Here is a 60,948-nt window from a genome sequence, read left to right as displayed (position 1 = left end):
CTTTTTTTTTTGCACAGCTTGGAAGGGCTGCGGGTGGGAGGAGGAGACAGAGGCAGGGATGCAGGCAGAGATGGATGCAGGGATGCACAGAGTGGTGGATTAAAAGGATTCACATAGGGATGACAGGCAGGGATGCACATAGGGATGCACATAGAGGTGGAGGCAGGGATGCAAGCAAGGATGTGTGCAGGGATGCGTGTGGAAATATGCGTTGAGGATTGAAGTAAGAGATGCACAGAGGGACTGATGGAAGGATGCATGCTGGGGTGAGGGCAGGGCTGCATGGAAGTGCATCTCCTTCCATGCAGAAATGCATGGAAGGTGAAGGAAGAGATGCACGGAGAGATGCAAACAGGGATGTATGCGAGGGTGCACCCCCATTGATATTTGGGATTGGGGGGGGGTGCAAAAACCCAACCCCTTTATAACCCCCCCCCCCCAATATCGCGCAGCCTCCGCTCCGCTCCGTGCAGCAGCGCCCCCTGCAGGCGAACGCCGGCGTCTGCAGGGACTACAGCACCCATAGGGGAGCGCGGCGGACCGTCGGCAGCGCGACTGCGCACTGCGCCCCCGAGCTCCAAGTTTGGAGCTGCGAGCTGCCAGCCCTGGCCCATCATGTAGGTGCAGCAGAGCCTTCCCCAGCACTGCAAGCAGGGGGGGGGGGGAAAGGAAAAACCCCCCGCTCTGCAAAGCTGCCCTGCAAAGTGTGCAATTTGCACGGCCCCCCCCCTTGCTGCAAGGAGAGCTGCTGCAGCGAGAGTCAGGAAAACTCCAGTTGCATGAAGATTGAGAGCTTGCAGTTTGCATCTTTGTTGCAAAACTAGCTCCAGAAGAGAGGCAAGGCAAAGTCTTTTGTGCTCCCCTCCCCCATCAAAGCAAAGGGGAAAATGTCTCAGTCGAGAGGTAAGGCTCCTACTTCTGTTCGTTGCAAATATGCAAGAAGCCGTGCATGCATTTTGCAGTGCATGCATGCATTTTGTCGGGATGCAATTGCATTTTGAAGTTTGAGGCTTTCAATGGCTCTCAGTTGCATTTCCTGTTTAGTATGTGCCTTTTTGCAGCCACACACACACTCACACACACAGTTCCTGTAAGGCAGGGCTCGCACTTCAGCTGTGCATTGACGTTATTTGAATTCTTCTGCGGGCATTACGGAGCCCTTTCTGCCTTTTGCACAGTCAGGACAAGGAGAAGGGTGCGGAGGAGCAGATGCATATTCGCTGCCGTGTGGTGTGCATGCAAAAAATGGGCACGGTGCAGGAGAACCGCAGCTGATATTTGCAGCGCAAAAAAAAAAAAAATGAAATGAAACTTTTGCACAACTCCGGGGTTCTCGAGATGAAAGGTGAAACTCGAGCGAGGAGTTACCAGGAATTAAATATATACCTATGTTTCCATGGGAAAGTATTGTTCTGGTGCCAGGGCTGAGATCATTTTTCCACCGATCTCCCCCCCCCCCTCCCCTCCCCTCCCCTCCAAATAAGATGTGTAACTTTTGCAGCGTGCAGCGGGGCCGTGGGGTGCAGCGCTTTGATGGCTGCAGGGGGGGCTATGGGGGGGTATAGCAAAGCGTCTGCGAGGGGCATGGGGGGCGGTGAAAGGGGGGGGGTGGTATTGCAGAAATGCGGAGGGAATGCAATAGTCCCTGCATGGGGATTGCAATTGAGGCGCTGGGGGAGCTGCCGCTGTGGCCATTCATTGTGGAAATAATGCACATATATCAGCGAGAGGCCACGCAGATGCAGCTTTTGGAAGTGCGTGGATTTGCTGTTGCAATGCATTTTGCAGCCTGGGGGTGGTTGCAACCCCCCCCCCCCCGGGTTGACGTTGGGCTCACTTCGGGTCGTTTTGTGCTTTGCTCCTTTGGTGGCCTTTCCAGTGCTGGGGGGACATGGCAGCAGTTTTCCTTTGTAAGAAAAATGTAAAGTTGTTGTATAATTTATTCCTAATTTGGGTTTGCTGCAGTCATCTTTTCCAGGCAGGCAGGGAATTGTAAAAGTTTCCAATAGGACAAGCCAAGGGAGTTTGATAGGGCGGAATTGTGCAGGATGGGACCCGGAGCTGCTCGCTGGGGGTCCCAGTGCAAGGCAGGGGGTGAGTGGGGGACGGCTGCATGCTGGGGATACCCCCCAATAATAATGGGGAGGAAATGGAGCTGCTGACAGCAGGGACCCACAGGGATGTCCTGCAGCTCCAGTACCAGGAAAGTGGGAAAAAATGAGTGGGCAAGCCACAGTGTGGCCTCAGTGAATGGCACTGTTCTGCACTCTGCTGCCCATCCATGCTCTGCTCCCATCTGATGCTCTGCTGCTCATCTGATGCTGGAACCCCATGTGTAGCTGCTCTGTGTTCAGCCATTTGGTTTTGCAGGATTTGAGCTCAGAGGTTTGCTCCGCTCCTTAGGATGAACGGAACCAGCCCAAATCTGCATTTTGGAGCAGCTGTCTTGCATTGCACAGCAGGCTCCTTGTCAGCACTCTGCAGTGCTGTGCAGGGCTGCAGAAAGCTGCTGGGCTGCACAGCCCTTACCCAGCTTTGAACCTGCTCCAAAGTTGTTTGGCAGCAATGGATGTTTCAGTGCTCCCTCTCAAGGTGGGAACTGAGGGGCTGCTCTGCCACAGCTCTCCTCCCTGCAAAGCATCTCGCCTGGCTCCAGGCAGGAGCACTCTGCAGCCCCCACACCTGTGCAGTGCAGCGAGATCTACTTTTATATGGCCGTGAGTTCAGAAACAGCTCCTTCCTTCTGGCCCTTCCCATAGCAGAGAGCAGTGATGCTTTCAGCATCATCCCTGTGTTACACAGCCACGGTACCTGCTGGGCTCCTCAATGTTTTGTGGCCACCAAAGCACACCAGCACTGAGTTCCAAGTGCTGCTTTCCACTGCCTGCACATTTCTGCCATTCCTCTTTCAAGCTGCAAAGGGATATTTTGGGTTGGATGGAGGAACTGCAGCAGTTTGCTCCCACCTGTTGCACTGCTGAGACCTGGCCTGGAGTCCCATTGGGAGCAGTGGGGCCTTTGGCTGTCACCAATGGGATGATCTTCTGGAACAACTATATGGAAGGTCACGTTCACAGCAAGCTCAGCATGGTTTGATGCTGTAAATCTGAACCTTCGTGGCAGTGGATATGTTTGGGTGTCTTCCAAATGTATCGTGATGGGGAAGTATTCCCTGGAGAAGCCCATGTTGGAGAAGCACCTGCAAACACACAGCGTTCTGCCCAGAAATAAGGAAAGGAAGGGGAGCAGTTGCTATTAGAGCACTAATTATAAATACTTCATGGGCACAAACTCCACTTAACCACGAAATACGGCTGCACAATGATCTGCTTCCCACTTCTCACAGTTTGTTGCTTCAGATTCACCTTTCTGCTCTCCAGCTGCAAAGGGAACAGCAATAGTGAGAACCACGGCCCACGTGATGCTGCTGAACGCGTACCCTATGGACTTTGATCAAAGGCTCTGCACCTCTCCGCCGCGCTGCATTGCATGGAGAGCTCCCGTTTTCCACCTGGACATTACAACGGAAAGAATGCGAATCCAACATGGTGGACGTTTTCTTTTCCAAACAAAACCAAACAACAGCTGTGGGGAAGGCAGCAGCAGGTCTTTGCTCGTAGCGAATTGACCCATGAGCACCGCGTTGTGCAACGCGCAGTTGCTTCGTCAGCACCACCTCAGCGCTCCGTGTGTGCCATGACACAGGCACTTGGCATGGACTGAACAGGGCCGGGTCTGGCTGCAAACCAACCCATTTCAGCTCAAGTTGTATGGTGTTAGTTTGTTTTTTTTTTTAAAGAACTTGCTGAACGGCTATCTGACAATGCAAATTGCATTGACCCCATTGCATGACTCGTTTATGCCACTTTTTGTGATAGGATATGCCTGCGTTAAGCACTTTTGAGGGCTGGAGCACCTCTCCTATAAGGAAAGGTTGAGGGAAGCTGGGCTTGTTTAGCGTCTGATCTCAGCCAAACAACTGCACCGTGCAGCTGAGCAAGGGGGAAATTGTGCACCCTGCACCTCGTGGTGCTGCTCTGCTGCTCCCATGGCATTGCCCTGAGGATGGAGCTGCACCTTGGGGTGTGCTGCACCCATGTTCCTGCAGCATTGTTGCAGGAGGGCAATGCTCCCCGGGGCTCGGCGGGGACAGGAAACCATCAAGCATATAAAAAGCTTGAACTATATGAGCAATTATAGCAATAAAAGCGATACGTTGCAGTGGGAAAGGAGTAAAGCCACGGTTGTGGTTCTTCTTAGGTTTCTCACTACCACACCAAGTGGTGCTCGTTTGTTAACCTTCAGTTCCCAAAAAGCAGACCTTCCTTTGGGGTGAATTCCCTCCTGTGACACACACATTAGCTGCTAAGGTAAAACAAGTGATACTCAATTAAAACAGCAGGAGTAATTTAGGGAGCTGAGACTCTTCATCCTTCCAAGCATATTGGCGTCCATGGAACACAATTAGCATGGAAGTCACAAAGCAGACTCGTCCATTGCATGCTGTGGTTGCAGATGTATCAGATAACTAAGAAGTTGATTTGGTTGGCTTGTTTGGCCCCACGTGCAACCTTGTGCCAATGGGGAACATGGTAATGGCCCCAAAGGCAGCCTCATACCAGTAGTGTGCACTGGGTGATGGTTTGGCTGTGGCGTCACTGGGGATTGGAGAAAACTCAGGGCTGCTCTGCATGTTTCAGCCATGGCCAGAGCTATAATTACAAAAGTTGTTTCATTAGCTGCAGAGTTGCTTAGCTCCCTTCCTTAGGGCCTGGCTGGGAATAGTTTAAGAGATTAGCATTATCAGCTAGAGCAATGTTAGCACTAAAGCAGATCTAGGATCCTGGAGCTTTGCCATGCCAGATATATTCTGCAGCAGCAGAGCAGGAAAGGCCATTCAGTACCACTCCATACCCACTCACAGTGCAAAAAGGTTTTGGGTTTCTTGCTTTTTGTCATCCAAATCCATGTTGTTTTGCACATTGACGAGTACAAATGGAAAAGTGCACTGTAATCCTGGCTCAGTAAAAAGCCATTGGGAGGGGGAAGCATGAACCATTCTTATAGGGCTTTCTTCTGCCTCAAAGCCAAACTGAAAGCTCTCCTTCCCCCGGAGCAGGAAATCCCAAACACTTGGTTGACGTTTCAGGGAGTTCATCCCATCATTAAGGTCTCTGGGGTGTGAAAGCGCTCGTGAGTCATCTCTGTTTTGGAGCTGTTGCAAACAGATGCTGCACATCCTCCACCAGGGCTGCAGGAAGCTGCTGGCACATCCAAGTGAGCAGCACCGTGCTGAGCATCCTCCAGGGTCTGCACCCCGTAATAGCTGAGTGTGGGGCAGGCACTGCTCAAGCTGCATTGCTGCTCCAAAACCATTACATTGAGGGCCTTTGTACATTATGCTGCTGCAAAAAGCTGAGTGCAATGAAGCCCGAGGAACGTTGTGCAAGCGGCCGGAGGGAGCAGCCTCTGCAGTTTGGTATTTGTAAGAAGGATTTCAGGGAAAGAAAATGATTTCCCCTTTTTGAAGCAGGAAAATTTCACCGAGCGGAGCTGATCCAGTTTCTTGCTGCTGCTGTTTTGTTAGCCTACTTAGCTTGCCATTTTCTCATCAAGGCTGGGCTCTCCTCGTCTGCACCACGCAGATCAAGAATCATTAGCAGAGCTGAAGCCCAACAAACATCCACTTTTACTGCGCTCTGATGAAACCAGTGGAAAAAAACCCAGTAAAAGTCACAGCTGAGATGCCAAAGATAAGGCAGCAATAGAAAATAAATAAGTACAGGAGTCACCGCTTCTGTCTGCAGCGAGAGGCCTTCTGGAAGGCTGAATGGGCAGAGATGTTATATCTGCTTGTGAAGGAGAACCTTCTAAACAAGAATATGTAATGGCACTCTATAAAGCAGTGCTTATCAGTATGCAGCAGCCTCAGAGCACTGTGTGTGGTGGAAGTCCCAGTATCTGTGTTGTTGTGCTGCTTCACCCCATGGTGGGTCTGGTCCTGACACTGCCCGTTGCTGTGTTTGCAGCAGGGCCCATCTGACATTCAGTTGCTTTATGAAAATCACTGCTTTCCCTCCATGCTGTTGTTACTCTTAAGTGTGTTTATTGCTTCTCTAGTGGTTCAAGGGCAGGTACAGAAAATGACAAAGTCTTTTGTTGCTCTGATAGCTCGAAAGTAATGGATTTCCCTCTGGCACAACCCTGCATTCAGAAGAAAAGGAGGGAAAATAAAAGGGGTTTTCAACCTTTCTCATATTGACTGCTGGCTCTGCCATGGCTTTGCTTTGCTCCAGGAGCTCAGTCACTCAGCAGCCCCATCCCACTGAGCTGTGCACCCCTGCCCTAAGCACTGCCCTGCAGAGGGTGCATGGGCTGAGGTCCCACAGAGCACTGTGCTGCCCTTGGCATGGGCTCCACACTCCCCAGGCACTTTTCCAGTACTGGCAACTGGAAGCCATTTAGAGGCACACTTTCCAGCTTAGATTTCAACACAACCCTTTCTTTCTAGTGCTGTTTCAATTGCCTACAATTAGGGTCTCCCATGCTGCAAAAATGGGAAAGAAAGCAAACCAAGTTTGCCTTTGCGAGGGCTGGAGCAGACTTAATCTTCCAAACTGTGGCCTTTTCTAAGGGAAGTGCCAGCCCACGAGCACAGCATTTGTGCATGCTGTGCCCATATAAATTGCATGTGATGTAAAATCATAGCATCAGTAAGTTAAGGCCAATTAAGGGACACTGCAGCAGGTTTCCCATAAGCTGAGCCACACCTTGAGCTTGGGCACAGTGATGCAGCTCCTCCTGCACTCCTGATGTAGGATTCCTTCTCCCTGCTCAGAGCTGTTGATGCAGCAGCGCACTCCCAGGCAGACCTCAGCACTTAACTGTACTAATTAAATGTTTTCAGAAACCACAAGATTGACCTTCACTGCATGCCCACAGATTTTTCCTCTTATTTAACAAGCACAGAGGTGATGGAGTAACCTATTAGAGGAGAAGAATGGCAGTATTCTAGATACTGTTGTTTTCCCAACCTGTTCCAATGTGGTTTTTTTTTTGCTTTTTAGCTACTGGGAACTGTAATCCCTTAATAACCTACAGGAGGAGCCAGGCTGGAGATGAGGAATGCTCAGCACTAAGTGTGATAGAACAGTCAGCATCCCTCAGCCTGGAGCTCCCCAGGTCCCTGTGCAAGAAACCACAGCAGCCAACAGCCATCCATAGGGACACTTACCTAATAGTTCTGCGCAGCACCATCCTTGGGGAGATACCCTCTGGAAAATAATAAATAAATAAAGGCAATTAACACAGAGCCTGCCTTACCTTTCCCAAGGACAGCACTGACGTGCTTATTGCTCGCACAGCTTGGAACCTGTCTGCAGAGGATTTGACTTGCTGCCAAAGGAGCAGTTTTACAGATGAAGGGAAGGAGCAGTGCAGTGTGTGTATGTCATGGGAGGACACGGCAGGACAGCAGCATCCCAACTGCAGGCAGATCCCAGACCATCCCTGGCAGATGTTGCACTCAAAGGTTATCAGTTGTAAATCACTTTCTGGAGGTCAGAATGATTGCGTTCACAGAGGTCCCTTGTAGAAGGGGCATTGGGGTCACAGCAGTGCCCGTGGCAGGGCAGGGAGCGTACTTCCACCCAGGGCAGCTCTATTCATGTCACAGGCAGCTTCCCTCAGAGCTAACTGTGTGATTTATCTTTTTTCCCCCTCTCAAAAACATTTGGCACTTCCCCCACAAGAAATCAGAAGCTCTGTGTCAGATAAGGGGCTGGAACAGCTTCCTGCAAGCAGGGAGCAGTCCTCCTCTTCTCCCAACCCAATACCAACCCTCCCAGAACCAGCAATTACTTTACCTTGCAGCACACACACATTAGAACTGTCCTATGCCAACAACACCCCACCCAGGAGCACCTCCTGCAGGATCTGTCCCCAGGATCCTGCTTTACAAAGGCATTGCCACAGCTGATGCCAAGCAGCAATGAATGGGAGCAGATTCAGAGCAGCTGGGCTGGGAGGGGTCTGGAGATTTGTTTGCTTTCTCTATACAAGCGAAGCTGAACGTGATTTTTTTAATTCATATTCTGATCTTGAAACTCGTTATGCGTGTGTTATACTTGGAGTGCGTGAGCAGAGTCAGTGGTACTGGATGTGCTTGCAGCTGAGCACACACATAAGAATTTACAGGGCTTGGGATGTATTTGCTCCTGGTTGCTAAGTGGGGTGGACATGTGGGATCTGTGTGATGATTTACACCACCCTGCTGCTCTCCCTTGGTTCCTTTTTTCCTATTTCTCCCTGTCCCTGTCAGATAGCAACGCTGTGCTTGAGAGCATTTATGCATCCAACTGAACATGCAGTCACAAACCTAGCACAGGGAGTTCTACAGAGGCTTTGACAGAAAGGCTCCTAAAGGGAGTTCTGTGGTCACAGCTCCTGGCTTTGGCTGGGCAGAGAGGTGCAGCTTGGTGGGGTTTGATCCACATGGGCCTATGTGGGTAGAAAAACATCTGCTCTCTTGTGTCAGGGATGCTTGGCTGGATGGGAAAAAAGGGCAGGGAGTGCTGTCTTCTGCCACAGTGTCGTGCCATCGTGCATTTTGTAATGTGTTCTAAACTGAAATAAAACGGCATGATAAAAACTGTGCTTTGCTGTATTAGATGAGGTGAAAGCGTGTCCACACTCTCAGCAGGTGTCTGGCAAAAGAGCTGCAAGTCTCTGCCCTCTGGATTCTGCCTAAATCCACTTGAACCTTGGGGCTTCCCTGGCAGCCTGAGCACTGCATCCCATATTCGGCATTTGGGATCCTGTTACCCACATCACACATCCTGCATCCTCTATCCCAAATCCTACATCCCATATCTCGCATCCCATACCCTGCACTTTGCATCCCACGTCTTGCATCCTGCATCTTGCGTCCTCCATTGTTTCTACTCCAGCCTGCATCCCGCATCCTTCTTCACACACCCTGCATCCTACATCCCATATCCTATATCCCAAACTCACTGTGAGTGGGGGGCCCTACCTGTTTGCTGGGAGGCATTGCCAGCAGAGGGAGCATGAGTGAGCTCTGCCATCTGCACTGCTCAGAGCCAAGTGTCATCTTTAATTGTCCTGGTACAAAATTAAGCAAGCAAGCTCACAGATGAGAAATGAATAGAAGAAGGTTCTTAATGGGGAGAGCAGAGTTGTGATGTTCAGAATCTTGATCGTGTTGCCAACAAACAGAACCACAGGATCAATGGGCATTTCTCTCTCTACTGCACTTGGAACGTGAATTGCCTGTATGTCCACATGTCCATGTGTCTGTGTGTCCTCATGCCTGCCTGCCCACCCACGTGTGCCACCCATCCCGCTGCTGCTGGCAGGTGCCCTTTGGCAGACGGAGCAGAGAAATGAAGGTAGCAGCAATGAGAGCAGCCTCATCCTCCAGCTCCTCCTGCACAAAAGCCCTTTTGTTCAGCGGGTGGATTCCAGGAGCTTTTCTCCAGTTTGGATTCCAGCAAACTCCCACTGGAAGCAGACAGACGACGGTTTGGAAACAAAGCGGTGACTGCAAGCAATCCCTCCCCAAACCCTGTGCAGGCTGCAGGCTCCCAGCAGCAGCTTCCCTGGGTGGCAGCGCTGTGGGTTTCCTAATTGGAGATAGCAGCAAAGCATGCAGGCTTTGGGATGAGAAGGTGGTGAAGGCAGAGGGGAGATATTGCTGTTATTTCTGTGCTGGGATTTCTCCCCACTGCTGGCACATCCTTCCCAGAGCTCATTGCAGGAGCCCTGCGGGGATGCAGTCCCCAGCTATGGGTACCCACCCAGGTTTTGGGGTGATCAGGAGTGATATGTGAGATCTGGGGCATTTAGGACAGGAGCAGGCTGGAATAGGTTTTTCACTGTACGTAGGATATATATGCAGGCAAGTGATCTGATTTTGCTTTTTTTTTCCCCTTGCATTTGGCATGTTTTTACAGAGTGTTTTTCTGCAGGCATCCCCATAACCATTGCAGATGGGTTTGGAGGTGTACTTGCATGGTGCTAAGGAGAATGGGACCGAGGACTCCATGCAGCACAGGCAGCATCCCCCAGCGGCTGCCCGTGGCTCTTCACTCCAGTGAGTGTGAGTCAGAGCCCAGGCGTGTTTGTGCCCTAACTCGTTATTGCAGCACACCTGAGTGCTTGGCACACACAAACAAACCTTGTGCAACCCGGCCACAGCCGGGGTCATTGGAGATGGAACCGGAGTGGGCACATCCCTGCAAACTGCCCCCTCCCCTCTGTGTGGGATGTGCCCAGGAGGGATGTGCTGCACTGTGCTGGGGGGATTGCTGCCAGCTGTGCCCAGCTGTGTGCCTCTCTGTGCTGGGACATTGCTGCTGCTGCTTGCACCCAGCCGTGCCCTTTCCCCCGGCCACTGAACTGGGTGTATGCACATGTGGGATGCCTTCGGCCAGTGTTGTAATAGAGTTTTTAATATGAAAGCCTCCTGTGACCTGTGGTGAAAGCTGTAGGCAAGCAAAACTTTCCTATCTACCATCTCCCACTTGCGTTAGCACCTGAAGTGTGGTGGATTTAGGGCTGTTTTGCATTGCATATGTTTTTGGTTGCTGAGGATCTGGGGAGGTGTACAATCGGCTCATTAGGATCACAAAGTCATTAAGGTTGGAAAAGAGCACTAACATCTCCAAGTCCAACCCCAGCCCACCCCCACCATGCCCATCCTACATCATTGCAGGACTCATGTCCAACCCCAATCGCAGCATCCCTTCCACTCCAAAGCTCTTAATGCCTCCAACATGCAGAGATGCAGCCATATCAGAGGGCCCGATGACCCCTTGCAACCAAAATATACAGGCAGATAGGGAGAAATGGCAGCCCTCTGCTTTCTGTATTGACACAAATAAACACAGCAGCCTGCAGCCTGTTTGCAGGATGTGTTAAGAGAAAAATAGGCAGAGTACAAGAGCTGAGCCTGAATCAGGAAATTGCCTTCCAAATTGAATTACGGAAATACAGAGCTTATTGAAAGGCAGGCAAATGGGTTCTGATACTCGCACAGTTTGGTGTCACTGCTGTATGGTTCAGCACTGCAGGAGCACACAGATTAGCCTGCTGGAGCCCTGAGTGCAAAGCTTTCTGCATCATCTTCTTCACGTGTTTTGTTCTTGTGCCACTCTCCTGACCCCATCCCCTGCAGGAGGCTGAGCTCACCCTGCAGCACACCCAGAGATCTTTGCATTGCATTTGCACCTGGGCAGAGCTGATGCAGGCTGGAAATGCAGCTCTCTTGCATCAGGACACAACAGTGAGCAGCAGGGCGTTGCACAACCTTCGCACCATGCACCTCCTTGCAGAAACCCTGCTATTTTGGTTTGGGGCCTCTTCTGCGCAGGGTTGATTACAGGTTGCAGAGTTGAGTCATAATACTGAGCAGAGCCTTGCAGCAGTCCCAGTGGTGTGGATGCTAACAGTGTCAGCTGGGGCCATGGGATCGTGGTTGTGGGGCTGCAGGAGAGTCAGCGTGGTGTGCTGCTGTGGTCAATGGAAACTGTACTGGGATGCATGCAGAATCCTGTGCTTGCAGGCTTCCAGCCTGGGATGCAGGGTTTGCCGTCAATGTGTTGTTAAATGGGACTAATTGATGGATTGGTTTTGGAGAAAAGCAAGGGAGGAGTGGAGGGCTGAAGGTCAGAGGAAGTCAGGGCTGTGCCCTGGTCTCTGTGCCTGGCTCTGTGTTTCAGGCACATCCTGACTCCGGATCTTGCCACATCCATGACAATCACAAAAGCTCCCTTGCTTTTCCTGCTTCCTGTCCCCAAATGCTGTTTCTAAGGGGGAAAAAAAAAAAAAAAGACAGAGACAGAAAGGTGTGAGCTGCAGCACGGGTATGGAGTGCAGTTCAGGGGTTGGAGCTGGGATCTGGAACCTAGGATGTAGTAGCCGGGAGCTGGTGATATGGGAGCTGCTGCAGCCTTGCACTGAGTTGTTAAGGAAACAGATTCCAAGCTGGCTGTTTCCAAGGAGTTCTTGCAAACAACACGAGGGAGGATGGGGATGAAGGAGAAGCAGAGTCTTCATCCCAGCAGTGCAGTGATGGAGGAGCAGCCACTCTTGGCCAGGCTTGCTTATTGGCAAGGAGAGAGCACCTGAATTATATTTCAGAGAGGCAAATAAAGCAGAGCGTGAACTTTAGCCCTTCCCTTGGCTTTTGGTTGAGCTTTTAAGAGCCTCTTGTATGCTAATTCCTTTAACAAGGAGCTGGAAAACAGATTTTCAGGTCCACTTCCATGGTGCTTGCACGGACACCACGTGGAGCTTTTGGTTTTCTCCAGAAACAAGGGCTTGACTGAAGCTGAGTGTCCACAGACTGGGGGTGGATGGAGCTCAGTTGCTTGCCCTGCCTGCTCCTGGCTCTGAGCATTACACAGCCCCGGGAATGTGATGGGAGGAGATGGAAATGATGGGAGGAGAGCTCCCCAGGAGGCTTCCATCAGCTCCAGTCATGTTGAGTGTTTTAACCTTCAACAATTTGCAAGCATAAGGAATAAAGCTATGAAATGATCTTTAGTAACTCAAAACTTCGGGTATTTACACTTGAAACCTGCAGAGCTGGGTATATGCAGGGCATATGGGACCACAGAAAATAATTCTGATCTCTTGGTTGTTCAAGGGGCATTTCAGCCTGAGGTTTTGCAGTAAGACATGGCCATGGGCACTAAGTCTTGCAGAGGAGATGCTGATTTGCCCTTGTTGTGTGGAAGTGCACCAAGCATCACCTTTCTGCTCTCACTTTGAATGGGGTGTTGCTGGCGGAGCTGAGGACACACAGTAGGGAAAGGGCATCGTTTGGCTTTCATCACTTCTGAGAAAACTAGACAAAAACTCAGGAACTGTAATGAACCGCTTTTATCACTTCAAAAGGAGCAGAAAGAGCCATTTCCCTCCTGTGAAATTTTACCAGCAAACTCTGTGCTGAAGAGCGTTATGTGAAAGCAAGTGCTGCAGCGTGGCTATTGAACATGGCTTTAATAATAAATTGTGGTGAAGACAGAACTGGTTAATATCCTTTGAAGGAAACAGGAGCTTTTTGTGGCAAGGAACCATTTACTTTGGATTAAATCATAAAAAATTTTTGACTGCAAAGAAAAGTCTGGAGATGGGGAACGGGATTTTCCTTCAGAAGCGAAGGTTTGTTTTCTGCTACTGCATATGAGGGCAGCAAATTCTTCTGTCTTCCCCTTTATTATTCCCCATTACATTCCCTGCCCTTCCGCCTCAAAGCTTTGAAGTCTCATTTTTCAATATTGATATTTAACATTGCTCTAATAGAACGGGGCCAGCCCCATTAATCTCGGCGCGGCGGTGGGAAGAGGTTAACAAGCCGATTGGAAGCTGTATTTTTCTCCCCTCCTGGAGGAATTGGTTTAAAACCTTCACAGGGAAGTATTTAATGTGTTTTCATTAAGTCAGTTTTTCTTTTTCCTGCTGCAGTTTTGACTCCGGACGTGGCTCCAGCAGAGATGGTGCAGTGGGGCTGAAGGGAAGGGGTTGGAAACAGAGGAGCTAAAGGTGTGGGGTTGGAAACCAAAGGGTTTAAAGGAGGCCACTGCAGTACATTGTGTTTGTAACCACTTGCAAAAGGAGGTGGATTTAAGTTATGCACACTGGAGTATTCTGCTGGATCAGAACAAGGGTCTGGAGGTGTCTCTGTGCACTGCTTGAAATCAAGTTTATTATTTATATATATATATATATTTTTTTCTCAGTTATTCTTAAAACATGGCTTTTGAGGTGGGTGTTTGTCAAAGTCTCTGCATGGGAAATTGCAGGGGAGAGCTTTCAGATGAGCGTTAGCACGGAGGCTGTGAGGCTGGCAGGCCTCTCATGGTTGTTTACATGGAAAACTCACAGCTCTTTGGATGCTGGGGAGCAGATGTGCAGCTACATCTGCATGTCAGACCATGAGCCTTCTGCACTCTGTGCTTTGTGCAATGCCTCACTGGGGCTTTCCACTCTCAGATCCCAGCGAGCTGCAGTGAGCCCATGTACTGATGCTGAACACCTGCCCTGTTCCACCTGCTGCCCAGATCAGCAGTCTCCCAGAGCTCCATTTCTCTGTTAGATGAAGTTGACCACTGGATTTAATGTTTATGGTCAGGATGGCTAACTATTCATGGTCAGATTGGCTCATGTTCCATGGTCAGGATATCAAACACTTGATGGTCAGGATGGCAAACTCTTCATGGCCAAGATGGCTAATGCTTCATTGCAAGATGGCTAAAATTCAAGTCCTCCCACAGCAGTTCCCACTCGCAGTCCTTCCCATCTCAATCCTGACCCATGTGTTCTCTGTGCTGCTGCCATTACTTTCTTCCGTCTCACAAAGAAAACCCCAAAGAACGTTAAGCTGTGTCTGCTTCTTGGCAACTCGAAGATGTGAACAGATCGGACTTCAAAAAAATGGCAGAGTTTCAAAATATTGTATTCTGTGAAGAAGAGACAAGGAAAATAAACTCCCCAAAGTGCAGGTTTTATTTCACCAGGAGGCGGAGGGATTTTAATATTTATTTGGGTTTGGCATCTTGCTTCTTAGTTCTTCTGCTGACACCACTTGTGAACCATGGTAGGACTGAGTGCTGCACAGTCTATTCTGATTCACGTTCAAATTAGGGTAATTTCCATTTGGTTCATATTTGCTCCCCTGGAGCCACCTGAGAGCAGCTCCTGAGGTATGGCTGCAGCACCTGAGGCTGTGCAAGCAAATCCATCATGGCAAAAAACAGAGGAAAATGAAAGCAAATTTATATTTGCTTCCCTTTTTATTTTGGTGGCTGTGTGCACATCACTGCAGCAGTGTGGATGGATGGATGGATGGATGGATGGATGGATGGATGGATGGATGGATGGATGGCCAATATGCAGAAGTAGTGGTGTGCCAAGAGATGGCTGCTGGGTGTTTGTAGGAGTCCTGTCTTATTTCCATGTGCAGAATGAGGATGAAAATACTGCTTTCCTTATGGATGTTATTGTGTTGTTTGCTTCAACTGTGAGAAGATGCGGGCAGGTACTGCAGGTAGAGGTGGGATGGGAGACTGACAGGGAACAGAGATTGTCTGCTTGCACTGCAAGTCCTGTGTTTGTGAGATTCCTTTCTAAGCTAAAACATGTCAACATCAAGAGCACCACTATGGATTTAACATCCTATTGGATACCACGTGCACAGCTTGGGCGAGAAATGGGACCTGGCACGGCAGGGTTGGCGTGCTCTGTTGTGCCTTCTGTGTGCAACAGGGAAATGGAGAAGTAAAAGGATCACGGAACAGCTCTGCGAGCTGTAGAAATTCCTGCACTCGTCTTCACAGTTATTTGTACTTCCTTACGGAGCAGCTCCTACACTTGGAAAAATGGAGAGCTGTTCCTTGTGTTTCTGAGTGACCTTGCTTCATTTAGTTTGCCTTTTCTGTGTTGGACTGGGAGCTCCCTGGAGCTCCTGTTGGTTTTGTTGTTGTTGTTGGTTGGTCGGTTGGTTGGTTTTTGCTTTGTAAGTTTGCTGCTCTGCACATTTCTAGCAACAATAGCAAGTGTGCACGGCGGTTTCCCATGAATGCTTTTCCCACGAGGTGTCAGCTGGGCTGCAGCAACCCGTCCCATCCTGGAACTGCTCCTTTGCCAAGCGGAGCGAGCGTAGTCTTGTCTTTTGGAGCAAACAGACAAACAACAACAACCAAAAAGTTGGCAGTCTGCATTGACTAATTGCTTCAAAAAGGTCATTTTCAGAGCTGGGTGCTTTGCACTTTGATCTAGCTCCCCTCCGGCACTGGGATGTGCACACTTGTATCAACCCGAGCTTGTGTCAAGGGGAAAAACAAACTCAAACATGAAGGAGAGTGTTGGGAATAAAGAGTAAAGCTCATGCTTAAAAGAAAGAGTAATTGATATAAATTGTTAGGTTGAAAATGTTTGGTGCCTAAATTAGATTCCTGTGCCTTTCTTTGGGGGGGGGGGACTGGGGATTTCTTACACACCCAGACAGCCAGATGTTTACCTTGGGGTTTTGGTGACGTGACTTATGTTTTCAGGTCATTCTATCCATGGATTCAAAACCCCACGTCAAAGTGTGGCTGTATACGTTTAGTCATAAAAAGCTTCTTGTGTTTCTCTGTCTGCCTGGCTCTGGTGTCTGCCTGCTGGACCCCCTTTCCAGCAGAGGCTGCATTTGAACTGTTTCAGAGCTTGAGCTGCATCCAGCTCGAAACGGCTTGGCTGGTCAGCGTGAACAGAAACAAATGACTTTGAAGCCTGCAAACTTCATTCTGCTGTATTTTTGCTGGGGTTTGCACAACTTTAATGACCGAGAGGTGAAACATCAGTTTGAACAGAGTCAGAATGTAGCTCTGGACATTTCAGATTCAATTTGAAAAAGGTTTTTAATCCTGCCGGCATTCACAGCTACGTATCTGGAATGGTTTAAAATCTGTCTAAGAAACGTTTGAAGGGATTCTACGTGGGTAGGGCTGATGGAGGAGAAATACCTTTCTTTATGCATTTTCACATGGGCCGCCTTTGCCAAAGCTCTTGCCTGTGTTCTGTACCAAGTTGGCAGCCAGACTGTGCAGGTCTAAGTGAAGCATTGCTGAACAAAAGCACTTTATGTTTTGAACTCTGTGCCCTGAGTCTACACCACCAGCCTGGCCTGGCATTTATGTTAAATAAGGTCAACAAATATAGGCAAGTCGTATTTCACAAATTAACCACCGCCACCCTCCCACAAAACAAAACAACAAAAAAAGGCTTTTCTTTTTAATTCTGCCTCTTTCTTGTTTCATAGGCAAGAAGAGAAACCCTGGGCTGAAAATTCCTAAAGAAGCATTTGAGCAACCACAGACGAGCTCCACGTAAGTCATCATAGAGTAACAGAGAATAAAAAGCAAACCACAGGCCTCAGCTGCCTTCCAGTGTTTGCTGGAGTGCTGCTGGGGCTCAACCCTGCAGGTCTGGGTAATGGGACCCTGCCCGAGGACAGTGCCTGGGTTCACTGTGGCACCGTTAGAGAAGACTGTAATTAACAACCCTTGTATTTTTGGTGCAGCCCCATTGCACCCTGCTTGTCGCTGCCATGGGTTGTTTCTCGTTTGCTGCTTAACGGTGTGCCCAGGGAAAGGAAAATATCATAGGTATCTGATCATAACACATGCAGCACTTCTTCCACCCAGACTGATTTGGTCAAGGCATAGAACCACCTCCCTTTCCCTATCTATTCAGCCTTGCAAAAGAAAACATGGTGTTTTTACGGCAGTTTTCTGCAGCTCCAACCTGCCTGGCTTGCTTGATTCCTTGAGGACTGCCTTCTGTCAGCCCATTACCTCATACTGGATTGGAGCTCCATACCTCTAAGGCAGTCCCTGGGCATTATGGAGCAGCAGCCTTTGAATGCACACCATGAGAAATCTGAGATCCCAATTTTTGTGTTCACTAGGGCAGGTCAGCTTAGATCCTGGGCTCTGTCCATGGCATGGGCAATGTTTTTGGCAAAGACAGTCGGTTCTGCATGCTGGAAACAAGGTGTTCCTTGAGAGCCCCATCCCTGGCAGTGCAGAGCTGGCACCTTCCCTTCCCCAGGAGAAGGTGAAGGATGTGGTGAGAAGCTGAGCCCTCCCCATCTTGCCTTTGCTATTTCTGGAAAGGATTAATGGAAACCAGCTTTTGCTTTTGACCTTTATACCCACTTAGTCCATATTTCATACGGGCTGACAGAGATTTGGTGCTTGTCACCTCACTTGCCTTTCCTAGGACCAGGCTGCAATCCCAGCCTGCTGGAGAAGCACATCTCTGGGTTCCCACATGGGGAACAGCTCCAGCAGCTGCTTTCCTGACACCTTTTTGGGATGACTTTGTGGACTTTGGCTGTGTCTATTGATCCAGCAAAGCTAAGACACCCACTAGGTGTGAGGGCTGCTGGTTTGCTTTGTAAGGGGATGGCCTGGAGGTTGTAAATACTTGTTGAGGGAAAATAGGCCCTTTAAGGAACATTTCTATTTTCTCTCCTGCAGGCCACCCAGGGATCTAGACTCCAAAGCCTGCATCTCTATTGGCGAGGAGGTAAGCGTGGGGGTTATGGTGAGGATGAGACCTTTGGGGACAGATGACCCTCCTGCTCCAGGCAGGCTGCTGCTGGCATTGCTTCCTGCTTAACTGCAGCCAAAATAGGGCAGGTTGGCACACACCAGCTATTTAAATGTGCAGCTGCAAAATGCCCTGCTAGTGGTCCTTGATACTGACCATACTCAAGCGCTCACCCATTACTCCTGGGTCCCATTTGTGTTTTCCTCCTTGGAAATTCCTGCCTTGACCTGGATAAGGTGCAGCTAATCCCCTGGAAATATCCATTATAATCCAAGGGACTGCTAGCAGCAGATTTTACTCTCCTTTTCATCTGCTTTGCTGATTTAAAGCCTTCATCCAAAGTATTTCCCTTTGCTAATACTAGAGGCCCTCTCCTCAAGGGTCTTAACTTAGAGTAGATCTTCCTGTCCTGGAAGTGAATCCTTCTGACAGCATGGAAACCTGTCCACCTGATGCTATAAAAACAGCAGGAAAAAAACCCACCCAAAACCAAAGACAGCTATTTAGATGGGAGAAAATGGCCCAGCAGCATTCAGCGAAACCCTTGAAAGCTGGGCAATAAATTTATTAGGTGCAAAAGATAGGCCTCAGTGTCAGGGAGTAAATTTATGAAGTGAAATACTAATGCAGCGGTATTTTATGTCGTTTATCTTTGGATGCTTTTCTTTCATTTTGGATCTGGTATTTTCCATGGCATGGGGAGGAGCTGGGAGGTGGACAAGAGTGTGAGATGCTTCTGGAGCACAGAGGTGCAGCCCAAGGCAGAGCACTGCTGCTGCTGGAGCTCCAGGAAAATCCCTGTTCCCTGCTGTCCCAGGGAAGGGGAACATCCATCCCAGCACTCCCCGTGCTCTGTGCATGGAGGAAGAGAGGCTTTCTTATGGATGCAGATGTGTGGTTATCTCAGAGATGTCAGTGTGCCATGGCTTGGATTTCCCATGGACCCATCACTTATTAAGCTCTTTTAGGATGCTCTCCCATCTTCCTACACTGACCCCAATCCCTGGAGAAATCCACTTTCCCCTTCTCCCTTTAAACTTCCCTGCTAATTTGAAGAGCTCGGAGCACGTCAAAGTGCTTTCCTGGAGAGGGTCCTATGGAACAGTAGCAGCAGTGTCAGGCAGTCAGAGATGCTTAAATCATACAGAAACGTTGAGGAGGGCTCCTTGTGCAGGGGATGGAGCCTGAGCACAGTAAAGCAGTGTATGGGCCCGTGCCTGCACGGGTTGGGCTGCAGGATTTTTCTGCTGCGCAGGCAAAAAGCGGTGTGGGATTATGTGCTGTGAATCAGTTCATTATAACCAGCTCCTTTCTGTAGGATGATTGACTGATGTGGTGGTGCGTTCAGCAAACAGAATGGCTGGTTTTAGTAGCGAGAGCATATTTTAAAGATCCAAAAATAATAATAAGCAAAAAATAAAATAACAATAATAATAAAAAAAAAAAGAAATAGGGCTGCTGCACAGTATTGCAGCAGAAGGGAGAAGGGCGGGTTAAAATGCAAGGCTCCAAACAAAGTCATCCTTTGTGTAAGGCCAGCAGAAGGAGACCTCCAAGGCTAGAGAAAATAAATCCTTTGTGGTTTAGAGTTGGGGCACACTCGGCTGGCTTTTGGGCCATCTGCAGGTCTGAAGAAATAAGCCTTGAAATGAATCAGAGATGCTTCCTTGATTGTTGGGGGGAGGAGGAGGTGGAAGGAGGAAATGTAAGAAAAGAAACAGGCAAACTGAAGGTAATTCCTGGGGGGAGGCTGCTGTGGGGTTTTCCACCTAATGTCCTAAAGGATGGGGAGGCTGCAGGTGAGGGGTGGGAGGATGCAGGTGGCATCCTACCACGGAGCACTTCTTCCTGCACCCACCCCAGAGCTCTGCTTATTACTGTGAAGTAGTTAATCCTCCATACAGCTGCTGGAGGCCGTGGTTTTGTTCGTAGCCTCACGGAGCAGATGGGGAGGTACCCAATTGAGATCAATTTCCATGCTCAGGGTTAGGTTATAGGGGAATGATGCTCCTTGCAGCCATCTTCTTGCTGATTGCTTTCTCCCTGCAGAACTTCGAGGTGAAAGCCGATGACCTGGAGCCCATCTCCGAGCTGGGACGAGGTGCATACGGGGTGGTGGAGAAGATGAGGCACATGCCTAGTGGGCAGATCATGGCAGTGAAGGTAGAGTGACCCTCCGTGCTTTGTGTGTGTGTTGTGTGTGGACACAGTTCTCACCCTGCGCTTTTCTAGTCCTGCTTGTTCTGATGCACACCTGACTGGGTCAGCTTCTTCCCAATTGGAATCTTCTTTCATCTCAGGGGCAAGGAGTGCTGACTCATATATTCGATAGATTTGGACCCCATTTAACAAAAAAAAAAGAGGATGTGTTGAAGAATGATACGAATTGTAGCTCAGGCATCATTTTAGAAACAATTTGCCATCATTTCTTTCGAGTATGCATGTATTTTTCTAGCATGAAAATACCCTCAGTTCAGACCTCTGCACAATGCTTATAAAGAAGACTGCGCTGCAAATTCAGTCGCATAAGATCATTTTCTTCAGCTGGCGCTGTTTTAGTTTCTTCGGAATGGGGAATTTTTGTTGGCTTTTTGTTTTTCCACATTTTGTCTGCTGCAGTGGGGTCTTGCTTCACGACAGGTTTGTTGATGCTCTTATGAAAAGTTTTCATAACAGCAGCTTTGACTCATAAGCCTGCAGCTTAAGGAAACAGTCATGGGAATATTTGTACCTTGGGAAAGGCCAATTTTTACAGGACTGAGTTTTAGCTCAAATTTCCTTTCAGAATAAGAAAAAGGCAAAAGAAAAAAAGATGCAGAACTGGAAGCTATGAGCAAACTGAAAGGAAATTCTTAGCTCCTGTGTTGCAACTAGACCTTGCTGTTGATGCTGGGATGGGTTCTCAGGGCCTCCATGCTCTGTGTTTTCCTTTCTCGTTCACCATACTGCAAAAGACCTCTTTGAGAATGATGGGAAAATTGAAGAAGGTATGGAAGGGACATTCAGGCTATTGCTTGCATCTGTAGAACTGAATAGAATCGTGGAATCTTAGAATTATAGTGTCATTAAGGTAGGAAAAGACAACTAAGATCATCTAGTTCAACCACCAACCCATAACAACCATGCCCACTAAGCCATGTTTACTTCCATCATTACTGATCTTGGCTTTTGGTTGTTGTAAAAAAGGGTGACATTTGTATGGAAGAGCAAAACCACCTGCATTTTGGGCTGAGGTGAGGAGACCTCCTCATCCACCATTGCCTTCTGTGGCATTTGGGTGGCTGTGCTTGGGATGTGCCAGTGACAGAGGTGTGACAAAGGGTGAAGGCATGATGTTAAGGCACGGTGCCCAGCCTGGGCACCATCAGCTTCAGCAGCATGGTGACAAATGCTGCCAGACAATGCTAAACTGCTTTGTGTTCCAGCGCATCCGAGCCACGGTGAACAGCCAAGAGCAGAAGAGGTTATTGATGGATCTAGATATCTCCATGAGGACAGTAGATTGCCCCTTCACTGTCACTTTCTATGGAGCACTATTCCGAGAGGTATGGCACCCTGCACATTGACTATGCTGGATAGTGATCCTCTAGGCTCTGAATTGCCTGGGCTTGCTCTAAATGCAAGGGTTTAAACTAGATATGAGGTATGGTAAAATTGGAATTTGCTCAACCTCGAGCTGAAGGTCTGTCATTTACACTTATTTCTTGCTGAGCACGTAAGAACCTCAGTCCTGATAACTTTCAGGACTCCTAAATTACAAAGAGTCTGCTTTGGGAAGAGACAGAAGAAAACGAACCTTAAATGGTAGGGAAGGTGGATGGCACTTATTTGAAGCTGGGGAGATGAGAAAGGTAATGTCCAGCCCAGTTTTGCTGAATGACTTTTAGGTGACAGAGGCAAACAGAACAGCAAAGGAGGACAGTGCCAAAGAAGATGATTGGACATGAAAGGAAAGGGTGATCCATTCCACTGGCAGATATTTGCTTTTTTTTATCCTCCAGGGAGACGTGTGGATTTGCATGGAGCTGATGGATACCTCACTGGACAAATTCTACAAGCATGTCATTGACAAAGGCCTGACAATTCCTGAGGACATCTTAGGGAAAATAGCCGTCTCTGTGAGTATGAGCAGGGCAAGGAGGGAAGGAAAAGGATGCTTCTTTTCTGAGCCAAGTCCTGCATCACCAGCCTCCCAGCAGTGTTTGCACTGGGCAAGGACCACAAGCCAGCCCATATGGACATTTCTAGGTGGCTTCCAGTATTTGGTCTTGGGTGATGTCATTCATAAGCCATAAATACCCCCAGATTTGCCTGTGCACACTGCCTCTAAGAGGTGGCACAGTGTTGGGTGTGGGGAGGACCCCACAGCTCCTCTACCTCCCCATTAGGATTCTGGCACCCTGAGAGATCCCTGGGTACCCTCTGTCACCTCAGGGTGCAGGACACAGGAGAGACATAGCTCCTTCCCTCCAGGCAGGATCAATGAGGATGGGGGGGAAGGCAGTCAGCATCGTCTCCCCACCACAGTGCTGCCAGCTGTGATTCACTCTAGATTTGTTCTTTCAGATTGTAAAAGCACTAGAACATCTACACAGTAAGCTCTCCGTGATCCACAGAGGTAAGAGCCAGTCTGTGCTGCTGTTTGTCTGTCCTATCAGCCTCCCAAGGGCTGGCCTCGCAGCCAGGCGCAGGGCTCCCAAAGTACCCCAGATGCTCTCTCTTATGACTAGCAAAAGCCACATCAGAAGAAATGTCTGCTGATTTGCTCTTTAAAAACTCCATGCTGGAGCCGGAGCCGGAGTGGAGAAGTGGGCTCCAGCCTGATTGTGTTGGCAGAGAAAGGGCTGTTTGCTCTGGACTACATTTCCCTAATCCGTGGTCTGAATCCATGGTGTGCTTCACCACCTCTGCAAAATTAAAGCAGACTTTTCTTCTGACTTTTCTTGTGCTCTGGATCAGGCTTTCTGCGGGCCTCTCCATTCTGGCAGTGACCTAACCATCCCCATCCCTTTCTGTGGGCTTCTCCAAAGACTAGCTGGGCAGTGTGTTCCATACTTAACATAGAGCCATAGAACATAGCTTCAAGTGAACTCTTCAATACTCTCTTTAAGCATTTCTCTTTTTGCGTCTCATGGATGCCACGAAAGAAAGAAATTTGCAGCATTGCTGCTTGATCCCTTTCTTTCTAAAGGATCATTTTCAATTTGTCATGTGGAGGAAAAAGCCCTCTGGAGTGTGACTGCTGGGCCAAGGGGTGTCCAAGGTTCAGCTCCAACAAGTGGTCACGTTCTGCAGATAATAGTGTATGTGGCTGGAGGTTGAGTTCTGCCTTCTGTGTCGTTCACAGTGGGTGGAAAAATGCTGCTCAGCTTCTGGATTTTTGTTTGTTTGATTTCCACTGAAAACCGTCTTATTTTGAGATAATAACAGATGGGTGAGAATCTCAGCTACCTGAGGCTTTTGATTGCAAAACACTGAGGAGAGAGTGGTTGTTAATAATCTGTAACCCACTCAGTTCTGAAGAGCAGGACACAAAGCAGCTTCTTGTCTCCTTTTTCAGCTCTTCTTTTTCATAGTTCATCACATGTAGGTAGACGACCTTGTTGCAGAAGTGACCTCTTATTTCTGGGTGTCAAGATTGTGCCCTACTGAGGATCAGTCCTGGGATGAGAGAAGATAGAAGTCTGTGCTGGGCATAGAAGTCAGATCAGCAAATGGACTTTGTGCTGAAATTCCACCTGGGAATAGCCCAGGCAGGGAGGATTCCCCACTGCGCAGGAAAGCTCCTGTACTCCGAGCTGGATTTCACTTTTGGGTTCTTTCTGTGCCTTAATTTCCCTTGCTGATGGTGAATATAACCACCATTATGCAAACACAAAGGCACCACAGATTACAAGGCTGTAATGGGAAGCAGATAAATCTGGCAGTAATAAATAGCTGAGACGCTCGCCTGATTTCCATAAGGTGTGGAGCACCCACACTCCTGCTGCTGTTAACACTGCCTTCAAGCTTGGGATCTTTAAATTTAGAGGCCACTTCTGAAATCTTGATCCTCATCTCAGTTTACTGCTTCCTTCTTCCACTGTGACCCTCACTGTTATGCACTCCCTCCTGTCTGCCTGTCATCTTTGCCCTATGGGTTTTCCTTGTCCTGACAAGAAAACAGCCTCACTGGGGGCTCACCAGTGCTCCAGCCTTGCACAGACATTCCCCTAGAGATGTCTCCAGCTCTGCAGAGCTGTTCTCTTTGAGTGCTCTGATGTCTGTGGCCATCCCTGGCTTGCTGGGATATAATGGCTTAATACAGGATTTCTTCCCACCTCCCCAAACCAGTGAGAGGAGCGTGCAAGTGAAGGGACACATGCAGGACATGCAACAGGCAGTACAACATGAGGCAGTCGCCTTTATGTGCAGTCCATGCAGCCAGCTGGGCTTCTGCTGTGTGTGCAATGCTGGGGGCTTGTGTGGGCACCTTTGGTGCCCTCTGCTGATAGGAAGCTCTTTGGCTTTTTTGGCTTGTCTCAACCACCCATGCGTGACAGTGACTGTGCTATGTGTTCCTTCTTGCAGATGTAAAGCCCTCTAACGTGTTGATCAATACGCAGGGGCAGGTGAAAATGTGCGATTTTGGAATTAGCGGTTACCTCGTTGACTCGGTTGCTAAAACCATGGATGCAGGATGCAAACCCTACATGGCTGTAAGTTGAGCTGCTGAAAAGCTGCATGTGCAAGCTGCTGCAGGACAGCCAGAGGAACATGAGCCTGGGTGTCAGGTCATCCTGAAGGGGGAAGGATCAGCCATCAGACCGTCCTTAGGCCTCGTTTTGGAAGACATATCCCTGAAACTGCTTGTAAAGGGGGCAGAGATAGAGGTGGATCTCACAGGTCAAATCAGGTCTCCTGGGCACAGCTTCTTGCTGCCTTATTGCCTCCCCATGACCTTGGAGAAGGCTCTGTAATTACTCCCTGTTGCACTTTAGCCGTTTGCCCTATGGGGACAACAGTATTCTCCTGGGAGGAAAACACTCCTTTGGACTTGCTTTCTGTGGAGTGGATACACAGAGTGAGCACAGGCCTGAGGAACTGAGGCCTTTTTGTGCCAGATGTGCTGCGTCAGCTGCATCACCCCATTCCCTGGTGCAGGTACCATGTGTTTATGGTGACCCATTTCACTGTTGCCCCTACTGACATGGATATAGGGTTGCATTTGGTGCCATGATGGCCAAGGGAGCAAGCTGCAGCATGGGCTGAAAGACCCCTCTGTGGTCAGCAAGCTCTGGGTAAAAGCATTGCACTGGGTCCATCCCTCTTTCTTAACTGCTTTACATCTCTTTGCAGCCTGAAAGAATTAACCCGGAGCTGAACCAGAAGGGGTATAGCGTCAAATCTGATATCTGGAGCCTGGGCATCACGATGGTAGGGAGATCACAATGATGGGGCAATCTGGGGGTTGCAGCAGTGCTGGAGGCTTGGCTTGTGTATTCATTTTCCTCTCCATAGCTCTCTGACACTGATGGCAGTGGTTCCCTGGGAATGTGGTAGGGTGGGACAGGGTACACAGCTCTACAAGATACCAGCAAGTATATGATAAGGTCGAGGGTAAGTGGGATGGAGCTGTTTTGCAGAGTCCTTGCTGCTTTGGATGCATTGGCATGGCAGGACTGGTCCCTGGGGATGTCCAAACGTTGGCCAACCATTGGGTGTCCAACCTGTGGCTGTCCTTGAAGCGTGCCACCCTGATGGGGACAAGCTGTGCTGTGGTGGCCTCAGGCTGCCGGAAGATGGCAGCATGGGCTAAGGAAATAGTGTCCATCTGTGCAGCAGGTTGGATTCCAATCTGAAACAGCACTCCCAGCACTGAGTGCTCAGTAAAGTCTTCTCAGAGGAGGAGGCATTGGGTGTTGATCATACCTATTGCACACCAGTAGATGCAGTGTTTAGGGGGAGGCCATCGGCTTGCCTTTTTATAGCACAGGTACCCTTTGCAATATGGCTTTGTATTTTTTTTAACTTGAATCCTCTCCCCAGTGACATGTAACAGGATGGCAATGGAGAGGACCGAATATGGAGGCTGCTGGGTCTCCTCAGGACTTCCCTGTGTACTTGGGGAATGTAAAACACAAGTTGTGATGCCTTGAGGCCAGGTGGGGTGATGAGATGCCATGTATTTATGCAGAGCTAAAAAAACCTACATGGGTGGTGTGGGTGCATGGGTGGGAGCACAGGCTGTCACATCCTATGGGGTGGACGTGGGGTGTCTCCTTGAGCTGAGGTTGGGTGCTGTCTCCTCAGATCGAGCTGGCCATCCTGCGCTTTCCCTACGACTCCTGGGGGACGCCCTTCCAGCAGCTCAAGCAGGTGGTGGAGGAGCCGTCGCCACAGCTCCCAGCAGACAAATTCTCAGCAGAGTTCGTCGATTTTACCTCGCAATGGTAAACAAACCATCCTTTACCCATCTCCCCTGGCCCTGCAGGCTGCAGCCAGCTGAGGCTGGGCAGGTCAGGTGCTGTCCCCATCCCCACATCAGGGGACAACCTGATGGTTGTGAACCATAACCCCTCAGGGCCTTCACGCCTGCAGGACGGGGGCTGAGCAGTGCTGGGCTTAGGCACTGGGTTGGCACTGTGCGTCCTTGGTGCGGTGATGGTGGCTGTGATAGCCTCCCTGGCTTAAGGACCCGGCTCAGCCTTTTAGAGGACACAGGAGGGAGGGATTAAGGAGGATTTCTCAGCTGGTTGTCTCAGTATGAACAGCACAGGGTTGGCAACACAGAATGTAGAAGGTGAGCAGCGCCTAGAAATGTCCATGTCCTCCTGCCACCGTGCTCCCAAGGGAAGCAGCAATGAGGGCAGGCACAGCACAGAGCTCACCCTGCAATGGCCCCATCCACAGCCATCCCGCTACTGGGGTTCTCCGGCTGCTGCTCTGCTTTCCCTGGGACTCAGAGCTGGAAGCAGCAGGAGAATTTGGCTGTATCATAGGAAAAGGGCTGGAGCAGATGAGCGCTGTCTGGAGGCCGGCAGCGCTGCGTGGAAGCACAGGCTCTCCCAGCATCCGAGGAGACTCACGGCTGCCCTCGTCGTATGGTTCACAGAGAGCTGGCAGCAGCCCCGCGGCTCCTGACTGCTTCTCCCTCCAGCTTCCCTGGAAACCGCCTGGGAGGCGTTTGTATTTTCCAGGCTCTGCAGTGCCATCCGCCCGCTTGCCAAGTTGGCAGGTGGATGGTGGTTTGCGGGGCAGCCAAGAAAGGACGGCAGATCGACAAATACAGAAATGTGAGCCTGTTCCCGAGCTGCCAGTGTCAGGGCCTGGAGCCCAACCGGCTCTGCTGTGACCCAGGAAAGGGATTATCAGCCACTCCTGCCTGGGGACTTTAAGTACTGACACTCAGATTCTTTGGACTCTTGTCCAAACATGTTTTTGAGGTCCCTGTATTCTGCTGCACGCTTCTACCAACCCTCACTGGGGAATACCTGCACACACCCACACTGCTATTTGTCTCTTGGAGGTGGGAGCTGGCTTGGAAAAACCCTCTTGCAGAATGCCCACCCTTATTGCAAGACCCACGCTGGGATTCTGGACCAGCTGCCTATCTCCCGTGCTGTTGGCTCACTGCTTGTTATTGCAAAGTTGCCTGTTTGTGCCAGGCAGGCTGTTTTTCCCCACTGAATGGAAGCATATATTTTGCATTTGAAAGCATGGTGTCTTGCAGCTATTGCCTTGGGCTGATTTAGGAACAAGAAATCCTCAGCTGTTTATGGTAGTTGCAGTGAGAAGAATGACCCTGCTGAGCAGCACTTATATCTTGACAGTCATGCTCTGTGGGGTATATGGCCTTTTCTCTCTTTGCAAATCCTACCATTTAGGATCACTGAAGATCCCTCAAGCCCAGTAGAATTGCATGGAATCAAGAGTGTATTTTGGTTGTGGATTGTAGTGATTTTGTGCTGTCCGAGTCAGAACTTCTGACAGCAGAGCAGGTCACATCAAGTCAGTGTATCAAGACTGGTTTAAGGCTATCTGTAGTTCAGCAGGTGGCAGGGTGAACCGCACCATCTGCTGCATGGGGTGGTGCAGCTCTAATGACCTGTAGGTAACACAGGGAAGTTTCTGGGATGTCTGAGCTAGCATCAGATCCAAATATGCTCTTTGTTCCCGAAGATTTATATGGGTATCAGTAAAGTGTCAACAAATTTCCTGGTATTAGTAACCTGGGAACAAGGGTTTTGTTTGTAGAGGGTCTAAATTAAGAGGACTATACCCAAATCCTGCTTGTGAACACGCCCAACCTTGAAATTCACCTTAGCATCTCAGCCTGGGTTGCTTTTCAGCCCAGAGGATGTGACACATCCCGTACCTCCAGTTCGTCGATATTGGCACGTATCGTTACTAGGTTCCTCTGTTCATTCACAACATGACACTGAACACGAGCCCACTACACACAGCAAGCAGGAAATATCTATTCAGTGTGTGTCCTCTGCTTCCTCTGGGCTCCGTCAAATCCCAGCAGAGGAGCAACTTATCATCACTGAGGTTCTCACTTTTGTTTTGCTCAGTGTGACACCTTTTCCCCGCCACCGACGTGTACGTGTGTGAAGATCTTTTCAAGTTGCTCCAAGTGTCTTTCCCCTAAATACACTGTCAGGAAGTGAGTAGCGATTACGTCCTGTCTTTTAAAAAACTATTTTCTGCAGGAGGGAAACCAAAATAACTTCCAGCTACAACTCTCCAGAGCCATCTGTTGTAGGAGAGGAGAAAAAAGGATGTCCCATGTAACCGTCCCCACTGATAACAGCGGGCTGATAAACAAATAGTTGTACACATGCTTTGGAGCCATTCGGTCACCACTCCCAACCAAAGTTTGCAGACATGCCTGTAGTTGCTGACCTACTGGATAGTACCCAAAAAACCAATTGGGTTTGGACACCAGCAACTGGCAGAGCATTAACTGTTGTATAGGGTGTCTGCAGACCTGAGACCTAGAGCACTGGCTGTATTGGTTGCAGGTGACCTCAGTGCCTAAGCTGATTGTTTAGTGTATAGATAAGTGGCTGAACTTACTCATTAGGGTCTTGAAGCCTTGCTTTTGTCACAGTGTGATCTTATGGGCTTGCTTAACTTTCATGCAGACTATAACATTGAACAATTTTTTTCCTTTCCATTAAAGCTTGAAGAAGAATTCCAAAGAACGGCCAACATACCCAGAGCTTATGGTGAGTCTACCTGGATTAAACAGTGTATTGGTTCAGAACGGAGGTGGGTTGTAATGAGATGCTGAACACAGGGTTTCCAGTAGTGGCTGGTGATTTGGGATTCTCAGCATCTCAATTTTCGTAACAGAAATGAGGATGCTGGCACTTCAGTGTCTTGGGAAGGTGCTGCGAGACAGAGATGCTCTTGGAGGTGTCAATCAAGTGCTATTCCAGTCAGATCAGTGGAGAAGAAGTGTAAACAGTGAACAGATTTGCTAAGGGATAAGAATGAGGCTGCAGAGAATCACTTAGCAAGGGTAAAGTCCTTCTCTTGGGTTTGTGTGATGGTTTCAAACGCTGAAGCCAAGTGCTTGCAACACAAGGGCTGCAGGAGCAGTGCGGTCTGCTGAGCTCTCCTGCCATGGTGTGTTGAGAGAGGAAACTTTGGACAGAGTGATTTCTGAATGTTAGGGACAGAGACAAGTCTGTGACTAATAATTCCGGTTATTGAATTTTGTCTGCTGCTTAGAGACTGTGAGCATGTCTAGGAAAGAGGAATAACTGAGGAAGAAGATGCTGATAAAGGCTCACAATGAAGGAAATGCAGAGCAGTGCAGGGCTTTGAGGTCAGGTGCACTTTACTGCTGAGGAACTTCCAGCAGTGCAGACATTGACGTAACTCAGCTCTGGGCTGGAGCTGGCACAGGATGGTCTGTGCTGAGGTTTATCTGCCAGGGCTCCACAGCTTCATGGCCCGTTTCTCTCCTGATGTTGTAGTATTGATCCTGGTGCTGCTAAAACCTGATCAAAAGCAGCAGAGCTTGGGAAGCCAGTGTTTCACTCAAGCCTCTCATCTCTTTTTCACTATCACCTGATTGAAAGCTAAAGGCTGAAAAGTGCCTAACTTTGTTCCTGGAGTGTTGGTGTCTCCTGCCCTTAGGATGCACACTGTGTCATCCAGCCTCAATGCTGCTCTGCTTGGAGGTGTTGAGACCTCCACAGTGCAAAGTTGCCAGGGCTGAAGGTGTTCTCTGGTTGCAAGCTATGCCAGATATCCCCCACACCTTCCAAAAGTGAATCGTAAGCAATAAATAATTCCAGTGGCATTTTTTGCTGGGCCCTTTAATGCAGTTTTTCTATATATAGATCTGATTTGCACACGGTTTGCAACTGGTTGCAACGGTTTGTTACTGGTTTCAGACAAAGGGAGGCTTGAGGTTTATGTTGTTTTCTTTTTTTCCTGTTGTTTTGTTTTAATTACTATTGAATAAACACATATATATCTTAAGCGTATTTCTGAACTTTGCCAAATGGCCTTTTATCAAAAGGTTCACCAGCACAGCTCTGTCTGTTGCAGCATTAATACCCATTGGCAGGCGAGTGCATTTCTATTGAATTAGGTTCTTGGATCACCTCTCCAGAGTATCTCAATGCTGTGGTATTTTATGGCTGACATGAATGTTGTGAGGTCCTGTGGTTGAGGGTTGCTGTTCTGTTGTGTTTTGTTTTCTGCCTCCTCTCTCTGTTATGGCATTAAGTTGTGGTAATGGATTGGACTTGCCATTTAGACCAAGACTGCTCCCTTGCTTTCCTGTGGAATTGAGGTTTCTCATGGAAAATATGACTCTGTGCTATCTTGAGCATCAGGAAAACTGATACGGATGCTTAATCTCATTTAAAAAAACCACTTCCCCAGGTGAAGTGGAGCATGAAACTACTGCAGGACTCCTCCCTGGTGGTCTGCATGTTGCAGGGAGCATTTCCCACCCAGCATGGGGAGTTTTGAGCTATAACTAGACTCAGACATTGCAGAGGGGTTGGGCTCACAGACAGGGCTGGAGGGCATCACTGTCATTCATGTCATGCGTGTGGGTGCATCTGGGCTGTGGTTGGCCCTGCTTTGGGTGTGGTGAAAAGAGTGGTGTCTCAATAGGATAATAATACAGCAGGCTGTTTGGGTCATTTCTCTTAGAATTATTTGGGACAATATCTTTAAGAATCAGGCTTGAGTGAAGAGAATCATGAATCAAACCAAGCTACCCCAGGCTGCATATAGGAAGCACAGCTATGTTTTATACAGCGCCAAGGTTGCCTGCAAACCCTGCAGGGCCCCAGCTGCCATTTGGTTCTCTTTAACACTCTTAATACAAATAAATACAATTAACTGCCAAGACAGTGGGTGTTGAAGAGTGTTTTGGTGATTTCAGGTGGAAGCTGGCTTCGGCTGATGCATTGCAGGCCCTGGTACAAACTGAGTCACTGGTGCTATAAGAAAGGAGCTTCTGGGGGTCATTCAGTTGTGTATTTTAATCCTTCCCCATATTTTTCCATTTGCGCTGAAATGCAGGCAGGATTTTCTGGCAGGATGTCTTCCCATGTTGGTCACGATTAAGTAGTTAAACATACAGCTGGGGATGGCTTTCCAGCCAGGATGGCTTTCCTCTCTGCGGCATTTAGGGGTAAGGTAGCCGTCTCCTGCTGTGAGAATGAGCAATTGGAGGGAAGAAATGAGACTCAAAAGTCACCAGAGGGTAAATACACAGATAAAGCAGGAAGCTGAGGGAAAACCCACTGCAGTCAGCCTTCCTGCGAGGTTTTCCCTTGCTTCCAGGCTGCTGGGCAGGACGTGCTAGAGATGTTGTTCAGTACTCTCTGATGCTTCAAGAGCAGCCCGGGTCAGCCCTCCCATGCAGGGCAGGGTGGAGAGAGAATGTGAGAGCGTGGCACAAATCCACAGCCTTTGTGAAGTGGCCCCTTGGGCCTCCTAGAAGTGTCTCAGCTGCAAAACATGGCAAGCCCAATATTTTCATAGAGTCATAGACGCGTTAAGGTTCGAAAAGCCCTCTCAGATCAAGTCTGATCCCAGCCAACTGCACTGTGTCCACTGACCACATCCATCAGTGCCACATCCACGGTTCTGGAACACCTGTAGGGACATTGAACCCAGCACTCCCTGGGCAAATGTGCCACCGCATCATCACTGTTTTGGAGAAAAGTTTCCTAATATCCAGCTTGAAAATGATGCTAGCAACAGAGTGTTTGTCACTGTCTAAAAGACTGTCTGAAAAGACATTAGATTCGGTCCTAAGCACTGTGAATAATAAACTTTCCTGTTTTGTTTTCACTCTTCTCTTCCCAGCAACATCCTTTCTTCACCCTGCACGAATCCAAAGAGACAGACGTCGCCTCTTTTGTCAAACTCATCCTGGGAGACTGAGAACTGGACTTGATATGAATTGCCCTTCTGTGGACTGGTGGGTGCAGGGGAGGGGCGCGTGGCAGGACTTGTCATGGAAGCACCAACAGAAAGTCGCCGTGTTTTGTTTTGTTTTGTTTTGATTCTGAGAACCCCCCCCCCCTGCCTCGCAGAAGTTTTTAAAAGGGTTCTTTGGTATCTCCATAGTGACATAGAACGAGCTGGTTAGTGAAATGAATTTTAATAAGGTTGGTAACCTTGAAACAAAAGCAAAACGACAAGAAGAAAATTTAAAGAGTGATTTACATATTTAAATGACAGTCAAAATCCCTCTTCCTAACTTTCTCCTTGTTCCCTTTTCCCCTTCCTCCTGAACCGGAATTTGCTTTGTCATGGTAATAGGTGCTATGGTAGTCATGAAGTTGTATGTAGATTTATATTTTGTCCCTTCCATTATTTTAATATTTATGTTAAGTGCTTGATGGAATAGATTTCTGTTTTATATGAGGATGAATGTGTGGTGGTGATGATGATGCTTAAATGAGGCCACAGCAAACAATAGTCCTAGGGCTATGCTGGGGAAAAAGGTGCCGGAGGAAAAGAGAAAGAAGTGTCTGTGTTGTGGGTAATATTTAATGTGCATCCTAAAAGGAATTTGTAGACAAGGATCTCAGTTCAGCTCCTTGAGCTGCCTTCGTAGGGTGCAAGGCAGCATTGCTGTGCTGGAGGGAGCCCCAGCGTTCCGTGAGTTCACCTCTCCTCCACAGACCATGTTCTGAGCCCACTGTGCTCTGCCAACCTCTGCATGGGGAAAAGCCCCTGCCCTACATCCCACCCCTTATCCTGCAGGACTGGGCAGGTGATGAGGTCTGAAGTGGGAAGATATTGTTGGGTGAGTTTCTGGGATAAGAGTCCCAGAGGGAAACGACTTGTCCGGAATGTTGCACAAAGACCAGGAGGAGCCTGGTCCCCACCTGCCCTCAAACCCAGCAGCGTTGCAGTGTCTGGGGCTCACCTGGGCTGGGGATGTGCTGCTTTGGGCCTAAAAGGGCACTCCTCTCACCTCCTCCAGATAAGAAAGGCAAACAATCTACACTGCGGGATGTCTGAAAAAGCAGGGATAGCTGCTAGCCAAGGGCTGGAGTGTGAAGGCTGTCTGGGTGGGAGGGGGAATATGGTAACCCACTCTGCTTTTAGGTAACGTGGTTACTTTCCAGAGAACTGGGGGCCAAGCACTGCGAGGCATTGCTGCATCTGGAGCAAGGCCACTGGCACCAGCCTGGTGCTGGTTTGACTGAGCCAGACCTGCACAGCTGCATCACCAGGCTATGAATCCTTTGCCTTTGCCTGTGGCTCCTTCTCCCAGCCCTGCAGGGTGCCTGTGTTCATGGCTGCACTGCAGCCTGCGTGTGTGCCTTGTGCCCCTCTGTATGCTTCTCCTCCCCACCTATCACTTCACACAAGTTCTCAGAGCCAAATCCCAACTGGAAGCCTGCCCTGCAAGACAGTTATGCAGGATGTTATTCAGCCTGGAACACAGCCCTTTCTCTTCTAGTTTAGTGGCATCAGTCTCCATCGGTGTAGGTTCGGCTTCAGGACTACCCTAAGCACCCACCAGGCAAGTTGGGAAGGGTGGTATTTAGAGCAGGGACCTTTGAGTGGCAGGGTAGTACCACTAGTGCTGGGGGCACGCAAATGCTTTGACCACCAGTGCCTGGGCTGCCGCTGTCAATGTCATAACTGTGGCTGGCAGTGCCTGCTTAGGTGGTTGCAAACCCTATAACAGTGCTGCTCTGCCCTTGGGCCATATCATAGAACATCCTGATCTGGAAGTGACCCATAAGGATCGTCAAGTCCAGCTCCATATCGAAGGAGATTCATTGATTCTTGTGCTCCTCCACTGCAGAGCAGGGCAGGCAGGGTGCAGGTGATTCCTTACTGCAAAGGGCTCACGGGTCACACAGGCTTTGGGGAGGAGGTTCCCCTTCCTCAGCCCCTGTTTCATGAGCCTGTTGGCCCCCAGTAACAACAAGCTCCATATTTCACTTTGAGTCGAGGAGAACCTTTCAGGTCACATTGTGTTGTGGGTGAAACACAAGGATGTTTTACTTCACTCTGTAATTTTAAAAGGCCTCGCATGGCTCATAATCTGCCCTCTCATATTCCGTGGTGTGTGTGTGTTTTCTCTCTCTCACTTTCTCAGAGTCACAGAGCTGTTTTGATTGATTGTCCTCAGCTGCAGCTGAAAGTCCGGCCAGCCAGTTTATGGAGTTGGTTCCAGCATCAATTCTCGCTTTGAAAAACATGACATTTAAAACCACCCTTTGGTTTTCCTACATATGGATCTGATGCTTTTGTTAAAGATTGTTTTTGCTACTTTTCTCCTGGAATATAAGTCTCGTTTGGACACCGCATCCTCTTGACCTCACAGCACCTTTATTTCAGTGCCATTGTAATTGACAGGTTGAATTTATGAGATACTGTCAAAGTTCAGTATTAATAGCAGATATTAATGTCACCAGCGTTTTCCAATAGAAAATTAATGTCAGTGTTGTCTGCAGCTCGGAACCCTCTAAAATGATTCCTGCATGCCTCAACACTACATGCTGAGTGCTTTCTTTTATGCCTTTTGCTCTTGCAGTGCTTGGGCTGTCTAATCCCTTTGTTTTAATGACATTACAATAGAGCATGCAACAAATCACTTCACTTCCTCCTGATTCTCCATGACTTTGTTCCTTTAAAAGTCATTTACGTCAGCCCAGAGTAAGTGTGAATCCGTATGGCCAGTGTGAGTAAAACCAGTGATCTGCATTGATTGCCACTGTGGAAGGTACTTGGATAAAGGAGAAGAATACAGAGGCTGTCTGTCTCTGCATCCCGTGTGTTGGACATAACGCTTGGCCTGATCAAGGGTATTCTTAGAGAGTAGCCTGAGCTGGTGGCCTCGTAGCAAGGAGGAGAGCCAAGGACTCCTGCCTGCAAGGTTGCAAAACAACAGTCAGACTCTTTTCCAATTGATTGCAAACTCAGTAAAGATGAAAGGCTTTTGGTCAGTACTCAGAATCTTTTTCAGATGTAACCTGAGCACAGGTTTGGCTGGGAGAGTCATGATTTGTGGGATATTAAGCCTTTCCCTCTAACCTTGCCCCATGCCCTGGTGTTGAGGCTTGAAGCTGTTCTTCCAAAGGCTCTTTTGTTTTCAGACAGTGCAGAACTGTGGGCAGCACACAGGGTGTTAGATTGTCCCGAGTCAGGATATTTAAATTGCAGAAGCAGCAGGTCTCATGCCATGGACCTGAAACAAACCAAAACACCCCAGGGAGTAAAGAGGAGTGAAAAGCTGCCCAGAGCTGAGCACAGAGCCATGGCTTGGACCAGCAGTGTGAATTAATTCTAGCACAGTGAGACATTTGTAAGGCAGGGCCTCTCTGCTGCTCTTTTCTCAGCCACAGCAGTGGTGATCTGGCTGTGTGAGACATGCATAGCCCATCCTCATGGCAGGAAGAGGGAGACCACAGGGCCATGATGTTCATCATCTGTTTGTCTCCAGCGTGCCAAATTCCTTACAACTCCTGATGTTCTTGCTTGAGGCTTTGCAATTTCTAGGGGTCTTAAACTGTTGATGGCAGGAAGGCTTCTTTCTGGGTCCCCAACAGCCCACCATCCCTTAAACTTGATGGAAAAGCTGGAGAACATTTTCTGGTTACCATTTTTAAAGGCCACCCTGTTGCTGCAGTGGGTGGAACGTCCATCTTCTCTGGAGATTTTCCAGGTGTGCTGAAGTTGACACAAAGATCTTCATACTGTATGTCTGCATTTTTCCCTGACTTCTGTTGAGTTTAGTGGCAAGGAAGGAGGCATTTCTCACTTGTTGAAGAAGTGGGACTGCCTTTTCTGGAGGCACTTGGTGGGTCGCTACTTAAGAAATAGCACTTAAAATGACTGAGTGCAGTTGAGCTCACTGTTCTTTGACTGGTGGGGAAGGAGGTGGTTGTGTGCCTGTTGGGTCAGTGTTAGGTGCATTTTGACTTGGTGGGAAGGGACTCCAATGCCCTCACCCGTGTGACATTGCAATGCCCAGTTCCAAGGACAGAGACACCCACCCACACAGCTTTAGCCAGGATTTGTCCGTGTTTGCAGAAGCAAAGTATGTACCTGAACATTTCCCTTCTTTCCTAGACGTTTTGGAAGAGGAAATCCCACTCGGCTAATACAGCATTGCTTTAGTGGCTGGTCTGGTGTAGTTCAGACAAGGTTCCCACCAGCTCCCTTGTTTAATAGGCCTCTTTTTTATTAAAAACAAAACCCAAACTCCTGTCTCAGAAAAGCCAGCCAAGATGCTCTTTTTTTTTTCTCTCTCTTCCATCTTGTTCCTCTTAAAGGAACTCTGGGAGCCAGTCTTGGTGCTTTCACTCTTGCACATGCCAAAGATTGCTACATCCCTCTTAGTTATGCTCCTGCCAAACCAGATCTTATAGTCTTGCCTCAAGAATCATCCACTTCCCTGCTCCTTGGGGTTCCTTTTGTTGCTGTTGCTTTTTCATTGAATTTCCTCATGTTTATTGACATGTCTATTGTTGAGCTTCCTGGACACATGCAGCTCCCTTTTGCAGATACAGAGAAAGACAAACAGTTGCCTTCATTGGTCAGCCCCTGCTGTTGGGGAAATACTGCTGGTGATATGATTCTTGCAGGTGGGGATGGCTCTCATTTAAAGGGTCATGGAGGGTATAAACTGGCATCGCTCCATTGGCTTTGCTGGAATAAGGCCAGTTTTGTCCAGCTGAGAATCTGTCCTTAATGTCTAAACAGTTATTACACACTAATAAAGATTAATGATCGTAAATCCCCATGGATTATACATAAAATGGCAAGTTTCACTCATTAATCTTTATTGCCATATTATAGCTGTTTATGTTAGAGGAGTTATCTCTCTCTGTTCTGAGCATGCACTTAGGAGGAAGGGGCTGAGTGTGGGGGAGATGGCTGGTGGACATAACAGACCAGATGTCCATGTGTTTTATAGTCTGTGTCCTCTCCCCCAAGTTACTTATTTCCTTGAAAGCCTTTAACCAGCAGCAAAGGATGTATCACAGAGCTTTGTCTGCTTCTCTGGCCTCTGGCTGAGCTATAAAATCCAGATTGTTTCTGGTGAGAAGGGATCAGATCTCCTAATTAATATTTCAGCTCAGCCTTTACTGGAGCAGATGGATAATATGAAATTTGACGAGCGCTCTGGCAGGCCTGAGCTCTGCAGTGCACTGAGATTCACTCTCCTGGACTGTGGCTGGAAGAGATACTTTCTGGGCAGTATGAAGCAATGTTTCAGGCTGAAAGGATGCAGCTTCTTCATGGAACCCCGCACTATAAAAGCAGTTGATTTTGTTATTATGGAGGGCCAGAAAAAGCTTACTTGACTCAGTCTTTTGTATTTGGAGATGAGCTTGGAGGTGGTGGTGCCAGTGGTATACACTGTATAAATGAAAAGGACTCTTGAGGAGAGTGTAGCAAACTGCCAGGGTTGTTTTAATGGCACAGGGACAAACTAAGTGCTCTGTTGAGCAGCTGTTGTTTGTCCACCCTGCCAAGGAAGAGCTGGAGTTGATCGAGGAGAGCTCAGCAGACAGAGAGCAATGGATTTAGGTGATGCATTTTGTCACGTGTCTCAGATGCCACTGTGTACCCACTGCCTGCAAAAGAAACATTTAAAACCCAAAAGAAAACCAGGGAAGAACTGCCAGTGAGCTGGTGATGGTGCCTGCTGTATGGCCTCGTGCATTGCTGCTTCCCCCATTGAGCTTGTCAGTGAGTTTCATTGGGCATGAATGATGAGAAAGGCTTGCGAACTGCCTCTGTAGCTGAGAAAGAAGAGGGTAAATATCTTAAGGAGTAAATTAGATACTCCCATCTTTTGGTTAGTTATAACTGCCACAGGAACAAAGGAATCCTGCAGGGACCTGTGCTGCTAGCAGTGTTGTTCCAATAGGAATGCTTGTGACATGTGTTGCACAACCTGCTTTAGTGCACTGCTGGGTGGCTGGCCAGCTCTTAGCCTGCATTGACCTCTTCCCTAGAGTCACAGTTACATTTTGCATTTTACTGTCTGGGATTTTACTAGCAGCCTTTTTTTTCCAGGCGGTTGGGCAGAGGGAAGGCAAGAGAAAGGGGCCTTTGGGAAAAGAAGGCGTTGCCTGTATGCTATCCAGCGCCTGCCCGCAGGTATCCAGCCAAGGTGAGAGCTTCCCTAACCCATTTGAATACTCCCTGACATGTGTTCTTACTTCTCCACCTCAGGAAAAATCCCTGCTGGAAGCAGAGCAGCCCCATGGTTTGCCCTTGCCGGCAGCCAGCCTGCGGGCCGGGCTGCGTTTCCTTCCTCGAAAGGCTCTTGGGTTTCTCTAAACGATGGGGCACCACTCCAGCGGCTGCGAGGTACCGCGGGGATAAGCTGGGAAATGCTTGGAAGCGTCTTAAAACGCGCTGGAAATACAGATGGAAATCTCGAAAGATCAGACAGCTTTCGGCAATTTCCAAAGCTGCGTGGTTTTAGCCAGACCTGAAAACTCTTCCTAGAAGTTTATTTCGGGGTATTTTGGTATGTTACTTTCGCTTTTGGGCCCAGCTAAATCCAGGAAGTTCAAAATAGTGTAATTTTAAAATAGAGAATAAACACCCAACCCGAATATTGCTGAACAGATCAGGAAAATTCGTGTTTGGTTTCTCACAAAGGAAGAATTCAGGCCAGCTCAGGGTTTATCCTAATTCAGTCTGGTTTTGCCCGAAATTATTACTCTTTTTGAGAAAATAAGGGATCAGTCTGTGGTCTTTCCATAATGCCATGACCCAGCATGTAAAGGTCTGAATCATGATGCCAGCAGGAGGTTGGAGACAAGTGCAATGTGGAGAGGCAGCCAGCACTGAGAGCTGGAAGGATCAAGCAAGCACATTCATGGCCTCTATAAACATAGGTAGAGGCAGATCCTCCAGGGTTATGTTTGATGGAGACATTGGGGTCTGCCATGTTGCATTTCTTTTGGCCTGTTCCTCTTAGAAAGACCTTACAGCCATCTCAGAGTGTCCAGAAACAATATCTGAGTCAGTTGTATCTCTCAGCTCAATTGTATGCTTCTTTTCAGGAAGGCTTAAGTCATGGTGGGGTTCTACAGACAGTAAAAAAGCCACAGCATCACCATATCTTTCTCCAAACATTTCCATTTAACGGGTGTGTTGTGAATTTCCAGAGCTCTACCACCATTTTGCTTCCTCCGCAGACATGAGTTGAGCAGCTTGTGTTTGGTAGTGGCTGTCACCATGCCCCCAGGGCTGATGGAAATCATCACAGCATCCACAACTGTTGAAATTTGGCATTTATTTGTTAATAGCAGCACACTGGGGGGAAGCTGCTAAATGTAGCGTCTTGCAAACTGAGGATATGTTGGAGTAAAACTTGTCATTTCTCTGTCCAAAGTCTTCAATTTATGGGATGACGGTTTTGATGGCAAAGATCCATGTTTGGCATCAACATTTATCAAATTTGTAGAGTTTCTGTCTCAGCTTGTGAAATCTACTGTGTTGAGATGGCGGGGAATTCATAACAAAGGTATTTCTATGAATTTTAAACTAAAAAATGTAAGGAAAACTGAGCTTAATGGAAAAGTAACCACTTCCCAGTGGTGTGCTGGTGTTAAAGAGAGCGCAGGCAAAGTGGCAGGTTGGAAGTCTTCTCTTTTTTAATGTGTTTAATCTTTATAGCAGTTCAGATTTTCTTTCAGTGACTTGGTTTGCTCTGGAATTAGAGATTAAGTAATTTATTTTTTCAAAAAATCTTTTTTTTCCCCCACTTCTTTAAACATCTTGGAGTCTTCTGAATAAACCTTCTCGCCTTCTTTTGGGTTTAATAGGAAAAACACCAGTTGGGTTATAATGTTTCTTTCCAGAGGGGATTTAGTGGCACCAGAGACTGTTTTAGCTGCTAAAATGCTTGGTGCTCCAACCCTGAGTGCACTGGAATTCTGAGAAAATTCTCCACCTGAAAAGTACAATCTAGTTTGAGATGAGCACATTAATCCAAGCCTCCATGTCAGGATCTTCTGTATCAGGAGCCTGGAGTTCCCCATCAGCCCCCAGGTCGAGGCAGCTAGGAATGCACTGGAAGTGCTGAGGGATGGAGCACTGATAAGCAGCATAGGGATGAAATCCCAAACATGAGACCTGTGGGAGACTGGTAGGGGTCTCCCAGTCATGCTCTTCTTGTTCTTTTAGTTCCCTTCCTCCTGTCTGCAAATGTATCTTGCTTCTCTGCTGCTTCCAAAGCCGCCCAGGCCGTGCTGATAAGGAACGCTGTGATGCATCTGTTTTCCAACAGCTTGCGTTGGTTTTCTGGTTTGTTTTTTCTTCCCCCTGTGCATAAGAAGAGTTGGGTAGCAGAATGTGGATTTCATTAGAAGTTCATAAAGCAGGGACCTCAGAAGGATGTGGGTATGAATGCTTTTCAGGCATCTGAGGTGAACTTTAAATGGAGCTTTGGCCCTCATTTGCTTTCTGCTTTTCAAATACCATTTATGAGAAAGCGGAGCTGTCAAAGCCATGCATGAACTTTGCCTTCTTGCGAATAACTTGTCTCTAATTGTCAGAATGCACAAGAAACTTGTCTCAAAGTAAATCCGGTAGCTCCACAAAGCTATGAGTGCGTATGCATTTGTGTGCAGCTGGGTGGGTGCAGGGAGCCCTTCTGCCATTTCAGAGATTGAAAAAACGCAATGCAAAGTGTTTTTAAAAAGAGCAATTAAAATGTTCTGTTTGTTGGCAAAAGTACATCAGACCACATCTCCCATCGTTCTTTTAATTGCTTTGTGTTTGTTTGTGTTGCCTGTGTCTTTGCTTGCTTCTTTCCACTGCAGCGCAGTCCAGAGCCTCACACAGCAGGGGTGGAATGGGAAATAGGGTGTTAGGAGAAGGGCAGGGCAGTGCAATGGGAGTCACTGTCACTTTTTAGCTTGTTGAGGCAGCTCTGTCCTCATCAGAATCAAAACTTCCTACATCCTAACATAAGACCCCCCAAATCTTTGTGCAAGGAGATGGAGATAGGAAGCTTTGAGTCCCTGCCCTCACCCTGGCTTGGGCAGTCCTTCTGAACACTGCTGGTGGTTTAGTAATAGTAGCATCGTGCTGGGGTCAGGCAAACAGTGCAGAGTGCTTCGTGGTCACCCACTGCCAGCCCTTGAGACCTCGTGTCAGTGCAGTCTGAAGCACTTCTCTTAACCTGTGTTGTCTTCATTCATCTCAAAGCCGCTCCTCATCCTATGGAGGTGAGAAATAGGAAACTGACAGTAGGACCATGTGCATAAAGCTAGATAGGCTTTTATTTAATGTTGTTTTAACGAGATGCTTTTAGGACTCGTGTTGTGTTGGATTAAGGATATTGGTGGAACAGTTAAACTGGTATTCCTTAACCTTTCCCTCCGCCCTCTTCATTTGAAAGACAAAATAGATTGGGAGAATATATTTATCTTGAAAACGAACCCACAACCCTGTTGGTAGAATACATTGATCTTTACTACGCTTCAGTTTTATTTCTCAGGATACCCAAAGGTTTATCACTGCTGCTGAGAGAAGGGGACAGTACACCTTTTTGAAACTTCAACCACTGTAACCCATTTTCCAGATGTGTGTGTGTGTGTGCGTGTGTGTGTGTGTGTGTTCAACTCAGCACTGCGTGTGCGTGTGTTCTGCTGATTATTGTGTGCATCTATGAAATGCTTCAAACAACTGCCTGGAAGTCAAAAAACCAACCACCTCTTTCCAGTCATGTTTGCCGTGACTTTTCATAACCACACTTGAACTAGTGGTCTCGGATTAAATATTCAAAGAGCAGGGCATCTTTATAGCAATGGTATGTCAGTCAAATTAAGAAAAATGTACACAAAAATAAATAAATTAAATTAAAAAATGACGCGTTGTCAGCCTACCTATATTTACCTGTTGGAAGTACTACAGTAGATTGTGGAATGGTTGCTGGGAGCACATTTTGTACTGCTTTTGCTATTCATATGGAAGGTTTTTAAGGATCAACTTACTTGTAACAGCTTATCATTCTTGAGAACTCGGGAACGCTCAAGCTGCTCTACAGAAATAATCACATTTCGGCAGACGCATCCACATCCCGTCCAGCCCACATCAAAGCATGAAGCCAAAGCCCCGCTGTGGCTCTGGCAAGCGCTGGGGGACCAGAGGAATTGGCTTCCTGTCCCCCAAAGCAGCTTTGCAGCCTGGATGGAGTGCAGTGGGCTGCAACCCCTTGGCCAGCATAGACCAGGGGTGCAGGTCTTGGGCAGGGGCCTATCTTGGTGCAAATCAAATGCAGCACTTTGTGCTTGGTCCCACATCCAGCCTCCAATTCCACTGCTAGCCCCATCACTGTTTTCTGCATTGAAGCCTCGTGTTTCTTTAAAGGTTAGTGATGCTTTTGCCATGATACAAGGCCAGTTTTCACCCTTAATTTATTGGCTGAAGTCACATAGCATTTTGCTTGAGAAAAGCATGCTGGTCTGGGTCATACTGAAACATGAACAGCTATTTCCCGCTTTCTCACATAAATAAAATGATGCTTCCATTTATTTAAGAATTGTTGAAAACAATATATCAGCTCCCTCTGTTGACCCTGCAGTCCCAGTTAAGGCAAAAGCACTGGTTGCTGTGCCGATGCACTAAAGAATGAACTAAGACAAAGTATCCTGCTTAATATGATCACTTCTAGGGGCACGAGAAAGGAACTGATGTTTATTACATAGCAGTAAACCATGTCCTGGGCTGAACAAGTTCAGATTGCAAGGGGACGTTACCATGCCAGTGACATGGAGACTGCTATAAAAACATCTGAAGGGGAGAACTGGAAGAGGCACATCACCATTTCTGGGAATCCTAAGCAAAACAGCTGCTGAAGCTTCACCCGCACTATGGTATCTGTGTGTGGATGCATGTTCCACTTAAAAGAAATTAAGAGCCTTACTTTCATTTTATCAAATCAAATTATCCTTGTATATTCAGAATATTTATGCATCAGTACTTTTTTATTATTATTATTATTATTATAGCTTTATCTTACTGTAATTAATTCCAAATACAAAACTATTTTTATTGCTGAAATACAGCAGTAATTTATAGGATGTACATGGAATGCACAGGAGATGCCAAAAGCAATTTTATAGAGCCTCTTTTGTTGTCATCTACAATGCATCAGTTCTTGCCTTCGGCCTCCCATCAAATTTAAAAGGCCCAGGACAAAATAAATAAATAGATAAATGTAGGTAAGTGTACTGAAGTAGCTGCCAGGCCCTAAAATAGTCTGAAGATATGTGTGCACCTTTGGGATAGCTTTTGGTTGAACACAGAACAGTCATGTAAGCCAACCTGAGCTTTGTAATGCAATTATTTTTGTTGGCCAAATAGTATATCTTGTTCCCTCTGTGTCCCTTGCCTCCCATATAGTATTTCACTCATGTTCAGAAAAAGAATTGTAAAATAAGATCTTGCATTATCACGGCTAACATCATGTTGAAATGACAAGTGAAAGCTGAAGGTCTGCAGGTGAATGGGAATGCCAACCTGGACAAGTATGTAAAGGCTGAATTGACTTGAAGTGGTCACACACTCAGGCAAGATGGGCATTTTGTACCTGTAGAGGGATTTTAGTACCTTTTGTACTAACACTGGTGATAAATTTGCTACTGGAGAGTTTCTGAAGTCCACAAAGCTAGGAAGAGGTGGCTGCTGAAGTGCTTTGCCTGGTGGCCATAGAAGTGGGAATATCTATACAAATGTGTGGATAACCTGAGTGACCAGCAGGATTTGTCCAGTACATAACACTGCTCAGACACACAGGTCTTGCTGCTGCATTTCCTTGTGGCTGAGACAAAGCACAGGAAACTGAGCAGTTGGGTTTTATATGTAGGGTGTTTTGAGAGCATTTGAGGCGACACATGCTTGTCTTGGCATGAGCTGCTCTGCCCTCTTCTCTGTGTCATGAACAGCATGCTTGTAGCTGGCCCAGGCACAGCAACGCTGTGTTCCTGCCTCCTCTGTCTTCTCTTTGTTTCTCCCATTTGGTATCCCTTCTAGGCATGCAGCAAGATTTGCTTCCAACACACATGTGCCAAACAAAGCCCTCAGCTGTTTCCTTGCAGCCTGCAGCAGTGGCAATGGCCATTTGCTTGGCCAGAAGCTGGCACTGGCCTGGGGAGCCATCATTCTTACTTTCTGGAATGACCCTGGTGTCCCTGCTGTAAAGCCATGTTTTACTACTTCAGCACACTGCTGGTTCATGTTCTGGCTCTCTGGCACTGGAGAAGCCTGAGATGATGCTAAAAATGAAGTATTACAGATTTCTGTAAGAATATCTTGCTTCTAGAGATGATGTTATTTACTGTTGTTAAAGATATTGCCCCTATAATCCTAAGTTTGATTTGCTTGCCAAATCCTACTGATGTTGTGAGGGGAATAAGTACTTCATAAAAAAAAGCCAAAAAACAAAAAACATGCAATTTTTAGTACCCGATGACTGGTTTTAGTACATTTGTGTTACTACTTTTCCAAATTATGCTGTAGGTGTTAAAAATAAATGGAAGGACATTACAGAGTGCTACCAAATTACTAAAGGGAAACGTCATTAAGACTCCTTTCATGTTTGTATACTGCTTTCACGTTAGAGTGCTTTTGGGAAATTATTATTATTTATAGTAATAACAAATCCCACGTGGAGGTATCGCTCCTAAAGCATTTTGCACGCAGATGACTTCAGGCCTCAGCGCTGTGGCTCTCAGTTAGGTTGGGAGATGAAGGCCAAGATTCGCTGATTGAGATCAGATGGCTGGTGGCGAGAAGGAATCTAGATGACTTAACTGGAAGGATTAAACTCAAGTCTTTTGGCTTCCATTTGGCTGTTTTATAAACTGCTCCGCGGGGCCAGCCCGTCGGGCCACGCTCCCCTCGCTGCGGGTGTGTGATGTTAGCGCGGCGGCTTGGAGCTCTGGCACGGCGGTCGGCATTCGCCGCCCAGACATTCTGGGTGAGAAAAGGGAAGGCAGGAGAGCAGAAAGCTAAAATTAGTCCTGCAGCACCCAGCCATGCACCTCATCCTGCCCTCCTGCTGCTCCCCAGGCTATGGGGTGGTGGTTTGGAGTCATCCCCATGCTGAAGCCTCTTGTCCTGCATGCAAGCTTAGAGCTGTGGCCTTGGTGACCCCCCAGCCAAGCACCCCCAGCCCTACGGGGGGATATGGGTCTCCCTTCGTTCTGTCAGGACCGTAACCTTTGCTTTTACAGCGCTGATTGAAACCAAGAGTGGAAAGAAAAAGTCAGAGCCGCTCTGTTTTCCTTCCCCTCCCTTCCATTATCTCCTTGCTTTTCCATCCATCCTCATTTCGCGTGCCTCTCAGATTGCGTCCCCCAGGTCTTCCAGTTATTTATTGACCCAGACCTAATTCCTTGTTTCCAGAAATGTATCATGAAGCCTGCCTTTGAGTCACTCGTGTTTTGCTCTCCAGGCTCACCTCTTTGACCATGTTTTCCTGTAAGAGATAAGGATGTGGGGTTTGCGGAGTAATCGCAGCAGGATGCCTGGGTTTCATTCATAGATCTGTTGCCACTGGCTCATTATGGAAAATTAGGAGGGTTGTTTCACCTTTCAGTGCCTCACCTCAGTGTCACCATCTGTAAAACAAGGCTAATAATTGTTATCTCTTCCTTGCAGGAGAACTGGGGAGCTTTGCTAATAACCATCTGCTAAATGTTCTCAGAGCCCCCACATGAACATTTCTACTGAAGTGCAAATTATTATTAGAAACCAGGGATTGTTACTGGATTGATATCAAATCATTGTCGACAGCTTCTCTGCAGGGAAAACTTAGGCGCAGCCAACAAGAACAAGCTGCATGTTTTGAAGTTGTGCAGTTGATTATATTGGCTTTCATCTTCTGGTAAGAGGATCCTCTGCCATCTGAACTCTCTGATCTCTGGGAATACAATTCATCCAATCAATCTGGAGGAAAATAAACCTCTTCAGACAAAAAATAAAGAATCCACCTGAGATCATACGAAGATGGAGGATGTCAATTAATTCCCAGCCCCCAGTCGTTAACTCTTGTAAGCCCGGGGTTTTTCTGACCCACCAGGCAATGCTTAAGAGAACACCTAATGCATCCATTACACAGGCTTGATATCACAAAGAGCCTGCGGGTCTGCCTGAGCTACACTAATTGAAAACATGCAAACATTTTGCAGCATTTTGGTGCCACTGAAGGCTTGTATGCACTGTTGGAGGGATGCTTGTTGGTCTCATGGTAGCAGACAGAACCCAGAGGTGCCAGTAGGATTTCAGCCAAGCCCCACCAATGCCTTCTCACAGAACCTCAGCCTTGTACCCAGCTTGGACTCCCCTCCTTTTTGTGTAGAGGCCCCTCTGTTGTGCTTCTGCTGAGCTGAAAAATGAGAAAGAGGATTGCTGGAGGCTGCAACCCATTACTGGTACTCAATAAGTGCACTGTCAATAGGAACGAACAGCAGAGACAGGGCTGGAAATGGGGATAATGACAAGGACCGTGCTGGGAGGACCCGACTGCTTGGGCCTCCGATACCACTATAACTGGTAATATTTAACTGGTGGCATGTAGCCAACAAGAATTTTCCCTCTGATGCCATTACTTGCCATGATGGCCGCTGTTTTAGTTTGCTGGATTTAAGTAAAACAAACACATTTTAATACTGCTGTTACTATTTGACAAGATCAGCAGTGCTGAACAAGAAAAGAAAATCTAACACAGTGCTGTGAGAGCTTGCAGGGAGTAAAATGGGCAAGATGGAGCTTTTGGGACCTTCATAGTGGCAATAAATAGCAGTGGTGCCAACATCTACAGTGCAGCGAGGGCTTGAGACAAGACGTGGTTTTCCTGTGCGCTGCTGAGGTGCAGCACAGAGTGTGTTAAGTATGGAAAAATACCGCAGTGATTTTTTAATTTAAAAAGGATAATAACATCTTGTGTTAAAATTTTAAAAAGCAACCCTCTACAGTTAAAAATATACCTGTAAAATAATATGTGCCTTTTGGCTATTTCCTATAATATGTAACTTTGGTCACATGGCTCTCATTAAGACACCAGAAAGTGTCGTAAAGTAGCATTTATAAGCTCAATGTAGGAAATTTCTGTATTATTATTTCGAATTTATAATCCTGGTCCAAGATTTGCTGAAAGATATGAAACTTTAGTTGAGGTTTTGGAAATGGAATGATTTCAGAGCAAAACAGTCTTACTTTGGTAAGAACTCCCGTCTCTTCAAATTTTGACCTTTTCTTCAGGAAAATTTGATTTTTTTTTTATTTATTATTTTTCGCCTACGAATACGCAAATATGCAAAACATTCTGGATGGGAAAGTAACTAATATATTAAAAAAATGTGATGTTATGAAATATTAATACTTATTTAGATAAGATGACTTAAACTGGTGGCACAAATGGCCGGCTCTGTCAGGCTGAGTGCTGCGCTGGGTTTCTGCTGCAGTTTTGCACTGTTGTGTGTGAAAAGAGAGAAGAAGATTTGCTCTGAAAACTGAATATTAGGAAAGATGTTAACCACATCTTTTTAACACTGAGATCTGAAAAGCACTGCCTGATATCGTTAGTAATTCATACTGCCCAAGCAGCTGGACATTCCCCATTTCCTCCTCCTTCCAGCTCTTGTCTAGACAAAGGTTGAGCTTTAAAATCCGAAATCAAGTGTGCTAATGACCCAGTGATGAGGCAGGACGAGCTGGTGCCCTTGCACTGGGATGCTCGGGTGGCTCAGAGCTCAGCGCGGCTCTCTCTTGAGCTGGCTGCAGGTGGCAATGCGTGGATGTGCGATCCAACACACAGCAGAGGCTGCTGCTGTCGAAGAAGAAATACATCAGGAGAGAAATACAATAAGCACCGTCACAGGGAAGAGTTTAGGAAAGGCTTATTTGGGAAAGAGGCTGCTATGATTTCTCTGTTTTACCTCCAGAGATCTGAGATGTGTGCAGCTTTGTAGCACATCAGGGGACACGTCAGAGATAAAAAGGATGAAATGAAGCATCCCTAATTCTCGTTCCCTGGGCTCAATGCTGTGTCATTCTCCTGTGAACAAGAATACAGTCTTGCATCTCTCCATCCTTCCTTAAGGGAGACTAACATATGATTTATAGCATCCTTAAGCACAGCATAAGTGCTCTACAATGTCTGTCTAGCAACACAGTTCCCTAGACGTTGTAGCAGAGTTTAATTATAACTAAAGGCATTTGTAAGGTTTTTCTGTGCTGTTACTTAATTTTTCTGCCTTGTATTTAATACACTGGAGTTCTGATCTAACCCTTGACAAGAGAACCTAAAGACAGAACTTCACCTGAATCACTGTGCTGTGCATTTGGCTGCTCGTGCCACCTCCCTGCCTGCTCCCATCCTGTCCCAGATGGCAGGCAGGGCCGAAAGGCGAGTGCAGCAATACCTTTGGCTTATCAGTGACAGGACAAATTGATACCAGACTTTTAGGAGGGTGGGGAAACGTCTCTCCATAAAAAGAATCTAAATTTACCATCGTGTTAACAATTCTGTAAGACTTTTTGGCAACTCCTAATGGAAATTTCAGGAGCAGATGGAAATATTTGGAAACGTATAGAACACATGAGCCTGCAACATCCATTTTTATTTTCTCATTGGGAATGTGGAATGGTTTCATGTTGCCTTTATTTTTTAATTTATTTATTTTTTTTCTTTCTCTCTTTTGGATACCAAGAAAAGCAAGAGAGGAAGAAGGCAATGGCTGTAGGCGGGAGGACTTTGGGGTGTTGCTTACTTGGCTCCCCTGTGTGGTCTGGGAGGTATAAAGTGGCATCAGCACAAGGCTCCTGGGCTTCAGGAATCTGGGAGATGAAAGGGCACCTGCCAGCTTGACTGGAAAGCTCTAGTGAGCCAAGTAACTTTTTTTCCTATATAAACTGAGCTGGGTGAGCAGTATCTACCTCTGTGTGAGGTTTAATTAATGACTATATAGAGGCCTTGAGGTTTTATTATTGGAAGATAGTGCCAAAGGATGCAGAATGACTTTACTGCTCTTGATGGCAATGCCCAGGTCAAAGCATCCCTGGTAGGGGCAAAGTCAGCCTTCATAGCAAGGGGAAGAAGAGATACTCAAATCCATGGAGGACACTGAAAAGGTGAATTGGACATTTCCAGAACCCACAGCCCACAGAGTAAGGAGAACTTTTGCTTTTTAGGTCCTGCAGCCTACCCTAGTGCATGAAACAGTGCAGGAGGACAGGAACTGGTAACAGTAAGAGGCACTCTTATACACAGAAGCTGGGATAAAAATAATAGCTACCATTTACCAAATTTCTGGAGCACTCCTGATCAGCCATGATCAGGAATGAGTGCATGTGCTGTGTTTTTCCATCTCCCTGATGGCTTAGCACTACGAGGGCCAATGCGGGGGCTCTGTTGCTGCTCTGCTCTAAGAGAGCAGACGCTGCATGTTTTTATGTGGGGAACTCAACTGGAAACTGAGGCATTCTCCAAGGTGTTTATGTTGTCCCGATTCCACCGGATCCCAGCAGCTCTTGGAATATCTGTACCCGAAACCTTTAATTAGAAGGGAGACTTCTGGGCCTGGTGGTTGAAGCATTTATTGTGCTTGGATGGGGTCTGGCCTTCTGTTCTAGCAGTAGCAAGGCAACACAGAGCCAGCAGCACTCAGGACAGTTATCATGGCCATAGCTAGATGTGCGTCATGGTGGGAAACCGCATGCTATGGGAAAGGAGCAGGGGTAGATGGACCAGAGTGATGACAACCATTGCAACCATTCAAGCAGCTGACAGAGAAAAATAGGTCCCAAGTCCTTCATTGACTCCATCAATTGCTAGCAGCATTTACAACATATCTATGGTCATAGAGCATCTAAACTCTGGGGCATGGTGCTGTATCCAGCTGCCCAGTTAGGATCTGCTGCCTTTCCTTGTGGGTACTGCCATCACCACCTAAAAGCCAAAGGCAGGAACCTGCCCTGACCTCTCAGCCACCAAGAATTGCAGCCTTTCATCTTCCAGCTGAATCACAATGTGGAGTGGCCCTTTTCCCTATCAGGATTCATGCAGGGACTGAGGTCAGACACAGGTTTTCAGGTTTAAGCCACAGGTTCAGAGCTCTATCAGATGCTGGGTACCCCAGGTCATCCCGAAAAAACCCAAACTAGGCTTTATTGAAAGCAAACAGTGAATGTAAGAACACAGCAACTGAAAAGAGAAAGCATCTATGACTTGGGAAAATGATTTCTCTTTGAATATAGCTATATTTTAAAAGAAATCTCCATTTTCCTTATGAGCCACTGTTCAACTCTGAAACCACCTGAAGGTAAATCTGAGAACAAGCCGGATTTACGTTATTCACAATACAGAACTCAGGTAGAACAGTAATAATGAGAAGCAGTTGGGTTCTTAGAAGCTAATCATCTTCAGTCATCTGAGGAAGGAGTGTTATTCATAATGCAGACAAATGTATTTGCCTATACCTGTGATTCATGCTCGGATGATGACTCCCCTCTTCCAACTGCCTTTCCTCCTCAGGTTTTTATATCTATTTTCCTTTATAGAATATTAGAGTATAGGACCTTGCAGACTGCAGGGACTGAAATGCTCAGATGGAGCATTGCAGTGTGACAGACAGACGGACCCTTCTATCAGCCTTCCCTGCAGCACTGTGGGAGATCCCCAAGTGATTCAATGAAAACAGATTCTACCTTTTGGTTTGGTACAACACCATCAAAACAGTGCAGCCCATTGGCTTTCCCAGCAACCATGAGATTTAAGTCTTCCCAGATTCTCAACATCACCTAAACCAACAGAGATGACTGTGAACAGATTGAAATTTCCCTAAATTTCTTGGCTTGTTCTGTAAATCCCCTCCATTAATTGATTTATTTTTGTTTATTTGAGGATGGACTGAACATGCTCCAGTCTCAGCCTCGTGACCCAGCCCAGGCCAGCCAGGGATTTTCCTCTTCCTCGGTCTGTTGGATGCCTGAATGCTTTTCTCACAGACACCAACTGGTGAAAAAGGAAAGTCCAGCTTTGTCTGGGAGGGATGATTATGGCTGCTGCTAATTCATGTAAAGATCTACATGAATAACTGTGGAAAATATTTTGCATTGCTCAGTCCCAGATATAACTTGATTAAATACATCTTAGTCTAAAATTATAAGCCCTTAAATACCTTGCATACTGCTCACAGCTGGTATATCTAAATTTAGGGGGTTCATCCTCTGGAAATAGTGTACCAGCAGCACACACTATTGTTTGAGGGGATGTGGCTGTGGTGGGGACAATCAGGTCAACTGTTGCAGTAATGGATGGCATCAGCTCTCCCAAATGCCTTCAGGAATCTTTCTGGACACTCATATGCACCACTATGTCCAAGCAATGCTGCACAGATGCCATGTGTTGGAATGCAGTGCATGGGGATGCAATACACAGCGATGCAATGCATGGGGATATTATATGTGGGGATGCGCTGCATAGTGCTGCAGCTCCATCCCGCCCTGCCCCATGGCCCTGGGTGAGAAAAGGGCTCTTTTCAAATTGTTTCCTGGTCGGGCTTTATTTTTCTTCCCACCACCTCCTGACCCTGGACGTGGAACTAAGACTAGAGTCCACAGAGCTGCAAAAGTTCTCAGCATCTTCTTTCCTTCCTGCAGACATCAAAAGGGGATTGTAGGGTTGGTTGCGTTTTGCATCATGGCAGTTTTTGATCCTTAAAGCACAGCAGACACGAGTCTTCCTTTTTCTTTCTCTGTTTGGTTGTCAATCTCTTCCTGTGTTCTGAAGTTTCTCAGGAGAAAATGTAAGCAGGTTTCTCTACTGATTTTCTGCCTGCACGCTGGTGACCATTATGGTCATTGGTGGCTCTACAGCATAGGGAAACAAAGGAAGAGGGATGATGGGAGAAGGACCAGAGTCTCCATGCAATGTGAGGGGCCAGGGAGTCTCCTGCTTCAAAGGCTCCTGTGTGGTCCAGCTCCTTCGCTTACAGCTGCCTTCACCTCAATGGTCAAATGAGGGAGGTCAGGAGGTGAGAGAAAGATGAAGTCCAAGAAGCAGGAGAGGACAGGGCTGGATCTGCAAATGTTACAGCATTTCCTAGTGCTGAAGTATTTGTGAAAATGAGCATCTCCTGTGTCACTGCCAGCAGCTGCACAACCCATGTGCTTGTCTTCACCATCCCTGCAACTCCAGAGACTCCTGCACGGATGAGATACACTGGGAAGGTAGTGAGGGACTAGTGCTGAAGAAGCAATTGTGCATAAACAAACTGCACAGAGGATTTTCTTTTCTCCCTGTAGGTCTGCAAATTACTGACTGCTTTGAGCTGGTAATCCTCATTACCATCATCATCACCACCATCATCATCATCATCACCATCATCCTTATAATCACCATCCTCATCATCACCTCATCCTCACTGTGGCTGGATAACTGCCTTGCTGCCCTCCACCCTCCACCCTACACCTGCCCTGCAACCAACCAGCACCTCAAACTTAAGTTCAAGGGGAACCCAGCACCCAGCCCAGCCCCCACCACTGCCCAGCTGTGCCCTGGGCTGGTTCTAATGAAACAAAATCACAGAATGCACAAATTCCAGTGATTTACTGCCAGGATTGTGAGAGAGAGAGAAAAAAAAGTCTTACTGGGGGAGGGGGAGGGAAGGTCATCCCAGTTTCTTCCTGCTTACACCCCTCGCAGCTTTCGGATACAGGATATCGCTGAATGGCAGCCTCTACGCTGCATTTATTTTTAAGCCACTGATAGCTTTCGAAATGACCTCGCTGTACATGAGCGACATCAGCCAAGAAGCTGTTTTTTTCCGGCCCTTCGACGTCAGATTGCTTCCTTTGACACCTCTGAGAGCCAAAAAATGGGAAGCATTCTCTTCCCAAGGTGACTTGATTTTTTTTCCCCTGTGATATGGCCTCTGGGTCTCTCTCAGGCTCAGGGATGGGGATGGGGATGGTGCTGCCTTGGGGACACAGCCCCAAGGTGACAGCTGGAGGTCACCGCTTTGGGGCTAATATGCCTGACTTATCCCCAACCTGATGAAACACAGAGAGGAGTTAGGGCAACTTCACCTCAATTTAAAGCCCTCTTGTAAAGCACTTGTAATTTCTTTGTTTTTATTTTTCCTTTTCAGGGCATCTGGGGTTTTCCAGGATATCCCAGCTCCCATCTCCACAACCTGTTTACTGTAATCTTAGACTTGGCGTAAACTTTGCAAGTTCATTCACAATGGAATGAGAGCAATTAAAGGTTGCTCTGGCACAGAGGCTCTGAGACACGAGGAAAGCATTGGCATGGTCCCCACTGCTGGGGACCTGGGGACATTTAGCTTGTGCATGGCTTTGCTGTTTGTTAATGAGAAAATGGCAAATGAGGACATCCTCAGAGCCACTTTGGGAAAGAGCTGGTAGAAATTAATGACAGAGGATCCTGGTGCATATGGAGCTGGAGGTGGTTCAGGAGGCTGCTTGCTGCGTGCCTCAGTTTACCCATTTGCAAACAGTGGCTCTGCACTGATTTGGTAGCTGCAGAACACTCAGTGCTCAATTCTTCTCTGCTGAGACCCAGCTGCATCTTATTTTATCAGAATTAAGGATGTGCTTGAAAATCTTTTAAAAATTAGCAGAAGGCTGACCTGGAAAAGACCCTCATGGGCACTGGCTCCTAAAAGGACCCCTCAGCCCCACTCTATTCAGGTCTATGGGGATGTATGGTGCTGAGAAAGGGGCTGCAGCAGGCTGGGTCCTGCTCAGCTCCCATCCCTGGTTCTGCCCAGTTGCTGTTCCTGCATCACACATTTCAGACAGCCATGCACAGCACCCTGGCAGAGAGGCATCCTTGCAAACTTCACCTTCCTGCATCACTCAGCAAGGAGAGGGCACTGCGCTCCGGTAGGAGCTTCTGAGCTCGAAAATGTCAGAAGGAAGTGATGGACTCGGAGGAAATTCTTGCGACGGTCTAGGAGGAAACGGGAGATGTGAAAATACACGATGTATTTTCCTCCCACAAGCTGCGCGCGCTGTTTTTATTATCATAAACCCGGGCCCGGAGGATGTCAGCTTGTTTATTTATTTGTTTAAATGAGGTTTCGCTTCTTGTTCAAACATTCCCATGTTGGCAGCTGCTGCGTCCCGGCCCATGTCCTGGTTCCCAGCCCCCGTCCTCAGGCGAGGGGACGTGTCAGCCCAGGCAGTGTCCTTGGGCTGGGGGGAGGGACAATGAGGTCAGGGAGGGACGTGGGGGTCCCCAGGGATCCCCTCAGTTTCAGTTTGGTGGCACCGCAAAGCACTTGTGCGTGGTACGGCTGTGCCACCCCTGCAGCCTCCCCAGGCTCATTGCTGCTTTGACTTGGGGTAGAACTAAAAGTATTGATTATTTTGTTGCAGTTAGTGTCCCCATAGGTGACTCTATGTCCTTGCATAGGCATCACTGATGTTGGGAGATTGGGTCCCCCCTTGCACTTCTCCAGCATTTGGGTTTGCTGCCCCATAGATCCTGAGGCTGAAGGGTGCCAGGAGCTCTGCAGCAGCATCACAGTGACCCCAAAACCCACCCAAACCACAGATGCATTGTGCTTAACCCAGGCATTGCATTCACACACTGTTGCTGGGGCTTTATCAGTTATTTATTGCAATGCAGCTCCCTCCTGCTGCAGGCTGCTCTGTGAGGGTTTTGCTGCATGAGGGTGGGCAAGAACCCATGGCCAGGAAGCTGCGGGAGATGCACCTGGGAGGAGAAGCACTTTGCTCGAGGAAGAAAACAGGATCTAACATATAAACAACATCCTCAATGGCTCAGCAAGTGAGTCGCTCTTTCCAGAGCCTGTTTTTGAGCCATTGTTGCAGCTTCATCTAGCCCCCCCCCCCCCCGCTACACCCCCCCCGCTACAAAATACAATTAAAACAAGATATAGGAGCCCTTGAAGCCTGGGTGCTTGGGCTGTCCTGCTCCTTCTTGCAATGCTGCAACCCTGGACAGAGCAGCAGGGTCAGGTGTTGCAGCAGAGAGGGGTAAGGATATTGCTCGGTTCTGCTGCAGTCTCAAAGCATCGGCAGCACATGGGGAGGAGGCGATTTCCACTCATGTTTATTGCAAAGTATAGACCTTGAATGTCATCTGTTTTTCAACTAAAATGATCTTAATATAGTTTTCAAATTACAAAAAAATAGATGTGTGTTAGTGTGCTTTCCATTACTTAGTCCTTCTTTTCCCAATATCCAAGCTGCATCCTTCAGGTCTCTCCTTGAGCTGCCACTTCATGCCATGCCTGAATCCTCACTGTGACTTCAGGCCTCCTCACCTCCCTCCATTTCCTATCTGAAACCTTCATGCCTTCCACCTGGAAATATCAAAGCCATCTCTATTTTCTTTCCTGATTTTTCTCTTTTTCCCCTTCTCTCCACTTTCTTTGCTTTCCCCAAACCTCCCCAAATGCAGCCCCACTAGCATCCCACCCCTCGCTGCTCTCCTCTGCTCTCCTCCATCCATCCCTTGAGCTGCCCATGCTCAGCCCTGAGGACTCGGCCATGGGATGTCCCCATTGCTCCCAACCCCAACAAGTCCCCAGCACAGGAAGCCTGCTCCCAGCCTCACTCCCAGGGAGGAAGCACTCAGCTTATTGTGGGAGAAAAGGTAAGCGAAGCGTTAACAGCATGGCTGCGAGCAGAGGTCAGCAGCATATCCTGCTGCAAACTTCCTGAGTAACCTCAGCCCAGAAAACAACAACCCCGGAGCGGGATGGGACGTGGTTTGTTTTTCTCTCTGGTTACCTTGGACCTACTTCTTGTGGTGCTCGTGGCTGCTCAAGAAGCCGCCCCAGCACCTCTCCCTGCACCACCAATTTTGTGGGTTTTTAATGCTTCTCTTGCGTGACTGATGGTGTTTTTACACCCGACCTTCATGGGCTGGACTAGAGCAGGGGGAGGAGAGGAGAGAAGCAAAATGCAGCCCAGGAGGTTTCATCTCTACTGAGATTCCTTGAGGGGACATTGCAGATGCTCTGTTCCCTTGGAGCAATGCAGCCACAACCAGAAAATATAGTGATATTTTATATATATAAATACAGTGATATATAAATATAGTGATGGCACCTCCAGTGCCATCGCTTCTGTTTCTGGCTCCTGGAATGTGAAATGGAGGGTCCAGGGTTGCAGAGTGGTGCATGGAATCACAGAATCATTAAGGTTGGAGAAGACCTCCAAAATCACCAACTCCAGCCCCAACACCATCATGCCCACTGACCAAATCCCTCAGTTCGTGTCCTCCATAGCCTTTTGCATGTTCCTTCACCTGCATTGTAAAGTCCAATCTTCTCAGGGCCTGTGAACCCCTTAAGAATATTAAAGACATTTTCTGGATTCCCAGCAGTTACAACCTGGTGGCCAGCTCAATGCAATGGGCTGAAATGTGCTTCCTTTTTCCTTTTCTAGGGACTCTGCTGAATGAACCTGCTTTACTACCACCACCACTGGGCTTCCTGCACTCAGCATCCCTTCTGCACTGGGGGCTTTGACAGGAGGAGGTTGTACATCCCTGGACAGCAGCACAGCCTGGCTCACTCCCAGTGATGCATGGCTCCAGGGGAGCGCAATCAATGCCGTGATTAGCTATGCTAAATTGAAATCTTATGATCTTTGGGATGGTTACATAAAATGCCAATTATTATGCGGTCTACATTGTTTCATATAAATGTTTTTCATTATATTTTGCTGTCAGCAAATGCTGGTGTGAAACCAGTTTTCAACCCTCATATGGCTGCCATGAGGAGGTTGGGGAATGCATTAACATGCCTGAAATCATCCCTGGGAGAGATGGTATCTTCAGCCTGGTGCAGCATCTCCTGCTTGGGCTGTGGGATGAACAATTCCATGTTGAGAAGGACAAACCCAGAGGACTCCTGGAACAATCCTGACCAGCACACCCAGCACCTTCCACCTGCTGTAGCTGTGCCTCTTGAAACTCTATTCTTGATAGCATTGCTGTGTCGATAAAGTGCTGAGTCACAGCATTCAAGAAACACTGTGCAAAATAGCCGCAAGGGACTCCTGTTTGTTAAGATGTCTGGGATGCTTCCTATTAAATAATAGCAAAATGCTGTAATAATAACTTGGCAGCTCTCCGCCTCTGCCAGTCTGATGCTTGGTGTGGGTTTGCTTTCCTAAAACTCCTTCAAGAGTCTCAGCAAGTTGCACTAAAGGAAGGAAGGCCACTTCATGCTTGACATTCGCATGAATAAGTTCTGGTAATGAGCAGCTATCTTGAAGAGATGGAAAGGATGAGATCTGCATCTTTGTTCGCCTTAATTAACAGCGTGTGTAATTACACAATATATTTCCTGATGAAGCAGGAACGAACATGGTCTGAGCTGTGATTTTGGCAGATCTTAGCAGACATGGTGGTGTGGGTCAGGGTCAGCTTGCATCACCTCTCGGGGAAGTATTACAGAAGTACCTATGATTAAAAATAAAAAGCAAAAAGCAGGCAACCTTCCACTGAGACACTCTCTGTCTGCTTTGCATCCCCATTTCAAGGTTAAAAATCTCTTGTAATGAGAAATTTTAAGTCATACATAGCATCAAAGCCTCAAATAAATTTGTGGGGTGGATACGTGGGTATTATTACTTTGTTTTCAGTATGTGTTACATTGATAAGTTGGTCTGCTGGCTGCTGCATCCATCAGAGCATCTCTCCTGATGGCACCACTGTCCGTGCAAAGGATCTCTGTGTGCCAGGGGAGGTAATTCACAAAGCTGCGTTGTAAGGAAACCTTTCCAGAGAACCACATTTTTTTCCCCTGAGTTCAGGATGATGGAAGCTGAACCAGATGAAAGATCAAATGCGTTGTGCTGACTCGAATATCAGGGGATTTGGGCTGAAAAACTCCATGCAAAGGGTTTCTTAAAATGTTTCGCATCGGTTACTATTCCACTTTGTAAGTCCTCTGAATGACCCCATCCTGAGTTGCAAAGGCTGAGAGCATCATTCTCGGATTATGTTCTTCAACTTTAAAATTAGCATTATTGTTAGAGAATGTGAGCTCATGCAGGTTCCTGTTGTATAAGGAGATCCTGGGCCAGAGTTCTGGCTTTGTAAGTGACAGAGGTGCAGGAGCAGGATGAGGATGGTTTGTAGCCATCATTTCACAAGGTCCTGGAGCAACATTTACATCTCTGTCAAAGGGGTAACACAACCAATTGTTAAAGATGGACCAACTCACTTAGAAGCTGGGTGTTGTGCAAAGACAAGGAGTGTATAAACACAATACCACATGCATGCTGCTGGCTTCACAGCTTGGGCAAAAAGCAAATACAGCAATTCACTCCCAAAATAGTGATGAAGCCTGGGCTGCTACACAATGAAAGGGAATTTACCACTGGTTTAATATGATTAGGATTTTTTTTTCCCCAGGAGTTTGTGGCTGTCTCTTTCTATTATGGAAGGGTCGGCGCCGAGTCCTGAGTCAGGAAAACAGCTAACTTCAATCATCCTAACTTCAACCCTGTGCACAGCAGAAGTCTTTGGTTTGACTTCAGAGCAATCCATGCATGTGCTTAATATTAAGACTGTGCTTACAGGCTGTCCTGAATAATGTGCTGTAGTGTATTTTGAGAAAGCATTTCTACTTTATATTACAATAATAACTTCTACAGTAACATGGGATCCAACATGAAGTACCAAGAAGTAGCAGACCCTTCCAAATGATTTTCCCCTCGTGCTGTTATTAAAATACATCTCAGAAGACAAAGCACTTTCCAGAAGGCATATTTTTCCCATCCTGACAGCAGCCCAGCAGGTACTTCACAGTCAAAGATTAATTGTATTACAGCATCTGCTTCTGCAAATTGTCGTCAAATGGATCATTAAAGAGAAGGACAGCAGTGATCACTGCTAGCATATTGCTTTGGAAGGGCCCAACTTGTCAAGGTGCTGAGCTCCTGGAGCTTATATTGGTATTTCTGTCCCCGATTCCCTTTCTTTTTTTGTCTGCTTCCTGTTCATACTGACTTTCCAGAAAATCATGTGTTTGAGAAAGAGTCCTGCTGTGATTTCAATAGGATATTGTGTTTTTCCAAGAGCAGAGCTAGCACAAGTACTGAGCCCAGGATTATGATGAATAGCCAGTCCTGTGGGGTATGGAGATGTCTAATAATTCCTTATGTTTATTGAGAATTACCACCCAAAGCCTAAAGAGCAATATCAGGCACAATATACATCATGTCCACTAGTATCGAATGGGTGATAGGAAAAAACCTGGGGTGTTGATCAGTCAATAAGAACAAGGGAGGTGGAAGGGCAGTGTAGGTCCATAAAGCTGGTTACAGGATGGGGCAGGAGGACTTTGGGAACTATGTGGCAGGGGCAGCTCCTCCTGCATCACTCAGGGTCCTCACTGCCTTGCTGGAACTGTACCAACTTTGAGATCAAATTCACTTTGGCTATGATGGAAAAGACAGATTTCTCTGAGAGTAAGATGAGGGGAAGACTCAAATTTTCACTTTCTGGCTGATCTGAGTCACGGGTGCTCCAACAACCTGGGGCACAGCTCTGAAGGAGGTGATCAGCTCTGGCTTAATCATGCTCCTTGTCTTCAGGGGAGAGGAAAGATGACAAGATTTCCATTTAAAAATAAGCTGTGAAAAGCAAAACAAAACTCAAACTCAGTTAATTTTATCTGTGGTTTAAAAAAGGGAACTGGAAAAACAAAACAAAACAAAAACCCAACTCAGCAAAAGAAAAAACAATGGGAGAAATGAGCAATATTTGCCAAATAAAATCATTCATTCACTCCTCATATTAGCCAGGAGAGAAACAAACTTTTAGAAGGCCACACAGTAAAACAAATCCCTGAGTACAGTTTGAAAACAGTGAGTCAATATCCATGCTTGCTCTCCTAAATGACTCCATATTTTCTTGGAAATCAGTACGTTGCTTCAAAGCAACATCTATGCCCCCAAGGTCTGGGAACAAGCACATTTATTTGGATCCTTTAAGTTAATGGGTGATGCAGAAGAGATGGGGTAATTGAGTCAATTTGATGTGTAGGTGCACTGCTCCTTGTGCCCAATCTCAGTACAACTGCATTGGGAAACCCACTGTGACTAGCTCTGCAAATGATGGTGGGGGGTGAGTAGAGATGAACCCAGCAGTGAAGCTGAGGGGCACACAGTGGTTGGTGAAAAGCAGCTGGTGGCCTGCCTGCCAGGTTCTGATGGCTGTCCAACACCAGGTAAGTTTCTGCACTGGAAAGGGCAGAAATAAGGGTGATCCAGAGAGCATCTTCAGCCATGTACAGCTGAACAATGGAGGGGAGAACATCTCTGCAGTGCATCACT

General features: G+C 47.4%; 1 protein-coding gene and 1 long non-coding RNA gene across 2 annotated transcripts; one reads left to right on the top strand and one right to left on the bottom strand.

Moving 5' to 3' along the window:
• Positions 1-561: 561 nt before the first annotated feature.
• MAP2K6 (mitogen-activated protein kinase kinase 6) lies at positions 562-42,463 on the top strand. Its single transcript, XM_015879960.2, has 12 exons — positions 562-903; positions 16,829-16,895; positions 18,051-18,099; positions 20,173-20,286; positions 21,549-21,668; positions 22,125-22,241; positions 22,690-22,741; positions 24,694-24,821; positions 25,462-25,539; positions 26,416-26,555; positions 29,291-29,336; positions 32,455-42,463. Exons 1-12 carry the CDS (start codon positions 888-890, stop codon positions 32,530-32,532), a joined length of 1,005 nt encoding a protein of 334 aa, XP_015735446.1. The 5' UTR covers positions 562-887; the 3' UTR covers positions 32,533-42,463.
• LOC107322201 lies at positions 6,691-7,950 on the bottom strand. Its single transcript, XR_001558850.2, has 3 exons — positions 7,866-7,950; positions 7,235-7,274; positions 6,691-6,984 (listed from the first exon to the last, which is right to left on the bottom strand). It is a non-coding gene; the product is annotated as an uncharacterized LOC107322201 (long non-coding RNA).
• Positions 42,464-60,948: the final 18,485 nt, after the last annotated feature.

Source organism: Coturnix japonica, chromosome 18 (assembly GCF_001577835.2).
Source record: "Coturnix japonica isolate 7356 chromosome 18, Coturnix japonica 2.1, whole genome shotgun sequence".
Classification (NCBI taxonomy): Eukaryota; Metazoa; Chordata; class Aves; order Galliformes; family Phasianidae; genus Coturnix; species Coturnix japonica.
The sequence above is the reverse complement of the archived record's forward strand: the minus strand, read 5'-3'. Positions and strand labels throughout refer to the sequence as shown.

Bases quoted from the DNA above. Each gene is read 5' to 3' on its own strand.
- MAP2K6 (XM_015879960.2), top strand. The intron at 21,669-22,124 runs GTATGGCACCCT...TTTATCCTCCAG, and splicing joins ATGGAGCACTATTCCGAGAG to GGAGACGTGTGGATTTGCAT. The intron at 29,337-32,454 runs GTGAGTCTACCT...TTCTCTTCCCAG, and splicing joins CAACATACCCAGAGCTTATG to CAACATCCTTTCTTCACCCT.